A 70,469-nucleotide genomic window follows, 5' to 3' on the forward strand; every position below is an offset into this window, starting at 1 on the left:
GGCCCCATCTTGTTCAATATCTTTATTGATGATCTGGAGGAGGGCATTGAGTCCATCAGCAGTAAATTTGCAGATGACACCAAGCTGGGGGCAGTAGTTGATCTGTTAGAGGGTACAAGAGCTCTGCAGAGGGACCTTGCCAGGCTGGACAGATGGGCAGAGGCCAAGGGCAGGAGATTGAACACATCTAAGTGCCAGGTGCTGCACATTGGCCACAGCAACCCCAGGCAGTGCTACAGGCTGGGGTCAGAGTGGCTGAGAGCAGCCAGGCAGAAAGGGACCTGGGGGTACTGGTGGATAGCAGCTGAACATGAGTCAGCAGTGTGCCCAGCTGGCCAAGAAGGCCAATGGCATCCTGGCCTGCATCAGAAAGAGTGTGGCCAGCAGGAGCAGGGAAGTCCTTGTGCCCTGTGCTCATCACTGCTTAGGCCACACCTTGAGTCCTGTGTCCAGTTCTGGGCTCCTCAGTTTAGGAAAGATGTTGAGATGCTGGAAGGTGTCCAGAGAAGGGCAACAAAGCTGGGGAGGGGTCTGGAGCACAGCCCTGTGAGGAGAGGCTGAGGGAGCTGGGGTTGTTTAGCCTGGAGAAGAGGAGGCTCAGGGGAAACCTTCTTGCTCTCTCCAACTCCCTGAAGGGAGGTTGTAGCCAGGTGGGGGTTGGACTCTTCTCCAAGGCAAGCAGCAGCAGAACAAGAGGACACAGTCTCAAGCTGTGCCAGAGGAGGTTCAGGATGGCTGTTAGGAAGAAGTTCTTCACAGAAAGAGAGATTGGCCACTGGAATGAGCTGTGATAGGTTGGACTGGATTATCTCAAATGTCTTTTCCAACCTGGTCTATTACTCTTCTATTCTCTCCTATTCTGCCTCAGAGGTAACACTGCTTTTGCTGGACACCTCCAAAGTTGGTTGGGTTTTATTAATTGTAAGAACTCCTGTGGTATTTTCTTGGCTTACTGAGCAGCTGGGGTCAAACCCTGCTGTCTGATGTATATGTGGTATATGGGCTGCCTTCAGTGGTTCTGTTTCTTAGAATCTGTGGTGGGTTGAAATTTCCTCCCCAACACTGACTTTGCCAGACCAGCTCAGTTGGAAGCAAATGGAAGCTGTATTTACAGGCAAAACTACAATCTACAATGGAATGCAATCAGTGTGCACAAAATACACAGGATTGACAGGTATTTGCAATTAATAAACAGCACAAGAACCCTATCTTACTATCTTCTTCTTCACTGCCTCCCCCTGACGCCCCTGTACAAAAGAGGACTTTCTTGTGGCCTTCCAGCATCTGAAGGGGCCTACAAGAAAGCTGGGGAGGGACTTTTGAGGCTGTCAGGGAATGATAGGTCTGGGGGGTATGGAGTAAAACTAGAAATGGGTAGATTCAGATTGGATGTGAGGAAGAAGTTGTTCCCCATGAGAGTGGTGAGAGCCTGGCACAGGTTGCCCAGGGAGGTGGTGGAAGCCTCCTGCCTGGAGGTGTTTGCAGCCAGGCTGGATGTGGCTGTGAGCAACCTGCTGTAGTGTGAGGTGTCCCTGGCTATGGCAGGGAGTTGGAAGTGGCTGAGCCTTGAGGTCTCTTCCACCCCTAACAATTCTATGATTCTCCTGACATTTCTGTCCTCTCTGCAAAGCATTCCTCAACCCTGTTTCATTCTGTCCAGATCCCTGAGGTTTCTGTGAATCACATCACTGATTAAAGCTCTGCTTGACCTCAGGGGCTCTTTAGCAAGCATGGAGAGCAGCAGCAGCCAGCCCTTTGCTGCAGAAATGTGCACTGAATCCTCCCTCCACCCCTGCAGATCAAACTTGCAGCATTCATCATAGAAAATGGAGGGAATTGCTATGGATGCCTGTGGGTGAAAAATGAAGGTCTTCCACTCCTGTCACGTCATGACCCCCGCACTGAGGAAAATCATCCCTATGTTTCACATCCATAGAATGAGATTTACTCTCGATATACTCCCTCAAATGTTCTGTTTCAATTACCAGTGATTTTCTGGTTGCTAGTTGATAGTGTAGTATGGAATGGAATGGAATGGAATGGAATGGAATGGAATGGAATGGAATGGAATGGAATGGAATGGAATGGAGTGGAATGGAGTGGAATAGAATAGAATAGAATAGAATAGAATAGAATAGAATAGAATAGAATAGAATAGAATAGAATAGAATAGAATAGAATAGAATAGAATAGAATAGAATAGAATAGAATAGACCAGACCAGGTTGGAAAAGACCATCAAGATCATCGAGTCCAACCCATCAACCAATCCAACCCATCTAATCAACTAAACCATGGCACCAAGCACCCCATCAAGTCTACTCCTGAACATCTCCAGTGATGGTGACTCCACCACCTCCCTGGGCAGCCCATTCCAATGGGCAACCACTCTCTCTGTATAGAACTTCCTCCTAACCTCCAGCCTAAACATCCCCTGGTGCAGCCTGAGACTGTGTCCTCTTGTTGTGGTGCTGGTTGCCTGGGAGAAGAGACCAACCTCTGTCTGTCTACAACCTTCCTTCAGGTAGTTGTAGAGAGTAATATATGATCACTTTCTGCCCCCCCCCCCCCCCCCCCCCCTTAAAAAGGGGCGGATTGTCATAAAGTGGGGGGCTCATGTTGTGCTGTTGCAAATTTTGGCTTGATCTTGAAGAGATCAGACACCACCAGAGCTGCTCTCAGCTGCACCAACATGTCCTCTCTCTGCACAGGGCAAGCTTTGGGCCTGGCTGATGAAAAGCTGCAGGTGATTTTGGATGGAAAACATCTGCTGGGGTTTTATTTTTAATAATATTGTTTCTAAAAGGATATGTTTATTTTTTAATATGATGTTTATGTTTTAATAGTATTTCTATGGTTAATAGTATTTTGATTTGAAAACATTCCTTCTTTTTAATGTTATTTTCATTGTTAATAGGGCTTTAATAGGTTGAATGTTATTGTTATGTTCATATTATTTTAATATGTTGAAGAATTGAACAGGTTGAATATTATTTTTGCTTTTTAATATTGTGTTCATTTCTAATATTATTTTTATATTTAGATATTATTTCTTCTTCATATTATTTTTATTTTTCAGATTATTTTAATAGGTTTGGCATTCTTTATACTTTAATATTATATATTATTTCTCTTTTTAATATTATTTCTCTTTTTAATATTATTTTTCTTTTTAAATATTATTTCTTCTTCATATTATTTTTATTTTTCAGATTAGTTTAATAGGTTTAATATTCTTTATATTTGACATATTCTTAATGTACTTTAATATTTTTAATATTTTATATTATTATTTATTATTATGTTATAATATTATTTCTCTTTTTAATAGTATTTTTCTTTTTAACTATTATTTCTTTTTAATATTATTTTTATTGTTCAGATTATTTTAATAGGTTTAATAGTCTTTATATTCGATATATTCTTAATATTCTTTACTATTTTTAATATTTTATATTATTATATTATTATAATTTATTATTATGTTATTATATTATTATTTCTATTTTAATAGTATTTTTATTAGTATTTTTATTTTAAATATTATTTCTTGTTAATATTATTTTTATATTTCATATTATTTGAATATAATAGAATACTATAGAATAGCATAGACTAGACTAGACTAGAATAGAATAGAATAGAATAGAATAGACCTGCAGCCTAAACCTCCCCTGGCGCAGCCTGAGACTCTGTCCTCTTGTTCTGGTGCTGGTTGCCTGGGAGAAGAGACCAACCTCTGCCTGTCTACAACCTCCCTTCAGGGAGTTGTAGAGAGTAAGAAGGCCTCCCCTGAACCTCCTCTTCTCCAGGCTAATCAACCCCAGCTGCTGAGACAGAAACTTTCTGTGTCCTCTGCAGAAAGCTGAGGGAGCTGGAGCTGCTTAGCCTGAAGAAGAGGAGGCTCAGGGGAGATCTTATTGCTGTCTACAACTACCTGAAAGGAGGTTGTAGCCAGCTGGGGGTTGATCTCTTCTCCCAGGCACCCAGCACCAGAACAAGAGCACATAGTCTGAAGCGGTGCCAGGGCAAGTTTAGGCTGCAGGTGAGGAGAAAGCTATTCCTAGAAAGAGAGATTGGCCACTGGAATGTGCTGCCCAGGGAGGTGGTGGAGTCCACATCACTGGAGGTGTTAAAGAGGGGATTGGATTTGGCACTTGGTGCCATGGTTTAGTAGTCATGAGGTGTTGGGTGACAGGTTGGACTTGATCTCTGAGGTCTTTTCCAACCTTATTGTTTCTATGATTTCAGGTCATCTACTCCAACCCCCCTTCTATGGGCAGGGACACCTCTCAACTAGATTTGGCTGCTCAAGGCCTCATCCAACCTGGCTTTGGACACCTCCAGAGACATCCACAAACTCCCTGGGCAACCCATTCTAGAGTCTCACCATCCTTCTAATGAAGAACTTGTTCCTAGCTCCAGTCTCACCCTGCTCTCCCTCAGCTTCAAACCATTCCCCCTTGTCCTGTCTCTAGACACCCTCATGAAAAGCCCCTCTGCAGCCTTCCTGCAGGATCCCTTCAGGTGTTGAACAACCGATACAATGAAAGTAGTTAATCAGAAATGGATCTGTGTCAACCAAAAGGGATACATAAATCTCTCTCCTTGGGTTTGCATGACTCCATGCACCCAAACAAAGAAGAAGAAGGCTGGAGATAGGTTTTAGAGGTAATTCCTTCACCTGGAGTTCCTTCTGATCATAGTATTTGGGGATTTACATGCCTGAAAGACCAACATTCTGGCAACCGTGGTTGGTAACGTGGACAACAGGAGGCTGCTCTTACCCATCCCATTTGCATTAACAATTTACACATGAAGTGTCTGTGGTTTTCCTGTGTAATTTCAGAACTTCTCTGCAGACACCACCAAGAAGTGGTACTCAGATCAAGCTGCCGCTGTTTCAGGATGGCAAGTCCCTTGTCCAAAGGCTTTGGCGCACTGTGAGGACGTGACCAGGAAAGCTCCATTGGCGGAAACCAGGGTGCTCAAAGGTCAGTTCAGTTCATGCTCTGAGTGGTTAATGTGACAAAGCTTCACAGTATCACAGTATCACTAAGGTTGGAAGAGACCTTGAGGGTCATTGAGTCCAACCTGTCACCACAGACCTCATGACTAAACCATGGCACCAAGTGCCACATCCAATCTCCTCTTGAGCACCTCCAGGGATGGTGACTCCACCACCTCCCTGGGCAGCACATCCCAATGACAAATGACTCTCTCAGTGCAGAACTTTCTCCTCACCTCCAGCCTAAACTTCCCCTGGCACAGCTTGAGACTGTGTCCTCTTGTTCTGGTGCTGGTTGCCTGGGAGAAGAGGCCAACCCCACCTGGCTACAACCTCCCTTCAGGTAGCCCTAGAGAGCAACAAGGTCTCCCCTGAGCCTCCTCTTCTCCAGGCTAAACAACCCCAGCTCCCTCAGCCTCTCCTCACAGGGCTGTGCTCAAGGCCTCTCCCCAGCCTTGTTGCCATTCTCTGGACATGTTCAAGTGTCTCGATGTCCTTCTTAAACTGAGGGGCCCAGAACTGGACACAGTACTCAAGAGCTTCATCCCAGCTCTGGTAAATAATTTGCATACAGGATTAGCTTGCCTGGTTTCGCTTGGAACTCTGTGGCTTCGTCAAAAGCGTTGGGAAGTGAATGTTTCTGCTCTTCCTCCAGAAACGCTGCAAGGCAAACTCATCCAGGCAGCAGGGTGGTGTTAAACTCTTCCACTGCAGCATGAATATTCCATCTTTTTAGCAACGGGCATGTGGAAAAGATGAGCTTCCCTTTTGCTTTAGGAGGATGCTCACACATCATCTGCTATGAAACCCACTGATTTCCAACAGGTTCTCAAGGCGAGCGAGCGGCTTACATTAAAGCCATCAAGATGTCATCTTCCAGCCATATTTGTTTTTCCTGTGTTTTGAAGAGAAAAATAGCATGGGGCAAATTACTTGATGGACAACTGGTTTTAAAGCCACAGTTTGCAAGTGTCGTTCACATGCACTTCGGCCACAACAACCCTGTGCAATGCTACAGGCTGGGAACAGAGTGGCTGGAGAGCAGCCGGGCAGAAAGGGACCTGGGGGTAGTGGTTGACAGCAGCTGAATATGAGCCAGCAGTGTGCCCAGGTGGCCAAGAAGGCCAATAGCATCCTGGCCTGCATCAGAAAGAGTGTGGCCAGCAGGAGCAGAGAAGTCATTCTGCCCCTGTGTTCAGCAGTGGTTAGGCCACACCTTGAGTCCTGTGTCCAGTTCTGGGCTCCTCAGTTTAAGAAGGACATTGAGAGACTTGAATGTGTCCAGAGAAGGGCACCAAAGCTGGGGAGGGGTCTGGAGCACAGCCCTGTGAGGAGAGGCTGAGGAAGCTGGGGTTGCTTAGCCTGGAGAAGAGGAGGCTCAGGGGAGACCTTATTGCTCCTGGGCACCCAGCACCAGAACAAGAGGACACAGTCTCAATATTTAGGCTGGAGATAAGGAGAAAGTTCTTCCCAGAAAGTGTAATTGGCCACTGGAATGTGCTGCCCAGGGAGGTAGTGTAGTCCCTGTCCCTGGAGGTGTTCAAAAAGGGTTTGGATGTGGCACTTGGTGCCATGGTTTAGTTGTCAGGCTGGACTTGATGATCTCTGAGGTCTTTTCCAATCTTATTGAATTTATGATTCTATGATCAAGAGCAGTGTGGCCAGCAGGGCTAGAGAGGTTCTTCTCCCTCTCTGCTCTGCCCTGCTGAGACCACAGCTGCAATCCTGTGTCCAGTTTTGGGCTCCTCAGTTCAAGAGTGACAGAGACCTGCTGGAGAGAGTCCAACAGAGAGCCACAAGGGTGATTAGGGGACTTGAGCATCTCCCCTGTGAAGAGAGACTGAGAGCCCTGGCGCTGTTTAGTCTTGAGAAAAGAAGGGTGAGAGGGGATCTGATTAATGTCTATCAATATCTGAGTGGAGGGAGCCAAGCAGAGGGAGCCAAGCTCTTTTCAGTGGTGTGCAGTAATAAGAAACAACAGGTACAAGCTTGAACGTAGAAGGTTTCACCTCAACATGAGGAGAAATGTCTTTACAGTGAGGGTGACAGAGCACTGGAGCAGGCTGCCCAGAGAGGTTGTGGAGTCTCCTTCTCTGGAGACTTTCAAGGCCTGTCTGGATGTGTTCCTGTGTGACCTGTGCTGGATTCTATGGTCCTGCTCTGGCAGGGGGGTTGGACTGAATAGTGTCTATGGGTCCCTTCCAACCCCTGACATTCTGTGCCCTGTGATCCTGTGATGTTGTCAGTGTGTAAGACTCCTACCAAAGGGCTGCTTATCTGAAACTACACATAGTGAAACTTCCAACTGCAACAAAATCAACTGTTGCAGTGAAGAATTGCTGTGGTGTGTTGAATATTCACTAATCCTTATTGCTGTGGAAGCTGATTCCTTGTGGACTGGTTTTTGGAGAGGTATTTCGAGATCAGGCTGCTTCAAGAGATAATCCCAAAGTTGTCATTTTGTGGCTTTCAAACATCTCCCTGCAGGCTCCATTTTGTCGCTGCTTAATGAGGTTTTATGAGGGCAAATAGTGAGTCACAGAATCACAGAATGATGGGGGTAGGAGGGCGCCTCTGGAGATCAGCCAGGCCAATCCCCACTGCTAGAGCAGGATCACAGAATCAGAATTTGTTAGGGTTGGAAGGGACCTCAAGGATCAGCCAGTTCCAAGCCCCCTGCCATGGGCAGGGACACCTCACACTACAGCAGGTTGCTCACAGCCACATCCAGCCTGGCTGCAAACACCTCCAGGCAGGAGGCTTCCACCACCTCCCTGGACAACCTGTGCCAGGCTCTCACCACCCTCATGGGGAACAACTTCTTCCTCACATCCAATCTCAATCAACCGATTTCTAGTTTTGTTCTCATTCCCCCAGTCCTATCACTCCCTGACACCCTCAAAAGTCCCTCCCCAGCTTTCCTGTAGCCCTCTTCAGATACTGGAAGGCCACAATAAGGTCTCCTTGGAGCCCCAACTACCCATAGTAAATCACACAGGAACATGTCCAGGTGGGTATGCAATTCCTGCAGACATGGAGATTCCACAGCCTCTCTGTGCAGCCTGGTCAAGGACTCTGCCTCCCTGAAAGGTTTTCCTTATGTTTGGAATGGAATGGAATGGAATGGAATGGAATGGAATGGAATGGAATGGAATGGAATGGAATGGAATGGAATGGAACAGACCAGGTTGGAAGAGACCTTCAAGATGTCCAACATATCGCCCAACACCATCTAATCAACTAAACCATGGCACCAAGCACCCCATCCAGTCTCCTCCTAAACACCTCCAGTGATGGTGACTCCACCACCTCTCTGGGCAGCACATTCTAATGGCCAATCTCTCTTGCTGGGAAGAACTTTCTCCTCACCTCCAGCCTAAACCTCCCCTGGCACAGCTTGAGACTGTGTCCTCTTGTTCTGATGCTGGTTGCCTGGGAGAAGAGATCAACCCCCCTCCTGGCTACAACCTCCCTTCAGGTAGTTGTAGACAGCAACAAGGTCTCCTCTGAGCCTCCTCTTCTCCAGGCTAAGCAACCCCAGCTCCCTCAGCCTCTCCTCACAGGGCTGTGCTCCAGACCCCTCACCAACATTGTTGCCCTTCTCTGGACACCTTCCAGCAACTCAACATCTTTCTTAAACTGAGGGGGAAGCTCCTGTCTTTCACATTGTGTCTGTTGCCTCTTGTCCCATCACTGGACACCACTGCAAACAGCCTGGCTCCTTCTTCTTGACACCCAGCCTGAGGGTGCTGAGGGATGTGGTGTATTGGTAGTGGCTTAGCAGCAGTGGTGGGGTTGTCAGCTCTAGGCAAGCAGTTGAGCTTGATGCTTTCAAAGGTCTCTTCCAACCTTCTGTGATTCCATGAAAATAAAGAGGTAGCATCATAATGTTTCATCTTTTTGCATGGAAATGGCTTCTTGCATTGCCTTGGAGTACAGTTTTGGTGTCTCAGTTCGAGTGCAGTGTGAGTCTGAGCAGGGCAGATTGGCCCTAAAGAGCAGTGATGGATTGAACACCAACACACCCAAACCAGAGCTGAAGGTTTTTCTGACAGATGTGTGCTCGTAGAGGCCAAAATTATTTGGCTCAATTCAAAGGGAACTGCAGAACTGCACAGAAGATTGGATTAGATGATGTAGCAGTTCTTCCTGGCCAGCCAAGGGATCCCCTGGAGCCCACTGTGGCATGCAGCAGGCTTGTCTGTTCCAGGCAGTGTACTCTGCTCTGCTAAATCACAAGATAATGGATTAGAAAATATGTCAGCACTAATAACACAGACACACTCCTGTGGATTTGGAGTGGGAGGAGATGCACCATTCACTGACTGATCTTTAAACTTCTACTGCCACCCTCCCAAGCACCAATCTGCTTCAAATTCAGAGTACAGAATTAAGCAGGTTGGAAAAGACCTTTGAGAGCATCTAGTCCAAGCTAACACCCCAATTCCTAATAAGGATGTTGAAATCTCTGCTCTGGAAATGAACCCAAACAGTTGCAGAGAAAACTCCTGCTTCATAACAAAGGCCAGGTAGTTCTGAGGAGAAAAGCCACATGCAGATGATGCCATGTTGGGAGCAGGTGTTGATCTGTTAGAGGGCAGAAGGGCTCTGCAGAGGGACCTTGCCAGGCTGGACAGATGGGCAGAGGCCAACAGGATGGCATTCAACAAGTCCAAGTGCCAGGTGCTGCACTTTGGCCACAGCAACCCGAGGCAGAGCTACAGGCTGGGGTCAGAGTGGCTGGAGAGCAGCCAGGCAGAAAGGACCTATGGGTAGTGGTGGAGAGCAGCTGAACATGAGCCAGCAGTGTGCCCAGGCAGCCAAGAAGGCCAATGGCATCCTGGCCTGCATCAGGAAGAGTGTGCCCAGCAGGAGCAGGGAAGTCATTGTGCCCTGTGCTCAGCACTGGTCAGGCCACACCTTGAGTCCTGTGTCCAGTTCTGGGCTCCTCAGTTTAAGAAGGACATTGAGAGACTTGAAGGTGTCCAGAGAAGGGCAAGGAGGCTGGGGAGGAGTCTGGAGCACACCCCTGTGAGGAGAGGCTGAGGGAGCTGGGGTTGCTTAGCCTGGAGAAGAGGAGGCTCAGGGGAGACCTTCTTGCTGTCTACAGCTACCTGAAGGGAGGTTGTAGCCAGGTGGGGGTTGGTCTCTTCTCCCAGTCACCCAGCACTAGAAAAAGAGGACACAGTCTCAAGCTGTGCCAGGAGAAGTTTAGGCTGGAGGTTAGGAAGAAATTCTTCCCAGCAAGAGAGATTGGCCAGGGCTGTGCTCCAGACCTCACCCCCCTCCCCCACCCCCCAGCCTCGTTGCCCTTCTCTGGACACATTCAAGTCTCTCAATGTCCTTCTTAAACTGAGGAGCCCAGAACTGGACACAGGACTCAAGGTGTGCTGAGCACAGGGCAGAATGACTTCCCTGCTCCTGCTGGCCACACCATTCCTGATGCAGGCCAGGATGCCATTGGCCTTCTTGGCCTCCTGGGCACACTGCTGGAAGGAAAAAAAAATCACCAAAACCGAAAAAACCTCTGAGGGAAAAAAATTCCAAAGAACAAAGTCCTGCCAGCTTGAGAATACAACTGAGATAAATGGTAGGTTTTACTCTGCAGAGAACTACCCTTCTCCTCTGAAGGCAAATGCAATTATACAAATTGTTCCAGGAAGAGCAGAATTAATGAAATTTTGCTTTAATAAGCACTCAGGCCTCTTGTCCCCTGCTGCTCCTCTCCCTCTTCCCTGATAATAACCAAAACTCTCCTTATGGCACTGCTAGCAAATGACAAAGAGCTGGTCTGGAGCTCTGTGTGTGTTGAGTGGCCAAGCAACTTGCAGCCACTTATTGCTGCTGCTGCCTGCTGCCAAATGCAGTGTGCAGCATCTGCCCCCTGCACACTCACCTTGCAGAGGAGGAACTCACAGTGTCACAGCACGTTAGAGGTTGGAAGGGACCTCCAGAGATCATCAGGTCCAACCCCCCTGCAATAGCAGGATCAGCCATGGTAGTCTGCACAGGAATGCATCCAGGTGGGGTTTGAAAGTCTCCAGAGAAGGAGACTCCACAACCTCTCTCAGCAGTCTGCTCCAGGGCTCTGTTACCCTCACTGGAAAGAAGTTTCTCCTCATGCTGAGGTGAAATCTTCTATGTTCAAGCTTGAACCTGTTGTTCCTTGTCTTATTACTGTGCACCACCAAAAAGAGCTTGGCCCACTCCACGTGACACTGTCCTCTCAGATATTTATACACATTCCTTATACCCCACACTCGTTGGAATGTGTCCAGAGAAGGGCAACAAAGCTGGGGAGGGGTCTGGAGCACAGCCCTGTGAGGAGAGGCTGAGGGAGTAGGGATTGCTTAGCCTGGAGAAGAGGAGGCTCAGGGGAGACCTTCTTGCTCTCTCCAACTGCAGGGAGGTTGTAGCCAGGTGGGGTTGGTCTCTTCTCCCAGGCGCCCAGCACTAGAACAAGAGGACACAGTCTCAAGCTGCACCAGGGGAGGTTTAGGCTGGATATTAGGAAGAAATTCTTCATAGAAAGAGAGATTGGCCATTGGGATGTGCTGCCCAGGGAGGTGGTGGAGTCACCATCACTGGAGGCGTTTTGGAAGAGACTGGATGGGGCCCTTGGTTGCATGGTTTAGTTGATTAGATGGTGCTGGGTGATAGGTTGGACTTGATGATCTTGAAGGTCTCTTCCAACCTGGTCTATTCTATTCTATTCTATTCTATTCTATTCTATTCTATTCTATTCTATTCTATTCTACTCTATTCTATTCCATTCCATTCCATTCCATTCCATTCCATTCCATTCCATTCCATTCCATTCCATTCCATTCCATTCCAACCATGCTAAGACTTCTGCCTCCTTTTCAAATCTGCCTGCAAATGGGGAAAAAAACCAACCCAACCCAACCCAACCCAAACCAAACCAAACCAAACCCCACTTTTAAAAGAGCTGAAGAGAATGGCAGCTGGGTGGATGGCATGATGACATAAGCCTTCCTTCCTTAGCAGGCTGGGCTGGCACTTCTGATTTGGTAATTCAGTGTTGAGGCTAATAGATTGTTTTTCCAACAGGGAAGCAAATTGCACTGGTTTCGCTCTTCAGAATCCCCCTGGGATCGTTCAGCTTGGCCCATTCCTTGCTTAATGCTTTATTGAAGTGTAAATTTATACATTTCAGACAGCATCCTGCACAGGTTTGGGGCTGGGGACAGCTGTGGTTTAGTCTGGCCTGGTGACATTAATTTCCTCTCTCCTTGAGCTGTCTTGCTTTGAAGCATGTCATTTAGTCTGCCTGTGTTTGGGAAAGAAGGAAGTCCTGCTCTGCCATCCATGAGCAACCTCTGTTTTATATCCATATTAGCAAGTCTAAGCACACAAACAGTATTTCCCTTGCTGAATCACAGGGATTAGCTGCTCCTTTCACTGCCTCTTATTCATTAGTTTACTGATACCAAACACAATCAGCTTGCAAATGAAGTACAAACCTGGAAGCACTCCTTAACAAGAGAGTGGCCGCATGTGTGAGTGAGGTCTTCATTAAATTTCTCACCATGGGGTTCATAGTAGTATCATAGTATCACAGTATCAGTCAGGGTTGGAAAGGACCACAAGGATCATCCAGTTCCAACCTCCCTGCCATGGCCAGGGACACCCCACACTACATCAGCCTGCCCAGAGCCTCATCCAGCCTGGGCTTAAACACCTCCAGGGACAGGGCCTCAACCACCTCCCTGCACAACCCATTCCAGGGCTTCACCACTCTCATGGGGAAGAACTTCCTCCTCCCCTCCAGCCTGAATCTCCCCACCTCCAGCTTCATTCCATTCCCCCTAGTCCTATCACTCCCTCAGATCCTGAGCAGTCCCTCCCCAGCCTCCCTGTAGCCCCCTTCAGATCCTGGAAGGCCACAATGAGGTCACCTCAGAGCCTTCTCTTCTCCAGACTGAACAGCCCCAACTCCTTCAGTCTTTCCTCACAGCAGAGCAGCTCCAGCCCTCTGCTCATCCTCCTGGCCCTTCTCTGGACACCTTCCAGCACCTCCACATCCCTCTTGCAATAGGGGCTCCAGAACTGGAGGCAGTACTCCAGGTGGGGTCTCAGGGGTTGGGGGTTTTGGATTATTTTTGGCTTTCCCTTTTGATGCCCAGATCTGGAAATGCTTTGCTGATTTATTTGCCTAAAAAGTCTCAGGAGGTACTTGCAGGTAAATTGGTCTGTGATAAACTCCAGCTGTTTGATTAACTTGATGGTTGGAATGGAATGGAATGGAATGGAATGGAATGGAATGGAATGGAAATAGAATAGAATAGAATAGAATAGAATAGAATAGAATAGAATAGAATAGATAGAATAGAATAGAATAGAATAGAATAGAATAGAATAGAATAGAATAGAATAGACCAGACCAGGTTGGAAAAGATCTTTGAGATCATCAAGTCCAACCTATCACCCAACACCATCTAATCAATTAAACCATGGCACCAAGGGCCTCATCCAGTCCCCTCTTAAACATATCCAGTGATGGTGATTCCACCACCTCCCTGGGGCAGCACATTCCAGTGGCCAATCTCTCTTGCTGGGAAGAATTTCTTCCTAACATCCAGCCTAAACCTCCCCTGGCACAGCTTGAGACTGTGTCCTCTTGTTCTGGTGCTGGTTGCCTGGGCGAAGAGACCAACCCCCACCTGGCTACAACCTCCCTTCAGGCAGTTGTGGAGAGCAATAAGGGTGGGGAGACACTGGGACAGGCTGCTCAGGGAGGTTGTGGATGTCTCCTCCCTGGAGGTGTTCAAGGCCAGGCTGGATGAGGCCTTGAGCAACCTGGGCTGGTGGGAGGTTGTCCCTGCCAATGGCAGGGAGGTTGGAACTGGATGATCTTTAAGGTCCCTTCCAACCCAAACCATTCTATGGTTCTGTAATAATGAGTAGAAGACAAAGCCCCTCCAGAGCAGTGAATATGAGCAGCCAAGCTTCACAGGAAGCAGCTTCCTGAAATCTGTGACTTCCTCTTGGATTTCTGTTGCATTTTTGTCTAATTAACTCCAAAAGCTCAGCCCTTGGGGCCAGAAGATTTGCCTTCTTGATCTGATTCTCTGCCTTTGCAGCTGCAAACTGGATGATCTTTAAGTTATCTTCCAACCCATAAGCATTCTATGGTTCTGTGATGTAAGATCTCTGTAAACATGAGGAAAGTGAAGAGAACTTTGCTTGCTTTGCTTTGGGCCTTTTGTGGTTGTCTGCCTGAACTGTACAACCTTTTCAGGACAGGGGCAGAATGTCCCATTTCCTCACAGTTATTTTTTTATCTGCTAATTGCTCAGGTCTACCAAGCAAGGCAAATTGTGAGGCAGAAAATGAATATGAAGTAGAGCATGACTACGAATATGTGGATGAAAACATCATTGAAGACATAAGGAAAGCATTTCAAGGCACAAGCATTAGAAATAAACCCCTGCTCTCTGATGGAGGAAGGTGAGTGTCACCTCTGATCACTTATGGATGCAAACTAGTGTGGGCAGGGTGATATTTGGGCCCCTCAGTTTAGGAAAGATGTTGAGTTGCTGGAAGGTGTCCAGAGAAGGGCAAGGAGGCTGGGGAGGGGGTCTGGAGCACAGCCCTGGGAGGAGAGGCTGAGGGAGCTGGGGTTGCTTAGCCTGGAGAAGAGGAGGCTCAGGGGAAACCTTCTTGCTCTCTAGAGCTACCTGAAGGGAGGTTGTAGCCAGGTGGGGTTGATCTCTTCTCCCAGGCACCCATCAGAGAGAACAAGAGGACACAGTCTCAAGCTGCACCAGGGGAGGTTTAGGCTGGTTGTTAGGAAGGAATTCTTTCCAGAAAGAGAGATTGGCCACTGGAATTTGCTGGCCAGGGAGGTGGTGGAGTCACCATCACTGGAGGTGTTTAGGAGGAGACTTGATAGTGTCCTTGGTGCCATGGTTTAGTTGATTAGATGGTGTTGGATGATAGGTTCCTCTCCTCTCCCTCTCCCTCTCCCTCTCCCTCTCCTCTCCCTCTCCCTCTCCCTCTCCCTCTCCCTCTCCCTCTCCCTCTCCCTCTCCCTCTCCCTCTCCCTCTCCCTCTCCCTCTCCCTCTCCCTCTCCCTCTCCCCTCTCCCTCTCCCTCTCCCTCTCCCTCTCCCTCTCCCTCTCCCTCTCACTCTCCCTCTCCCTCTCCTCCTCTATTTCACACTGGCCAGGGACCTTCTCCCCCCAGACCACTGGAGGGTTTCCCCTGGGAGCTGCTGCTGTTGCTGCCCTCAAAGCTCTGTGAATGCATCAGGAAAGGGCAGCTGGGAGCTGCCACCTGTGACTCCCTGTGGCTCCTAGCAGTGACACCTCTGTCAAAGTGGTGTCCAGGGCAGGAAAACGGGTAATGGGGACAAAAGTTAAGAGCAGAAGTGCCATCTAAACACGAGGAGGAACTTCTTTAGTTTAAGGGTGGCAGAGCCCTGGAGCAAGCTGCCTGGAGAGGTGGTGGAGTCTCATCTCTGGAGACTTTCAAACATGCCTGGATGTGTCCCTGTGTCATCTTCCAGGCAGGGAACAGCTAGGAAGAAGCACAGGGACAATAAGGTTAATAAGGAGGTCTAGTTAATGTTTACAAACATCTGCAGGGTGGGTGGCAAGGAGAAGGGCCAGGCTCTTTTCAAAGGTTGCCCAGTGATAGGACAAGGGACCATGGACACAAACTGCAACCCAGGAGGTTCCACCTCAACATGAGGGAAAAAATTCTTTGCTGAGAGTGTGCTGGAGCCCTGGAGCAGGCTGCCCAGAGAGGTTGTGCAGTCTCCTTCTCTGGAGACTCTCAAAACCCATCTGGATGCTTTCCTGTGTGACCTGCCCTAGGTGAACCTGCCTTGGCATGGGGGTTGAACTCACAGGATCACAGGATCACCAAGGTTGGAAGAGACTTCAAGGTTGGAAGAGACCTCAAGATCAGAGTCCAACCTGTCACCACAGACCCTCATGACTAAACCATGGCACCAATTGCCACATCCAATCCCCTCTTGAAACACTTAACCTTCCAGCCCTTAAAATTATGTGATTCTCAGTCTTCTCCTCTCCAGACTAAACAGCCCCAGGGCTCTCAGCCTCTCCTCACCAGGCAGTGCTCCAGTCCCTTCAGCATCCTGTTAGCCCTCCCTTGGACTCTCTCTAGCATATCCCTGTCCCTCTTGAACTGGGGAGCCCAGAACTGGATGCAATATTCCAGGTGTGGTCTCACCAGGGCAGACTAGAGGAGGAGGAGAACCTCTCTGGATCTGCTGGCCACACTCCTCTGCATGTCCCCCAGGACCCCATTGGCCTTCTTGGCCCCCAGGGCACATTGCTGTGCCATTGCAGAACTCGCTGCCTACCAGCACTCCCAGCTCCTTCTCCTTGGGGCTGCTCTCCAGCAGATCCCCTCCCAACCTGCACTGCTGCAGTTTGTTCTTCCTTCCCAGATGAATAGTAATAATGATGGCCTTCCTGCAACCATCAGAAGTGCTCTGCTGTGGCTTTTATCTAGCACTGAAAATTTCTCTTAAGCTTCCATGCCTGTAGCTGTGAGCACTTTGGGAATTATGGATGTGATGTGAGCCTGGGAAGTTAACCTTTAATGTGGGCAAAAGCCCCCACAGAAGTATCTAGCCAGGTAAAATCCCCGATGGAGCTTAACCCATTGGCTTTGCAGCATGTGTGCTGCACAGCTGGTGGAAGGGGCTATTAAAACCAAACAAATTAGCTGCTTTAGGCTTGCTTACAGGCATATCATGCACACAAATCTGTTGTCTCTTGCCTCTGTGCCAAATGCCTAACATCTGATCATGTTAGCTCTGGTTCAAGAACCCATCCATCAACAATTTCCCATGGTCCCTCCCTTCCTCAGGACATTTCTGCTGCTTTATCATGGTCCACTTCTAATTATTTGATATACATGATTGAAAAATAGGTCCTATAATGATAATATATCCTAGAGAATGGTTTTGGGCTGGAAGGGACGTCTAAGGTTCATCAAGTCCAACTCTCCTGCAGTCAGCAGGGACATCCTCCACTAGATCAGGTTGCTCAGAGCCTTATATAGCCTGATCTTGAAGATCTTCAGGGTTGGGGCTTCAACTACCTCCCTGGACAACCTCTTCCAATGTTCTGCACCCTCATGGCCTTTGGAAACAGTCTCTCTGCAGCCTTCTTGTAGCCTCCTTCAGGTACTAGAAGGCTGCTATTAGGTCCCCCTGGAGCCTTCTCTGCTCCAGACTGCATAACCTCAGCTCCTTCAGCCTCAGTAGCATAGGTGATGCAACCCCCTGAGCATTTTTATTGCCCTCCTCAGGACCTGCTGGAATGGAATGGAATGGAATGGAATGGAATGGAATGGAATGGAATGGAATGGAATGGAATGGAATGGAATGAATAGAATAGAATAGAATAGAATAGAATAGAATAGAATAGAATAGAATAGAATAGAATAGAATAGAATAGAATAGAATAGAATAGAATAGAATTAGACCAGACCAGGTTGGGAAAGACCTTTGAGATCATCAAGTCCAACCTATCACCCAATACCATCTAAGCAACTAAACCGTGGCACCAAGGGCCTCATCTAATCTCTTCCTAAACACCTCCAGTGATGGTGACTCCACCACCTCCCTGGGCAGCACATTCCAGTGGCCAATCTCTCTTGCTGGGAAGAATTTCTTCCTAACCTCCAGCCTAAACCTCCCCTGGTGCAGCTTGAGACTGTGTCCTCTTGTTCTGATGTTGGGTGCCTGGGAAAAGAGACCAGCCCCCACCTGGCTACAACCTTCCTTCAGGTAGTTGTAGAGAGCAAGAAGGTCTCCCCTGAGCTTCTTTTTCTCCAGGCTAAGCAACCCCAGCTCCCTCAGCCTCTCCTCCCAGGGCTGTGCTCCAGACCCCTCCCCAGCCTCATTGCCCTTCTCTGGACACCTTCAAGTCTCTCAATGTCCTTCCTAAACTGAGGAGCCCAGAACTGGACACAGGACTCAAGGTGTGGCCTAACCAGAACTGATTACCAGATCACAGAGGACCAGAATCACATCCTGGATGCCATCTGAAAAGCCTGCCAGGGTGAGGACTTTCCCCATGAAAAACAACCCCAAATAATCCTCCCCCAAAGCGAGTGATGGAAGTAAAAGGAAAGAATCTTGTGGTGATAAAAAGCAAGCCCCAGATTTTGAGTGCTTTCAGGGTTTTCTTAGCTACTTTCTCTCCAGCCATAACAAAAGCTTAAAGTATGTTAATGGTGGCTGTTGCTATAGCAAGCTCAGGCATCTGTAGTCAAGCCCCTGCTTATTGTTCTGGAGTGATGAGGTCATGTTAACATCACTGACCCTCTGGCCACACTCAATCAAAATGAACACAGCAATACACTGAGGCAAGTCTCTGTTCTTTCTTTTCCCTTCCTGCTCTTACCAAGTGCCACCCTGGCAGGCTTTGGCCCCTGCTCCTGGAAAGATCTGGGTGGGTGTTGCACAAAGGAAAGGCTGCACAGAAGAAATCCTGATTGTCTCCAGGTACTGCTGGCTGCTCAGCTGCACTTCTGTGTTTCCCAGGGACAATTTTCCCCCACAGTGGCTGAATTTGGTTCAACAGATTACAAATGAAATCTATTCTTATGATGTGAACAACAGTGTTTTTTATGACACATCCATATATTATCATAGAGTTATAGGCTATGCATTTTCTTCAGGTGATATAGCAGCCTGGGCTGCATCAAAAGCAGTGTGGCCAGCAGATGGAGAGAGGTGGGTCTGCCCCTCTGCTCTCCTCTGCTGAGACCTCACCTGCACTCCTGCATCCAGCTCTGGAGCCCTCAACACAGGAAAGGCAGGGATCTGTAGTGGTGGTGAATGGTGCCACAGCCAGCTGGCAGCCAGGCACTAGTGCTGCCCCCCAGGGATCAGTGCTGGGCCCCAGCCTGTTCAATATCTTCACTGATGATCTGGAGGAGGGGATGGAGTCCATCATCAGTAAATATGCAGATGACTCCAAGCTGGGGGCAGGAGTTGATCTGTTAGAGGGTTGGAGAGCTCTGCAGAGGGACCTTGCCAGGCTGGACAGATGGGCAGAGGCCAAGGGCAGAGGCCAACACATCTAAGTGCCAGGTTGTACACATTGACCACAGAAACCCCAGGCAGTGCTACAGGCTGGGGTCAGAGTGGCTGAGAGCAGCCAGGCAGAAAGGGACCTGGGGGTACTGGTGGATAGCAGCTGAACATGAGCCAGCAGTGTGCCCAGGTGGCCAAGAAGGCCAATGGCATCCTGGCCTGCATGAGGTTAGGCCACACCTTGAGTCCTGCATCCAGTTCTGGGGTTTCTAGGTTCGTTCTAGCCCCTGAAAATCTGTGATGATTCTGTGATGTCAACAGTGCCTTTTCTCTCTCTCTGTCTCTCTCTCCCTCTCTCTCTAAGAAAAATGGGGCAAGAAGTTCATTGCCATGGACTGGAACAGCCCTGGTGCTGCCGTGATGTCTCTCCCCACACCCCTGCAAAGAAAAATGAGATGGAGGCATGGAGGAGCAGCATCAACAGCAGCAACAACAACAACAAAACCCAGCAGTAAAAGCAGAGGAGGCAGCTTCTGCCTGCAGTTCTGATAGCTGCTCGTAAGCTCCTGGCTGGAAATGGACAGAAACTACACGGTCCAGCACCTGGAGAGCTGAAAACAAGGACTGATGTCAGGCTGTCTCAGGACGTTGCTTTCTGGCCTTGAACTTCACAGAAGTGCTGGAAAAGGAATGGTCTCAGCTGACTGAGCCTGAGTGCTTTTAAACAGAAGCCAAGAAAAAGCAAAGCAGAAAAGAATCAGAGTCACAGAATCAACCAGGTTGAGAAAAGACCTCAGAGATCACCAAGTTCAATGTATTAACTGATACCTAACACCTCCTGACAACTAAACCATGGCTACAAGTGCCACAGCCAATCCCCTGTTGAACACTTCCAGGGATGGGGACTCCACCACCTCCCTGGGCAGCACATTCCAATGGCTAACAACTCTCTCTGGGAAGAACTTTCTCCTCACCTCCAGCCTAAACCTCCCCTGGCACAGCTTGAGACTGTGTCCTCTTGTTCTGGTGCTGGTTGCCTGGGAGAAACATGGGTTTGTATGTGGCTGAGCTTGAAGCAGAGCCCACTGATTAAATGTTGTCAGACTGGCATGTGGCTATTAAGTATTAATTAAGTTATTAATTAACTTCCCTCCAGGCCTGCATCTCTGTAACCCCAGGGAATATCCATTAGAAGACTCTGTCAGAGGGTGGCATCTCAGCTGAGGCCACATCTGGAGTATTGTGTCCAGTTCTGGGCACCTCAGGTCAATAAGGAGCTCAGGGAACTGCTTGAGAGAGTCCAGTACAGAGCCACAAAAATGATGAAGGGAGTGGAACATCTTCCCTATGAGGAGAGCCTGAGGGAGCTGAGGGCTCTCTAGCTGAGAGAGGAGGAGCCTGAGAGTGACCTCATTCATGTTTATGAGGATGTGCAGGGTGAGTGCCAAGAGGCTGGAGCCAGGCTCTGCTGGGCGATGCCCAGTGCCAGCCCAAGGGGCAGTGGAGGAAGCTGAGGCACAGGAATTTCCATGGAAACAGGAGGAAGATTTTTTCCCTGTGATGGTGACAGAAGGCTGGAACAGGCTGCCCAGGGGGCTTGTGGAGTCTCCCTCTCTGGGGATATTCAAGACCTACTTGGATGTGTTCCTGTGTGACCTGCTCTAGGTGACTCTGCTCTGGCAGGGGCTCCCTTCCAGCCTCTAACATTCTGTGATTCTGTGATCTCTTCTGCCATGATGGTGGACAAGAAGCTCACCAGGAGCTCTCAGTGTGCACTTGCAGCCCAGAAAGCCAATCAGCTCCTGGGCTGCAGCAGGAGAAGTGTGGCCAGCAGGGCAAGGGAGGTGATTCTCCCCCTCTGCTCAGCTCTGGGGAGACCCCACCTGGAGTCCTGCCTCCAGTTCTGGAGCCCCTATTGCAAGAGGGATGTGGAGGTGCTGGAAGGTGTCCAAAGAAGGGCCAGGAGAATGAGCAGAGGGCTGGAGCTGCCCTGCTGTGAGGACAGACTGAAGGAGTTGGGGCTGTTCAGTCTGGAGAAGAGAAGGCTCCCAGGAGACCTCATTGTGGCCTTCCAGGATCTGAAGGGGGCTACAGGAAGGCTGGGGAGGGACTGCTCAGGATCTCAGGGAGTGATAGGACTAGGGGGAATGGAATGAAGCTGGAGGTGAGGAGGAAGTTCTTCCCCATGAGAGTGGTGAAGCCCTGGAATGGGTTGTGCAGGGAGGTGGTTGGGGCCCTGTCCCTGGAGGTGTTTAAGCCCAGGCTGGATGAGGCTCTGGGCAGCCTGATCTAGTGTGGGGTGTCCCTGCCCATGGCAGGGGGGTTGGAACTGGATGATCCTTGTGGTCCCTTCCAACCCTGGCTGATACTATGATACCATGACTACCAGAGCAGCAATACCACACAGCCATAGAACTACCAGGAGAGCTTTTTCTCACACTGCCTAAACGAGCTCTGTCACCTGTGTGGGTCACACATTTCCCTTCCCTGCACAGGCTGCACCAGTAAAAGAGAAATGTACTGGTGTGAGTGGCATGCACTGAGGCCAAGCTGCTGGCATAGCTGTGTGGGAGCCTTGCATTAGCTCTGGTTTTGCTGGTGTAATTGCAGTGACAAACCATTTTATGGCACAGGCAAACCCTGGCCTGCAGCCATTAATTGGCCTCCAGGAGCTGGCTCCCCTGCGCTCCCCCTGTGTGGCTTTCCCATCCAAGTGTGAGGGCTGCCTCTTTCACCCTGTCGTTCTGGTTTGTTTGTTTGTTTCCAGAGGCAGCTGAAGCAAAATAGCTCTGAAATTAACCTGAAACAAACAGGAAGCTGTGTCCTTCACATGCTGAGACCCACTGTGACTGGGAGAAAAAAAAAGCTGCTCCTGGATGTGTCCTTCTCGTCTCACGGAGGGCAGAGGAGGCTGTAATTTCACTACAATAATCCCCTGAGAAACTAAACTGCTTACTTGTCCTAAAATAAGAAGCCAGACCAGCTAATGGCTCGTGACCCTTTGAGGAGATGAAGTTCTTCTGTACATATTTATTCATGGATTCAGCTAATGATGCCAACCCCAAGCCTCCATTCTTATTGCATCTGAGACACCAGTTGATGTGCTGAACCTCTGTAGGACGTGTGCAGAAGGATATTCCCTGCTGAAACAGCTGGGTGGGGGCTTCCTTTGGGTTTGGGAAGAGGGAAAGGCAGAGAGGGCAATGAGAAGTTGTCTAAGGTGAGTATCCATTTCTTCAGCCAGCCACATGGCTTTATCAGCTGGAATGGGAGAGGAGAGGAGAGGAGAGGAGAGGAGAGGAGAGGAGAGGAGAGGAGAGGAGAGGAGAGGAGAGGAGAGGAGAGGAGAGGAGAGGAGAGGAGAGGAGAGGAGAGGAGAGGAGAGGAGAGGAGAGGAGAGGAGAGGAGAGGAGAGGAGAGGAGAGGAGAGGAGAGGAGAGGAGAGGAGAGGAGAGGAGAGGAGAGGAGAGGAGAGGAGAGGAGAGGAGAGGAGAGGAGAGGAGAGGAGAGGAGAGGAGAGGAGAGGAGAGGAGAGGAGAGGAGAGGAGAGGAGAGGAGAGGAGAGGAGAGGAGAGGAGAGGAGAGGAGAGGAGAGGAGAGGAGAGGAGAGGAGAGGAGAGGAGAGGAGAGGAGAGGAGAGGAGAGGAGAGGAGAGGAGAGGAGAGGAGAGGAGAGGAGAGGAGAGACCTTTGAGATCATCGAGTCCAACCTATCACCCAGCACCATCTAATCAACTAAACCATGGCACCAAGCACCCCATCCAGTCTCTTCCAAAACACCTCCAGGGATGGGGACTCCACCACCTCCTTGGGCAGCACATTCCAATGGCTAACAACTCTCTTGCTGGGAAGAACTTTCTCCTCACCTCCAGCCTAAACTTCCCCTGGCACAGCTTGAGACTGTGTCCTCTTGTTCTGGTACTGCTTGCCTGGGAGAAGAGACCAACCCCCACCTGGCTACAACCTCCCTTCAGATAGTTGTAGAGAGAAGGTCTCTCCTGAGCCTCCTCTTCTCCAGGCTAAACAACCCCAGCTCCTTCAGCCTCTCCTCACAGGGCTGTGCTCCAGACCCCTCCCCAGCCTCCTTGCCCTTCTCTGGACACCTTCCAGCAACTCAACATCTTTCCTAAACTGAGGGGCCCAGAACTGAACACAGTAAAGGTTGGACAAGCTGATCCTTGGGGTCCCTTCCAACCTGGCATTCTGGGATTCTGTGATCCACAGGCATTTCAGGTTAAGGCTCAGAACTGGCAAATGAACAAAAGGTTCTGCCAGTCTCTCTAGATGCTCAGCAGCACTTTATTGCACAGACACAATGGTTGCACCGCAAGGAATTCACCTGGGGAGCAATGCCACTCCTTCCAGAGGCAAGAGCTACTCAGAAGGATGGGGTGGGGGGTGGAGGGGTGGGGTGTACCTGAATTGGGCTGTATTGCCATCTCCATAAACCCCTGCACAGCCTGAGTTGTCTACACACACACTAGAGCTGTAGCTTTTGCTGTGATGTTCAAAATGAGCCAAGAAAGAAGGACAGAGGTTGGAGAGACTGGGCAGTGCAGGCACAGCAAGTGTTGTGTCTGAAGAAGAGTGAGATCTAGGACAAGTGCACATCCCTCTGGCAGTGCTTAGGCTCAGAGGGAAAAAACCCTGAGAACTGATGTGCAAATACACAGCTGATGTGCCAAGAGCTTGCAGGCTCAGCAGCAGCTTGATCAGAGGTGGCACACTGAGAAACCACAGCCAGCAGGGTGGAGAAAGGGAAGATGCTTAGAAAGCCTAAGACCTACCAAATGTTTAGTCCTACTGAGGATGTGAAAACCAAATGCTCACCCAAAACCCACCCCCAACAAAACCCCAGTCCCTTAATATACTTAAAAGCAAAGCTCTTTCCAAGCAGATATTAATGGTTATCTTCAGGCTTGCCTCTGAAAATGACATTGGCTGATTAACTTTCACTAATTAATTTGGCATGTCTCAATACTCTCTCACATTCATTTATGCAAGATAAATGTTCATCCTCATTAAAATCAGCTCCAGCTGAAGCATCAAGGATCTTGCTCAGCCTGCTTTCATGCCATGCATGTGGAGCACGCAGCACTTTGTGCATCAGGAGTCAGTGCAGAGGCTTGCAGGTGTCCACAGAGCTTACATCACTTGTGGGTAGCATAGAATCATAGAATTGTCAGGGTTGGAAGGGAGCTCAAGGCTCAGCCAGTTCCAACCCCCTGCCATGGGCAGGGACACCTCACACCACAGCAGGTTGCTCACAGCCACATCCAGCCTGGCTGCAAACACCTCCAGGCAGGAGGCTTCCACCACCTCCCTGGGCAACCTGTGCCAGTCTCTCCCCACCCTCATGGGGAAGAACTTCTTCCTCACATCCAATCTCAATCTACCCATTTCTAGTTTTGCTCCATCCCCCCCCCACTCCTATCATTCCCTGACACCCTCAAAAGTCCCTCCCCAGCTTTCTTGGAGCCCCCTTCAGATACTGGAAGGCTACAAGAAGGTCTTCTCAGAGCCAACTCCTTCAGTCTGTCCTCATAGGAGAGGTGCTCCAGCCCTCTGCTCATCTTCGTGGCCCTTCTCTGGACACCTTCCAGCACCTCCAGATCCCTCCTGGCACAGAGGCTCCAGAACTGGACACAGTGCTCCAGCTGTGGTCTCACCAGAGCGGAGCAGAGGGGGAGAATCAGCTCCCCCTTGGGTGGTGCTTCCACTTGTTCTGCACCTGTGTGTCTGCATGAGGGGGGTGGGTGTCTGTTGTCAGACACTCCCTGTGTGCTGTGTGCTCCCTGCCCATCTGACCCTGTCACATTGAGCCTCTCCCCCAGGAGGACTACTGCCTGACACCCTCAAAAGTCCCTCCCCAGCCTTCCTGGAGCCCCCTTCAGATACTGCAAGGCCACGATTAGGTCTCCTTGGAGCCTTCTCTTCTCCAGACTGAACAGCCCCAACTCTCTCAGTCTTGTCCTTATAGGAGAGGTGCTCCAGCCCTCTGCTCATCCTCATGGCCCTTCTCTGGACACCTTCCAACATGCCTGAAATACTTTGTAAGCATTTTTCAACATTCCCCCTCCCCTCCTCAGCCCAATAATAAATCAATCTGTATTTCTCCTTGGAGCAGCTGAAGAGCAGCCTTGGTTTTGTGAGGCCTGCAAGCTCAGGCTGATATTTGAATTAAAAGGTTTTTGTTGTGTAGTTCACTGACTTCTTTTTTTATTCTATTCTCTTTCTTTGCTGAGTGTGGTGCTGTCCTCTGCTGGATATCTGGATGATGTGGTATATGACTGTCACACTTTTCCTTCACTGGAGTGCCAGACACCTGACTTCAGTAGCTAGAAAGGAGAGAAGAAGCCAGCAGCCTCCTGCCAGCAGCTCAAGGAAGGTGACTCCACTCAGTGCTGGCAAGGCCACATAGAATCATAGAATCCTAGAATCAATAAGGTTGGAAAAGACCTCAGAGATCATCAAGTCCAACCTGTCACCCAACATCTCATGACTAACTAAACCACGGCTGCAAGTGCAATGTCCAATCCCCTCTTGAACACCTGCAGGGACAGTGACTCCACCACCTCCCTGGGCAGCACATCCCAATGGCCAATCTCTCTTGCTGGGAAGAACTTTCTCCTCACCTCCAGCCTAAAATTCCCCTGGCACAGCTTGAGACTGTGTCCTCTTGTTCTGGTGCTGGGTGCCTGGGAGAAGAGACCAACCCCCACCTGGCTCCAACCTCCCTTCAGGGAGTTGGAGAGAGCAAGAAGGTCTCCCCTGAGCCTCCTCTCCTCCAGGCTAAGCAACCCCAGCTCCCTCAGCCTCTCCTCACAGGGCTGTGCTCCAGACCCCTCCCCAGCTCTGTTGCCCTTAATATGTGAACTGCTATGACCAGTTTTGGGCTCCCTAGCACAAGAAGGACGTGGACAGACTGGAGTGAGTCCACCCTTAAAAGGCTGTGAAGGAGATGGAGGACTTGGAGTATCTGGCTGAGAGAGCTTAGAAATGGCAAAGCTTTTACTGGTCGCTTCCTTTTAAACTAGATCAATGGAGATTTGGGTTAGACATCAGGAAGGAGGACAAAGAGAGGGGGATGGAGCAAAACTAGAAATGGGGAGATTGAGATTGGATGTTGGAAGAAGTTGCTCCCCATGAGGGTGGTGAGAGACTGGCACAGGTGGTGGAAGCCTCCTGCCTGGAGGTGTTTGCAGACAGGCTGGATGTGGCTGTGAGCAACCTGCTGTAGTGTGAGGTGTCCCTGCCCATGGCAGGTGGGTTGGAACTGGCTGATCCTTGAGGTCCCTTCCAACCCTGACAACTCTATGATTCTACAAGCCAACATCCTACCCTGTCACAGCAAGGAGAGCAAGCCTTGGCTGTGCACTTCAGATGACGGAGAGGGACAGTGGCATTTGCATTCAGTTCTGGGCCTGGAGGAGAGGCCATGGTGCTGTGCTGCAAAGGAAGGACACTCAGTCTTGCTGGGAAAGTGGAGATGGGGAGGAGGCACAGAAGAACACCCTAGCCAAGGGCTTGTGCTCACTGGTTAAGACTTTAATAAGTGTTGTGATCCCTTCTGCCCACAGTGATTTCCCACTGTTTGCTCACACGTGTTTGACAAAGCTGCACTCTCATCATCAGGGTCCTTGAGGGACCTGGTTATCATTCCCTGACCTTAATGCTGAGGAAGGCTTCATTGGAGAGGGGCAAGCCAGCTCCAGCAGTGCCTGAGGAGAGCACAAGTGTGCTCACATAACGAGGTGTTTGCTTTGCAGGAGATTGGCACAAGCTCCTGCACAGACCTGTTAGCTTAAAGGCTTAGCTCTTCTGAGCCTAAGAAGTATTTCCAGGGTGCTCTCACTGAAGGCCTGCTCAAGAGCAGCTGCTTCTGCAGCACTCTGTGTGTACATAAGCCCTGAGTGAGATGGCATTTTCTGTTGGGATGATCAACATGCACAGCCAGCCAGCCTCTGTGCCTCGGAAGATAAGAAGCAGCTTTGCCTTGCCCTCCCCTTTAAATGCCAGAAGCTCTCTCCTCAATAAGAAGCTGCTCTTGATTCTTGCCCTCTCTTCATTTAATGCATGTAATGCTGTTTTCTACCTCTCCTAAGACTGCCTGAATGTCTCCCTAACACTCCTTTCATTGTTATTTGAGGCACTTGTACTACAGAATTACAGAACATTAGAATCACAGAATCCTTTTGCTTGGGAAAAGTTTTGAGGATCATCCAGTCCAACCATTCCCTCACTCTACCAAGGCTGGTGCTGAGCCATGCCCCTCAGCACCACAGCTCTGCCTCTTTGAAACACCTCTGGGCATGAGGATTCAACCACCTCCCTGGGCAGCCTGTTCCAGGCTTTGAGAACATTTTCAATGAAGCAGTTTCTTCTAATGTCCAATTTAAACCTCCCCTGGTGCAACTTGAGGCCATTTCCTCTCATCCTGTCTTAACTTTCAACTCCCTGACACTATATTAAATCTGTCCCTGACACTATATTACATGAGAGTTTCCAAGGGAAAAGAGTTTTGTTGCTTCTGCTTCATGTGTTAGTGGCAGGTTGTTCCTTTGCTTTCATTCTGCTCCCTCCTTTATTCAACGTTCCAGCCTGCTGGGAGTCTTCTTTTGCTTTGCAGCAATACATCACTTGGATGAGCTTCCTCTGTCTCCTTTCTGCTTTGGTTTGTTTGGTTTGGGAGGTTTGGTTGTTGTTGGTTCATGTGTTGATTTGGTTTGGTTTAGTTTGTTGGTTTGGTTTCATTTCACTGTATCACAGAATCACCAAGGTTGGAAGAGACCTCAAAGATCATCGAGTCCAACCTGTCACCACAGACCTCATGACTAAACCATGGCATCAAGTGCCACATCCAATCCCCTCTTGAACACCTCCAGTGATGGGGACTCCACCACCTCCCTGGGCAGCACATTCCAATGGCTAACAACTCTCCCTAAGAAGAACTTTCTCCTCACCTCCAGCCTAAACCTCCCCTGGCACAGCTTGAGACTGTGTCCTCTTGTTCTGGTGCTGGGTGCCTGGGAGAAGAGACCAACCCCCACCTGGCTACAACCTCCCTGCAGGGAGTTGGAGAGAGCAAGAAGGTCTCCCCTGAGCCTCCTCTTCTCCAGGCTAAGCAACCCCAGCTCCCTCAGCCTCTCCTCACAGGGCTGTGCTCCAGACCCCTCCCCAGCTTTGTTGCCCTTCTCTGGACACCTTCAAGTCTCTCAATGTCCTTCTTAAATTGAGGAGCCCAGAACTGGACACAGGACTCAAGGTGTGACCTAACCAGTGCTGAGCACAGGGCAGAATGACCTCCCTGCTCCTGCTGGCCACACTCTTCCTGATGCAGGCCAGGATGCCCTTGGCCTTCTTGGCCACCTGGGCACACTGCAGGCTCATGTTTAGGCAGCTGTCAATCAGAACCCCCAGGTCCCTTTCTGCCTGGCTGCTCTCAGCCACTCTGACCCCAGCCTGTAGCTCTGCCTGGGGTTGCTGTGGCCAAAGTGCAGCACTCGGCACTTGGACTTGTTGAATGCCATCCTGTTGGACTCTGCCCATCTGTCCAGTCAGTCCAGGTCCCTCTGCAGAGCCTTTCTACCCTCTAACTGACCAACATCTGCTCCCAGCTTGGTGTCTTCTGCAAATTTGCTGATGACTGACTCAATCCCCTCATCCAGATCATCAATGAAGGCATTAAAGAGGATGAGGCCCAGTACTGGTTTGGTTTCGTTGTTGGTTTGATTTGGTTTGATTTGGTTTGGTTTGGTTTGGCTTGGTTTGTTGTGATTGGATTTGTTTTGGATTGTTGGTTTAGTTGGTTTGCTAGTTTCTGTTTGGTTTAGTTTGCTTTGGTTTGTTGTATTTTGGTTTGTTGGTTGGGTTTGTTTGGTTGTTGGTTTGGTTGTTGGTTTGGTTTGTTGTATTTTGGTTTGTTTGTTGGGTTGGTTTGGTTGTTGGTTTGGTTTGTTGTATTTTGGTTTGGTTTATGGCTTGGTTTGCTTTGCTTTGCTTGGGTTGGTTTGTTTGTTGTTTTGGTTTGATCTTTTGTTTGGTTTGGTTGTTGGGTTGGGTTGGGTTTTGGTTTGGTTTGGGTTGAGTTGGGTTTTGGTTTGGTTTGGCTTGGTTTGTTTGTTGGTTTGGTCTGTTTGATGATTTGCTTTGGTTTTGGTTTGGTTTCAGTTTGGTTTCTTTGTTAGTTTGGTTTGGTTTGGTTGTTGGTTTGGTTTGGTGTGGTTGGTTTGTTGGCTTTGTTTTTGTTTGGTTTGTTGGTTTGTTTGGGTTTGGTTTGGGTTTGTTTGGTTTGGTTTAGTCTGTTTCCACCCACCCCCACCCCCTATATTATCTAGGGTAGCCAAACAGTTCTGGGACAGACAAACCCTGTGGGTCTGATCTAAGTACAGACTGAGCTAGGTGCAGGCTGCCAGCTGATGGGGGGCTGGGCAAGAAGGGCAACCAGCACCAGAACAAGAGGACACAGTCTCCAGTTGTGCCAGGGGAAGTTTAGGCTGGCTGTTAGGAAGAAATTCTTCCCAGCAAGAGAGATTGGCCATTGGAATGTGCTGCCCAGGGAGGTGGTGGAGTCACCATCACTGGAGGTGTTTAGGAAGAGACTGGATGGGGTGCTTGGTGCCATGGTTTAGTTGATTAGATGGTGCTGGGTGATAGGTTGGATCTATTCTATCCTATCCTATCCTATCCTATCCTATCCTATCCTATCCTATCCTATCCTATCCTATTCTTTCTATTCTATTCTATTCTATTCTATTCTATTCTATTCTATTCTATTCTATTCTATTCTATTCTATTCTATTCTATTCTATTCTATTCTATCTTACTCTATCTTATTCTATCCTATCTTAGCCTATTCTATTCTATTCTATTCTATTCTATTCTATTCTATTCTATCCTATCCTATCCTATCCTATCCTATCCTATCCTATCCTATCCTATCCTTATTCTATCCTATTCTAAGGTCATGCTACAGACCACTCCTTAAGTGCAGCAGTCGGCAGTGTGGAAGTTTGTTTCCCCTGTTTGCACTCACGGCTCTCCTTTTGTCTTGTCTCCAAGCCCACCTGAGGTTAAACCCAAATTTGTCACAGCAAAGGTCAAATTCTTCTCCCAAACTTTCCTGGAGCACAACCACCTGAATATTTTAGCAGCTGGTGTCCCAGGTAATTACGTCTAGATTGTACCTAAAGCCTGGTGGAATCTAATTACTCTGATCCCTGAACCAGGTAATTAAGGTAAAAACCTCCCACATCTTCTCAGACCTCATTAATGTTATTTCCTTTGAAAATTGTTAGCTAATGGTGGCACATTAAGGGTTTATCCATAAAATGACAATGAATAATTAAACCCCCTTTGTCCCAGGGCATTAAGGGACAGAACAGTGTTTAACTGCTCAATGTCCTGGTAATTATTTCTTCATTTGCAGTGCAAATATCCCCTGAGTTTGGGGAGAAAGGACCAATCAGCCTGGGAAAGCGACATGGAAAGACACTAATGATTTTCTTTTCCATCATTTACTTAGTAGCTGGTGAATAATTCAGGAGGTGTGGAGGAGACTCCCAAGGAGCTGCTGTTAATCCCACCGCCGGGAGCTGGACCAGCAGCACAAATTGCTCAGAGAAATCACAGAGTGCCAGGTTGGGAGGGACCCCAGGGATTTTACATAGAATTACATAGAATAAACCAGGTTGGAAGAGACCTTCAAGATCATCGTGCCCAACCCATCAACCAATCCAACCCACCCAAACAACTAACCCATGGCACCAAGCACCTCATCAAGTCTCCTCCTGAACACCTCCAGTGATGGTGACTCCACCACCTCCCCAGGCAGCACATTCCAATGGGCAATCACTCTCTCTGTGTAGAACTTCTTATAGTTTCATAGTTTCATAGTTTCATTCAGGGTTGGAAGGGACCACAAGGATCATCTAGTTCCAACCCCCCTGCCATGGGCAGGGACACCCCACACTAGATCAGGCTGGCCAGAGCCTCATCCAGCCTGCTCTTAAACACCCCCAGGGACAGGGCCTCGACCACCTCCCTGGACAACCCATTCCAGGGTCTCACCACTCCCATGGTGAAGAACCTCCTCCTCACATCTAGCCTGAATCTCCCCACCTCCAGCTTCATTCCATTCCCCCTAGTCCTATCACTATCTGAGATCTTGAGAAGTCCTTCCCCAGCCTTCCTGTAGGCCCCCTTCAGATACTGGAAGGCCACAATGAGGTCACCTCAGAGCCTTCTCTTCTCCAGACTGAACAGCCCCAACTCCTTCAGTCTGTCCTCATAGGAGAGGTGCTCCAGCCCTCTGCTCATCCTCCTGGCCCTTCTCTGGACACCTTCCAGCACCTCCACATCCCTCTTGTAATAGGGGCTCCAGAGCTGGACACAGTACTCCAGGTGTGGTCTCACCAGGGCTGAGTAGAGGGGGAGGATCACCTCCCTTGCCCTGCTGGCCACACTTCTCCTGATGCAGCCCAGGATCTGATTGGCTTTGCGGGCTGCAAGTGCACACTGAGAGCTCATGTTGAGCTTTTTGTCCACCAGCACCCCCAAGGCTCTCTCCTCAGGGCTACTTTCCAGCCAGTCACTGCCCAGCCTGTATTTGTGCCTAACATCCATCATCTGGTCCATCCTTCCTAGGTGATGGTGGAGCTGAAATGAGCTGGCCCAGCAGCCTGGCAAGATGAGTCCTCAAACTGACTGCTGTAAGGGACTCCACTCCCTTGAGAGATGATTCCAGTGTCTGGCTGTGCTCATGGGGAAACATTTCCTTCTGCAGTCCAATGGGAATCTCCCCAGCAGTACCTTGTCCCCATCACCTCTTGTCTTTCCCATGGCACCCTTTGCAAAAAGGGAGCCTCCCCTGTCCTGGCAGCCACCCTTTTTGTATTGATCCATGATAAGAAGGTCTCCCCTAAGCTGTCTCTTCTCCAGGCTGAACAACCCCAGCTCTCTCAGCCTCTCCTTACATGCCAGGGCTGCCAGGCCTCTGATCATTCTCCTGGCCCTTCTCTGAACACTTTCCAGCCTGTCCACATCTTTGTTTTGTGTAGTGGGGACCAAAGCTGAAGACAGTGCTCCAGATCTGTGCTGGGTTGCCCAGGGAGGTGGTGGAAGCCTCATGCCTGGAGTTTTTTGCAGCCAGGCTGGATGTGGCTGTGAGCAACCTGCTGTAGTGTGAGGTATCACAAGCCCTACAAGGAGAGGCTGAGGGAGCTGGGGCTGTTTAGCCTGGAGAAGAGGAGGCTCAGGGGTGACCTTCTTTCTCTCTCCAACTCCCTGAAGGGAGGTTGTAGCCAGGTGGGGTTGGTCTCTTCTCCCAGGCAAGCAGCACCAGAACAAGAGGACACAGTCTCAAGCTGTGCCAGGGGAAGTTTAGGCTGGAGGTGAGAAGAAAGTTCTTCCCAGAGAGAGTTGTTAGCCATTGGAATGTGCTGCCCAGGGAGGTGGTGGAGTCCCCATCCCTGGAGGTGTTCAAGAGGGGATTGGATGTGGCACTTGGTGCCATGGTCTAGTCATGAGGTCTGTGGTGCCAGGTTGGACTTGATGATCTTTGAGGTCTCTTCCAACCTTGGTGATTCTGTGATTCTGTGGCTCTGTGTCCCTGCCCATGGCAGTGGGGTTGGAACTGGCTGATCCTTGAGCTCCCTTCCAACCCTAACAATTCTATGGAAACACCAAGGTCAGATTCTTCTGCAAGGCACTTTATTTGTTAAGGAAATTAGTTAAACAAATAGAATGAGCTGATTAGGGAAAAAGAAGGCTGAAAAACCTTGATTCAATGTGAAAGAGCTGCACAGAGTGCTCCTCAGGAAGCCCTGCTGTAAGAAATCACCACGAGCAGATGCGCAGGCACCCAGCTGCTGAAAGATCACAAATCAATCAGTGCTGGAACTGCTCCTTCTCCAGAAGCAGCGCTGTCAGATCTGCTCCTTTCAAGTCATCAGCCATTCCCACTGGGTCAAACATCGCGCTGGAAGCCAAGTTTTCAATCAGCTCTCGGCCTATTTCCCTCCCTGCTTCCGTAGACATCGCCTTTCGCCAGAGCTTCAGCAGCAGCCCTCCTGGGGGAGAGAGACAACGTGACAGGGTCAGATGGGCAGGGAGCACACAGCACACAGGGAGTGTGTCTGGCAACAGACATCCACCCCCCTCATGCAGACACACAGATGCAGAACAAGTGGAAGCACCAGCCAAGAGGGAGCTGATTCTCCCCCTCTGCTCCGCTCTGGTGAGACCACAGCTGGAGCAATGTGTCCAGTTCTGGAGCCTCTGTGCCAGGAAGGATCTGGAGGTGTTGGAAGGTGTCCAGAGAAGGGCCACGAGGATGAGCAGAGGCCTGGAGCTGCTCTGCTGTGAGGACAGACTGAGAGAGTTTGAGCTGTTCAGTTTAGAGAAGAGAAGGCTCCCAGGAGACCTTCTTGTGGCCTTCCAGTATCTGAAGGGGGCTCCAAGAAAGCTGGGGAGGGACTTTTGAGGGTGTCAGGGAGTGATAGTAGTAGGGGGGATGGATCAAAACTAGAAATGGGGAGATTCAGATTGGATGTTAGGAAGAAGCTCTTCCCCATGAGGGTGGTGAGGCACCTTTTTTTTTTGTGTAGTGGGGACCAACGCTGAAGACAGTGCTCCAGGTCTGTGCTGGCACAGGTTGCCCAGGGAGGTGGTGGAAGCCTCCTGCCTGGGGGTGTTTGCAGCCAGGCTGGATGTGGCTGCGAGCAACCTGCTGTAGTGTGAGGTGTCCCTGCCCATGGCAGGGGCGTTGGAACTGCCTGATCCTTGAGGTCCCTTCCAACCCTGACAATTCTATGATTCAGTGCTGGCAGGGTAGGATTTGCCTGCAAATGGGTAGGGATACAAAAGGCTTTCAATCAGCCCAGAAGATTTTCCTCCTGTTGAGGTGGAGCTTCCTGTGTTCCAGTTTGTGTGCACTGCCCTTTGTCACAGACTCACACAACTTCAGGGATCCTAAAGGATCATGCAGTCCATCCCCCCTGCCAAAGCAGGATCACCTAGGGTAGGTCACACAGGAACACATCCAGGCAGGTTTTGAATGTCTCCAGAGGAGGAGATGTTCCTTCCTCTCTACAACTACCTGAAGGGAGGTTGCAGCCAGGTGGGGGTTTGTCTCTTCTCCCAGGCAACCAGCACCAGAACAAGAGGACACAGTCTCAAGCCACACCAGGGGAATTTTAGGCTTGAGGTGAGGAGAAAGTTCTTCCCAGAAAGAGTAATTGGCCATTGGAATGTGCTGCCCAGGGAGGTGGTGGAGTCACCATCCCTGGAGGTGTTCAGAAAAGGCTTGGATGTAGCACTTGAAGCCATGGTTTAGTTGTCAGGAGGAGTTAGGTATTAGGTAATAGGTTGGACTTGATGATCTCTGAGGTCTTTTCCAGCCTGGTTGATTCTGTGGGATTCTCTCCTACAGCCTCTCTGGGCAGCCTGCTCCAATGTTTTGTCACCCCCACAGTGAAAAGGTTTTCCCTCATATTCACATGGAACCTCCTCTGCTGCAGCCTGCACTCATTGTCCCTTGTCCTGTCATGGCACATCAGTGAGCAGAGCCTGCCCCTGTCCTCCTGACACTCATCCTTTACATATTTATAAAGATTAATGAGCTCAGCCCAGCCCCTTCTTGTCACCCACCCTCAGGGAGTTGGTAAGCATCGATCCAATCCCCTCTCAGCCTTCTCTTCTCCAGGCTAAACAGCCCCAGGGCTCTCAGCCTTCCCTCATCAGACAGACATTCCAGTCCCTTCAGCATTCTCCTAGCCTCTGCAGTCTGTCCCTGTCCCTCTTGAGGTGGGAACTGGACACAGATGAAACCTCATTAGGGCAGAACGTCCTATGGCAAAAAAAGATAATGCCATAGGATCCTGTCTTCTCGGTCTATTTTTAGAGTGTGCTTTCATTCAAAGATTCAAAAGAGCCTTCCCTCAGAAAGCACAAAGAGGAACACGCAGCCCCCCGGAGCGGCCTCAGCAGAGTGCGGTTCTAAATCTCACCGCTAGGTGGCGATGCACAACTTAGTATAGGGCTGGCGAGCGGTGGGCACCACCGGAGGCTGCGGCGCGGCTGGGATGGAGATTCCCTCTTAAACGCGAGACGAAACCCAAACCCCACAACCCGAACGCTTGTAGGCACACAAGCTCTGTGCTCATGATCGCCTGGGGCTGATCGAATAACTTCATTTAAAGCTTCAGGGGTTTCAGGTGTGGCTGGGGGTTTAACACAAACCATCCGGGGTTTAAAAGTTCCTGTCAAAAACAGAGTAGGGGGAAAACCCCCCACACCAATACCATCTGCTCCAACAAGGATGGATTTGTCCCACGTGAAATCCTCACTGTATCTCTTTACCAATCATCTGGATGAGGGAATTCAGTGCAGCCTCACCAAGTTTGCAGATGACACCAAGCTGGGAGCAAGCATTTAACTGCTGGAGGGGAGAGAGGCTCTGCAAAGGGATCTGCCCAGGCTGGGTTGATGTGCTGAGGCCAGCTGTATGAGATTCAACAAGGCCAAGTGCTGGCTCCTGTGCTTGGGTCACAATAACCCTGTGAACACTCCAGGCTTGGGGCAGAGTGGCTGGAAACTGCCCAGCAGAGAAAGACCTGGGGGTGCTGGATGACAGCTGCTGAACATGAGCCAGGGAGTGCCCAGGTGGCCAAGAAGGCCACCAGCATCCTGGTCTGGATCAGGAAAAGTGTAACCAGCAGGACCAGGAAAGTAATTGTCCTGAGTTCAGTTTTGGGCCACTCAGACATTGAAATGCTTGAAGGTGTCCAGAGAAGGGCAACAAGGCTGGGGAGAGGCCTTGAACACAGCCCTGTGAGGAGAGGCTGAGGGAGCTGGGGTTGCTTAGCCTGGAGAAGAGGAGGCTCAGGGGTGACCTCATTGCCCTCTACAACTACCTGAAAGGTGGTTGTAGCTGGGAAGGGGTTGGCAACCAGCACCAGAACAAGGGGACACAGTCTCAAGCTGCGCCAAGGAGACTCAAGGTGAGGAGAAAGTTCTTCCCAGAGAGAGTTGTTAGCCATTGGAATGTGCTGCCCAGGGAGGTGGTGGAGTCCCCATCCCTGGAGGTGTTCAAGAGGGGATTGGATGTGGCACTTGGTGCCATGGTTTAGTCATGAGGTCTGTGGTGACAGGTTGGACTTGCTGATCTTTGAGGTCTCCTCCAACCTTGGTGATTCTGTGATACTGTGATACTACAAGAAAGACCTTGAGGTGCTGGAATGCATCCAGAGAAGGGCAGTGAAGTTGGTGAAGGGTCTGGAGAACAGGGCTGGTGAGGAGCAGCTGGTGAGGGAACTGGGGGTGTTGAGTCTGGAGAAGAGGAGGCTGAGGGGAGACTTCATTGCTCTCTACAACTCCCTGACAAGGAGTTCTGTGCCAAGGGGGAGCTGGTCTCTTCTCCCTAGGATCAGGTGATAAATAAGAAGAAAGGGCTTCAAGTTGAACCAAGGGAGGTTTAAATTGGAGATTAGGAAACATTTCTTTGCTGCAAGAGTGGTCAGGGATTGGAAGAGGCTGCCCAGGGAGGTGGTGGAGTCCCCATCCCTGGAGGTGTTCAATAAACCTGTGGCCATGGCACTTGGGGCCAGGGTTTGATGGCCATGGTGGACTCGAGAACCTCACAGGTCTCTTCCAAGTGAAGCAACTCTGTGACCCCACACCAGTGGTGTTATGCCTTGGCTGCATCTGCTCTCTGGTCTGCTCTTTGCTGATGGTTGTATTTTTGGCTGCACTGTTTGAATTCAGACTCTAGTTAGTGTCTGTGCTATTGCCTATCCCCAAACCCCTGTGTTCCTGTGGAGAAGAAAGAGAGAACAAGCTATGGAACACCTATGGACTGCAGGCAGTTGGAGGGAGGTTGGGCTCCTACCTGATAGCTTATTTGCTTTGTGAAGAACTTTCAGGTAGAGCAGGACTCGGTTTTGCTGTGGACTGAAGTCACTTATGTCTGGGGGCACATCCCCTTCGACGAGCATCCTCTGGGGCAGGAAAGCCTGGAAGTTGTTTGTGTTCACCAGGTCTGTAGAGAAGTGTGTGGCTGCAATGAAATCTACAGCGTTAGCCCAGTCTTCTCCAAAAGCTGCTTCTGGCTCAGAGAGATACTCCAAGCTGAAAGAGAGCAGAATCACAAGGTAGCAGATCACTGAAATGCCCTGCAGGACACATTAGTCAAACACTGATCCCAAACGTGGGGGGGGTCACTAGAAAATCCTGACTGGTGTCCTGCCACAGCCACTCAAGGCCTTCTTCTGCACTTCACACCTAATTTCTCCTGACATCCTTCCTTTTGACCAAACTAAAGACAGCTCCTGCCTCAGGCCGCAGCTCCCAGCCAGCAGTCAACATCTCATTCTGCTCTCACAGCCTGGCCAGCCCTCCCCCACTGCCCAGCCCATGCTCTGAGAGAGCAGAGCCTGGAGAAGAGGAGGCTCAGGGGAGACCTTAGTGCTGTCTACAACTCCCTGAAGGGAGGTTGTAGCCAGGAGGGGGTTGGTCTCTTCTCCCAGGCAACCACCAGCAGAACAACAGGACACAGTCGCAAGCTGTGCCAGGGGAAGTTTAGGCTGGAGGTGAGGAGTAAGTTCTTCCCAGGGAGAGTTGTTAGCCATTGGAATGTGCTGCCCAGGGAGGTGGTGGAGCCACCATCCCTGCAGGTGTTCAAAAAGGGATTGGATGTGGCACTGGGTGCCATGGTTTAGTTAGTCATGAGGTGTTGGGTGGCAGGTTGGACTTGATGATCTTTGAGGTCTCTTCCAACCTTATTGATTCTAGGATTCTAAGAGGGAAGAACAGAGCCCCTAAATTAAGACACTCTTGTGACCTGTGCTGATATGGAGAGGCAGGCAGGTGGGAACCTCTCTCATCCCCATCCATACCTGTCCTGGAACTTGGGCAGTGCATAAGCAATGGAGGTGACATGTGCCTTCCACATGAGACTCAGGGCATCATCCATGTTGAAGGAGGAGAAGGCTGCAGGGCTCATGGCTCTGTTGTCTGTAGATAACAGGTACTGCAGAGACAAGGAGGAAAAGAGGCAGAGAAACAGGAGGCAGGTTCAAACCCAAGGAAACTTTTAGGTTTATGCAGATACCTCACAAAACAGTGAGTAGCAAGCTTTGGGGTAGTTGGAATGTGCTGCTCTGGAGCTAAGTGTAAGCACAGCCCCATAGAATGGGTTGGGTTGGAAGGGACTTCCAAAGGTCACCTAGTCCAACCCTCCTGCAGGGATGCTCCACTAGATCAGGTTGCTCAGAGCCTTGTTGAGCCTGACCTTGAATATCTCCAGGGATGGAGCCTCAACTACCTCCCTGGGCAACCTGTTCCAGTGTTCCACCACCCTCATTCCTGGCATAGAGACAAAAAGATGATTCCTTTAGATTGATAAAGTGATTACATGGAGCCAGAGAATGTTTTGGCTTGGAAGGGACCTTTAAAGATCATCTAGTCCAAGCCTTCTGCAGTGAGCAGGGATATCTTTAACTACATTAACTATATTTAACTGCATTCCCACACCACATCCTGGTCTCCAGGCTGGTGACACATGGGTTTGATGGGTGACCACTAGATGGATACAGAGCTGGCTTGATGGCTGCACCCAAAGAGTGGCTGTCCATGGGTCCATGGCCCAGTGGAGGCCAGGGACAAGCAGAGTCCCTCAGGGATCAGTCCTGGCACCAGGCTTGTTCAACATCTTTGTGGGTGCCATGGACAGTGGCACTGAGTGCACCCTCAGCAGGGTTGCTGATGACACCAAGCTGTGTGGTGCAGCAGACAGCTGGAGGGAAGGGATCCATCCAGAGGGAGCTGGACAGGCTGGAGAGGTGGGCACAAGCCAACCTCAGGAGGTTCAACAAGAGCAAGGGCAGGGTCCTGCAGCTGGGTGGAGGCAATCCCAGGCACAAATGCAGGCTGGGCAGGGACTGGCTGGAAAGCAGCCCTGAGGAGAGAGACTTGGGGCTGCTGGAGCACCTCTGCTATGAGGAGACAGGTGGATGTTGGTCTCTTCTCCCAGGCAGCCAGCACCAGAACAAGAGGACACAGTCTCAGGCTGCACCAGGGGAGGTTTAGGCTGGATGTTAGGAAGAAATTCTACACAGAGAGAGTCATTGGCCATTGGAATGTGCTGCCCAAGGAGGTGGTGGAGTCACCATCACTGGAGGTGTTCAGGAGGAGACTTGATGGGGTGCTTGGTGCCATGGGTTAGTTGTTTGGGTGGGTTGGATTGGTTGATGGGTTGGACATGATGATCTTGAAGGTCTCTTCCAACTTGGTCTATTCTATTCTATTCTATTCTATTCTATTCTATTCTATTCTATTCTATTCTATTCTATTCTATTCTATTCTATTCTATTCCACTCCACTCCACTCCACTCCATTCCATTCCATTCCATTCCATTCCATTCCATTCCATTCCATTCCATTCCATTCCACTCTACTCTACTCTACTCTATTCTATTCTATCCTATTCTATTCTATTCTATCACTGCCCATGGCAGGGGGTTTGGAACTGCATGATCCTTGAGGTCATTCCAACCCTGACAGTCCTGTGGTTGTATGATCTGCTTGCACAAATGGCTGTCCTTCTGAATGAACTTTCAGCACATTTTACCTCTTAGAGGAGTAAATGAAGCCCTCTGAAGGCAGCACAAGGCCATCTCTCGAGGGTAACGCTCTGTCCTGCACGCTTACTTTGCATTGCTAACATAGGCAGCACAGGAAGAATACAAATGTAAGTTTTAACCAAACAGCCTCTTGGGACACGCTCCAAACCACAGAACCATCTCAAAGGAAGGAAGGCAATTCATAACCTGCACAAACCCTGGACCTTATTTGGCATCTCTGACTCCCTTTCCATTCCTGCCACTCGTTGCCGCTCGTTACCGCTCGACCAAGCTGTTGTTAAAAGCAAAGCAGCCTCTCTAAATCTTGCAAATAACAGCAAGAACAGCTTGGAAAGGGTAATACTCTGGAATCATTTCCTGCAAAATATGAATAAATAAAAAGAAGAAGAAAGAAGAAGAGGGAAGGGAAATGGTTTACTTCAAAATAGGCCTTCCAGCTATCCATCAGCTCGGGGAAGAGAGCGCGGCAGCCGGCAACACTGTAGCAGAAATCAGCCTCTCGCTCCTCTGGTGGCAAGAGTTCTATCTCATGGGGCACCTGCCCAAAGAGGCCAGCATCCACTGCCCCCAGGAAGGGTATGGCAGCCAGGTAGTAGTTCATACCTGCAGCAAGGAGTGAAAAAAACCAGAAGAGGTGTCGACCACAACAAACCAAATCAAACAGAATAGGGAATTAATAGAATAGAATAGAATAGAATAGAATAGAATAGAATAGAATAGAATAGAGCAGAATAGAATAGAGCAGAATAGAACAGAGTAGAGTAGAGCAGAATAGAACAGAGCAGAATAGTATAGAATAGAGAAGAATAGAATAGAGCAGAACAGAATAGAATGGAGCAGAATAGACTAGACTAGAATAGAATAGAATAGACCAGACCAGACCAGACCAGGTTGGAAAAGACCTCAGAGATCATCAAGTCCAATCTATCACCCAGCACCATCTAAGCAACTAAACCATGGCACCAAGGGCCTCATCCAATCTCTTCCTAAACACCTCCAGTGATGGTGACTCCACCACCTCCCTGGGCAGCACATTCCAATGGCCAATCTCTCTTGCAGGGAAAAAATTCTTTCTAACCTCCAGCCTAAACCTCCCCTGGTGTAGCTTGAAACTATGTCCTCTTGTTCTGGTGCTGGCTGCCTGGGAGAAGAGACCAACCCCCACCTGGCTACAACCTCCCTTCAGGGAGTTGGAGAGAGCAAGAAGGTCTCCCCTGAGCCTCCTCTTCTCCAGGCTAAGCAACCCCAGCTCCCTCAGCCTCTCCTCACAGGGCTGTGCTCCAGACCCCTCCCCAGCCTCCTTGCCCTTCTCTGGACACCTTCAAGTCTCTCAATGTCCTTCTTAAACTGAGGAGCCCAGAACTGGACACAGGACTCAAGGTGTGGCCTAACCAAAGCAGAGTACAGGGGCAGAATGACTTCCCTGCTCCTGCTGGCCACACTGGCCATTGGCCCTCTTGGCCACCTGGGCACACTGCTGGCTCATGTTCAGGCAGCTGTCAATCAGCACCCCCAGGTCCCTTTCTGTTCAGCAGCTCTCCAGCTGCTCTGTAGCACTGCGTGGGGTTGTTGTGGCCAATGTGCAGCACCCAGCACTTGGACTTGTTCAATGTCAAGTAGAAGCCAAAGGGGAGGAAAGGTTCTGAATTGCCTTCTGGGACACTGATCATACTTTGGAGAAGAATAACAGCATTTACTTACAGGACCACCAGCTCCTTACAGATATGCACAGGAGGTCTCCATCTTCATAGCCACAGGAGGTTGCACTGGAAGGATCTGCCAGTCTCCCTGCATCAAATGAAATAATACAGCAACTGTTTCTCAGTCTTTTTCACACACACACACACACACACACACACATGCACACACACACACAGAGATCCCACTGAGACAAAACCCAAAATGCACAGGAACCAAGCATGCAGAACTGTGCTCAGAGGAGCAGAGCAATTGCTGCTGTTTTGCTCCATAAACTGCTTCTCCTCAGAGCAGTTGTATTTCTCTGTCAGCATTCCTGCAGCATGTAGTAAAGTGATTGTGCTTTACACTTGGATTTATTCCTCACTGTAAATACATTAGACAGTCACAGAAGTGTAGAGAGGCTGAGGGAGCTGGGGTGGCTTAACCTGGAGAAGAGGAGGCTCAGGGGAGACCTTCTTGCTCTCTCCAACTCCCTGAAGGGAGGTTGTAGCCAGGTGGGGGTTGGTCTCTTCTCCCAGGCAAGCAGCACCAGAACAAGAGGACACAGTCTTAAGATGCACCAGGGGAGGTTCAGGTTGGAGGTTAGGAAGAAGTTCTTCCCAGAAAGAGTAATTGACCATTGGAATGTGCTGCCCAGGGAGGTGGTGGAGTCCCCATCCCTGGAGGTGTTTAGGAAGAGGCTGGATGGGGTGCTTGGTGCCATGGTTTAGTTGATCAGATGGTGCTGGGTGATAGGTTGGACTTGATGATCTCAAAGGTCTCTTCCAACCTGGTTCATTCTATTCTATTCTATTCTATTCTATTCTATTCTATTCTATTCTATTCTATTCTATTCTATTCTATTCTATTCTATTCCATTCCATTCCATTCCATTCCATTCCATTCCATTCCATTCCATTCTTCCACCCACCAGCACCATGGCCATCAAACCATGTCCCCAAGTGCCATGGCCACAGGTTTCTTGAACACCTCCAGGGATGGGTGCTCCACCACCTCCCTGGGCAGCCTGTGCCAATCCCTGACCACTCCTGCAGCAAAGGCATGTTTCCTAATCTCCAACCTAACCCTCCCCTGGCACAATTTCAGGCCATTTCCTGTTGTTCCATCACCTGATCCTGCTCTTTGAGAGGAGCATGACCCCCACCTCATTCCAGCCTTCTTTCAGGGAGTTGTAGAGAGCAATGAATTCTCTCCTCAGCCTCCTCTTCTCCAGGCTAAACAACCTCCCGTGATGGTGACCCTGGGCAGCACATTCCAGTGGCCAATCTCTCTTGCTGGGAAGAATTCCTTCCTACCATCCAGCCTAAACCTCCCCTGGCACAGCTTGAGACTGTGTCCTCTCCTTCTGGCACTGCTTGCCTGGGAGAAGAGACCAACCCCCACCTGGCTACAACCTCCCTTCAGGTAGTTGTAGACATGCAGGACCATGAACACTCGGGGCTGGTGTGTTGTTTTCAGTAGGTGCAAGGCTGCCAGTGCAGGAGAGCTGCTTAATGAGCAGAAGAGCACCAATTAAACACGGTTGTAATTGTCTCCCCTAATTGGGCTGTGTGCTGCAGAATCCCTTACAGGATAATGGTGCATGGGCTGGCTGTGGAGCTGAGCATGCAAACCTTGTTGTACCTGCTGAGTAGGGTTTTCAGGCCTCTGTGTGGCAAGCACAAGAGCTGTCACAATTCCTGCTGACAGCATGTAAGGCATGCCTGGCCTTAAGCACATGACATGTGGAGACAGCCTCATTCCCAGCAGCACAATGGACAGACACAGTCTGTGGTAATTAGTCATGGAGTGAGGCAGGAAGCCTCCTTGAAATGTCAGGTCCAATGACTTGAGCCCTTGCAGAAGCTCCCCAGCTCTGCCCTGCAGAGTGCTTACACTGATGAATCAGCTGAATAATGACAGTGTCAGGCCTGGACTCAATCTCATTACGCCCTTGAAACCCCAAACCTTCTGACAGATTTTGCTCAAGAAGGAGAGCTGGTCAGGAGCCACGTGCATGCTGATTGTCCTCATTATCCTCCCCAGCTGACTTGTGCCTTGTGGCACCCTGGCTGCTCAAGCCTGCAGCCTTCAGGAGCAGAGGATCACAAGATCAGGGGTTGGAAGGGACCTCTGAAGAGGGGAGGGGAGGTGGTGGAGTCACCGTCCCTGGAGGGGTTTGGGAGGGGACTGGACGTGGTGCTTGGTGCCATGGTCTAGTCATGGGGTCTGTGGTGACAGGTTGGACTTGATGATCTTTGAGGTCTCTTCCAACCTGGGTGATACTGTGATCATCAAGTCCACCCCCCCTGCCAGAGCAGGACCATAGAATCCAACACAGGTCACACATCAACACATCCAGGTAGAACAGAACAGAACAGAATAGAATAGAATAGACCAGACCAGGTTGGAAAAGACCTTCAAGATCATCGTGTCCAACCTATCAACACATCCAATCCACCTAATCAACTAACCCATGGCATCAAGCACCCCATCAAGTCTCCTCCTGAACACCTCCAGTGATGGTGACTCCACCACCTCCCTGGGCAGCACATTCCAATGGGCAATCTCTCTCTCTGTGTAGAACTTCTTCGTGACATCCAACCTAAGCCTTCCCTGGCACAGCTTGAGACTGTGTCCTCTTGTTCTGGTGCTGGGTGCCTGGGAGAAGAGACCAATCTCTGCCTGTCTACAACCTCCCTTCAGGGAGTTGGAGAGAGCAAGAAGGTCTCCCCTGAGCCTCCTCTTCTCCAGGCTAAGCAACCCCAGCTCCCTCAGCCTCTCCTCACAGGGCTGTGCTCCAAGCCCCTCACCAACTTTGTTGCCCTTCTCTGGACACCTTCCAGCAACTCAACCTCCTTCCTAAACTGAGGGGCCCAGAACTGGACACAGGACTCAAGGTGTGGCCTAACCAGTGCAGTGTACAGGAGCACAAGGACTTCCCTGCTCCTGCTGGCCACACTCTTCCTGATGCAGGCCAGGATGCCATTGGCCCTCTTGGCCCCCTGGGCACACTGCTGGCTCATGTTCAGCCTACCATCAACCAGCACCCCCAGGTCCGTCTCTGCCTGGCTGCTCTCAGCCACTCTGACCCCAGCCTGTAGCACTGCCTGGGGTTGTTGTGGCCAATGTGCAGCACCTGGCACTTGGATGTGTTCAGTCTCCTGCCCTTGGACTCTGCCCATCTGTCCAACCTGTCCAGGTCCCTCTGCAGAGCCTCTCTACCCTCCAGCAGATCAACTCCTGCCCCCAGCTTGGTGTTGTCAGCAAATTTACTGCTGACTGACTCAATGCCCTCATCCAGATCATCAATAAAGATGTTACAGAGCACAGGGCCCAGCACTGATCCCTGGGGCACACCACTGGTGCCTGGCTGCCAGCTGGCTGTGGCACCATTCACCACCACTCTCTGGGATGGGGCTTGAATGTCTCCAGAGAAGGATAGCACTGAGAGCATGACCTGGCAGTGGAATGCAGTCCAACAGGAAGGGTTTGTTGCATGAAAATTTGTATTTATTAACATTTACAGAAAGAATTTTCCCCCCAGGATTGTACTCTCACACAGGGTGTGCAATAGGCAGCAGCAGTTCACAGTGTCACGGAGTGCCAGGCTGGAAGGGACCCCAGGGATCACCTGGACCAACCTTTCTAGGTGATGGTGGAGTTGAAATGAGCTGGCCCCGCAGCCTGGCAAGATGAATCTTAGCACTGACCAGTGTAGGGACTTCACTGCTTCCCTTGGGGGATAATTCTATTGTCTGACTGTTCTCATAGGGAAACTTTTCCTTCTGCAGTCCAATGGGAATGTCCCCAGCAGTACCTTGTCCCCATCACCTCTTGTCTTTCCCATGGCACTGCTTGTACAAAGGGAGTCCTCACTGTCCTGGTAGCCCCTTTTTATGGATTAGTCCATGGTGATAAGGTCTCCCCCAAGCCTTCTCTTCTCCAGGCTGAACAACCCCAGCTCTCTCAGCCTCTCCTTGTATGGCAGGACTCCCGCTTGGTGTGCAAACAGGAGAAGAAAAAGAAGTGCAGGCTCCTGCAGCTGGGTGGAGGCAATCCCAGGCACAAATGCAGGCTGGGCAGGGACTGGCTGGAAAGCAGCCCTGAGGAGAGAGTCTTGGGGGTGCTGGTGGACAAGAAGCTCACCAGGAGCTCTCAGTGTGCACTTGCAGCCCAGAAAGCCAATCAGCTCCTGGGCTGCAGCAGGAGAAGTGTGGCCAGCAGGGCAAGGGAGGTGATTCTCCCCCTCTGCTCAGCTCTGGGGAGACCCCACCAGGAGTCCTGCCTCCAGTTCTGGAGCCCCTATTGCAAGAGGGATGTGGAGGTGCTGGAAGGTGTCCAGAGCAGGGCCAGGAGGATGAGCAGAGGGCTGGAGCTGCTCTGCTGTGAGCACAGACTGAAGGAGTTGGGGCTGTTCAGTCTGGAGAAGAGAAGGCTCCGAGGTGACCTCATTGTGGCCTTCCAGGATCTGAAGGGGGCTACAGGAAGGCTGGGGAGGGACTGCTCAGGATCTCAGGGAGTGATAGGACTAGGGGGAATGGAATGAAGCTGGAGGTGGGGAGATTGAGGCTGGAGGGGAGGAGGAAGTTCTTCCCCATGAGAGTGGTGAAGCCCTGGAATGGGTTGTCCAGGGAGGTGGTTGGGGCCCTGTCCCTGGAGGTGTTTAAGCCCAGGCTGGATGAGGCTCTGGCCAGGCTGATCTAGTGTGGGGTGTCCCTGCCTATGGCAGAGGGGTTGGAACTAGATGATCCTTGTGGTCCCATCCAACCCTGAATGATACTATGATAAGACCAAACCTGGCAGAAGAACTGCATGTGAGAGGTCCCAGAGGCTTGTAACTCAGGTGCTTTGGGCCAATGGGGAGGCCTGAGCAGCACGAATGATAATTGTAAGAGCTGTATAAATTACTTGGAGCTGGAGGCACTAACCCCACTTCCAGGTCTGCACTCCACTTTTGTTCTCTCTGCTCCCTCCTATTCCCCGTGCTGAACACCATTGTTATTGCAGCCTTCACGTCTGCCCCAGCTACCTGTCTTTCTGTCTTGACAGTGCCTCCCAGCTGTGTGTCATTAGCAACTATTTGCAACCTCATCAGCAAGATGAGAGTGGTGAAGCCCTGGAATGGGTTGTCCAGGGAGGTGGTTGAGGCCCTGTCCCTGGAGGTGTTTAAGCCCAGGCTGGATGAGGCTCTGGGCAGCCTGATCTAGTGTGGGGTGTCCCTGCCCATGGCAGGGGGGTTGGAACTAGATGATCTTTGTGGTCCCTTCCAACCCTGAATGAAACTATGAAACTATGAAACTATAAGATTCCTTTGCTGCCTCTCTGGCAGGGCTGTTCCTGAAAAAAAAAGCTAAATGCAGTTGTTCTCAAGAATGATGATTTCAGATCTTTGAGCCCATCCTCCACTTGGCTGTAAACAGCCCTTAGCAACACTTGTCTCCGAGTCCCCTCCTTCAGATGTTCTTTCCCCCCAGATTTGCTGTTCTCTGTCTCGTTCTTATTTTATCAAGTGTCATTAAAAACATTCCCTCCATGCTTTGCATTTACAAAGGGAGGAAATGCACTGCTGGACTCTGCCCAAACAGCACTTGTGTCAGAAAAGAATCACAGCATCATAGAGGCAATAAGGTTGGAAGAGACCTCAAAGATCATCAAGTCCAACCTGTCACCCAACACCTCAGGACCATGGCCTCAAGTGCCACATCCAATCCCCTCTTGAACACCTCCAGGGATGGGGACTCCACCACCTCCCTGGGCAGCACATTCCAGTGGCCAACAACTCTCTCTGTGAAGAACTTTCCTCTCACCTCGAGTCTAAACTTCCCCTGGCACAGCTTGAGACTGTGTCCTCTGAAGATACTGATTTAATCTGACACAACCTACCTTTGCTTCACAGGAGCTCTGCTTCATCCCTTTTTACACCTAGCTCCTGATCACAGGATCACAGGGGCTGGAAGGGACCTTGAAAGCTCATCCAGTCCAACCCCCCTGCCAGAGCAGGGTCACCTACACCAGATTATACAGGAACACATCAAGGTGAGTTTTGAATATCTCCAGAGAGGGAGATATGGGCTGGGCTGGGAGGGACCTCTGAAGGTCATCCAGTCCAACCTCCTCTGCACTCAGCAGGGACATCCTCCACTAGATCAGGCTGCTCAGACCCCTGTGAAGCCTCACCTCGTATATCTCCAGGGATGGGGCCTCAACTACCTCCCTGGGCAACCTGTTCCAGTGTTCCACCACCCTCATAGAAAAGAACTTGTTCCTAGCATCCAATCTAAATCCACTCTTCTCTAGTTTGAAGCCATTGTCCCTCATCCTATCCCCACAGGGCTCTCTCCAGTCTCTCTCCAACAGAATCATAGACTCTTTCCCTGTTCTTTCCTCCATACTGAATGTCTCATCTACTGCTAGTGTAAAAAAAGACACTTTTGTACCCTTATCCCATTTTTCCTCCCTCTTAAACACAGGTGCAACCTGCCCTTGCCTGTTGCCAAGTGATGCTGGGTTTGATGTGTGACAATAGCATCAAGAGGCCTGAACTGTGGTTGACATATAATAAGGGAATGATGTTGGGAAGAAACAATTGCAATAGCTAACTGCCCTCAGAAGGAGAAGAATCAGAAAGCCATACACAGTCTAAACAATTTTTGCCCAGGGAGGTGGTGGAGTCCCCATCCCTGGAGGTGTTCAAGAGGGGATTGGATGTGGCACTTGAAGCCGTGGTTTTGTTAGTCATGAGATGTTGGGTGATAGGTTGGACTTGATGATCTCTGAGGTCTTTTCTAACCTTATTGGTTCTCTGATTCTCACTCTTTGGTGAGACCCCACCTGGAGTACTGCCTCCAGATCTGGAGCCCCTATTGCAAGAGGGATGTGGAGGTGCTGGAAGGTGTCCAGAGCAGGGCCATGAGGATGAGCAGAGGGCTGGAGCTGCTCTGCTGTGAGGACAGACTGAGGGAGTTTGAGCTGTTGAGTTTAGAGAAGAGAAGACTCCCAGGAGACCTAATTGTGGCCTTCCAGGATCTGAAGGGGGCTACAGGAAGGCTGGGGAGGGACTGCTCAGGATCTCAGGGAGTGATAGGACTAGGGGGAATGGAATGAAGCTGGAGGTGGGGAGATTGAGGCTGGAGGTGAGGAGGAAGTTCTTCCCCATGAGAGTGGTGAAGCCCTGGAATGGGTTGTGCAGGGAGGTGGTTGAGGCCCCATTCCTGGAGGTGTTTAAGGCCAGGCTGGATGAGGCTCTGGCCAGGCTGATCTAGTGTGGGGTGTCCCTGCCCATGGCAGGGGGGTTGGAACTAGATGATCCTTGTGGTCCCTTCCAACCCTGACTGATACTATGATACTATGATGATACAACACTACCTGAATCTGTGAGTTCTTGCTCCTGGGTTTCATAGAGTCATAGAATGGTAAGGGTTAGAGCAAGGCAAGTCAGCTCTGTCTTGGAAAGGAAAGCTTCACTGCCTGCTGCATGTGAAGCAGAATGTGCAAGAACAAGTTCCCTGGTAAAGCCTTTGATCAGATATTGCAGCCTTAGCCTCAGGGGATATTTCAGAGGTGTATCTGTGTCTGCCAACAAGTAAACAGGAGTGATTGCCTCAGATAACAACGAGCTTCTGGAGGATGAGCCATCAGGGTTTGGACATCAAAAGCCAAACAAAGCCAAACCAAACTGCAAACAGAACAAACTTTAATTGCTGTAACAAGAGAGAAATATATTCAAGAAAGCAATGAGACAACTCCTAAACTGATTGAATAGAAACAAGTTCCCAGAGGGTGGGGTGAACACCACCTATCTGTGTAAGGAATGAATCCCCAGCCACCAAGAGAAGACCACTGCAGGCCATGCAACCGACCTACCACAGCCAGGAGCAACTGAAATATGGAATCATTAAGAATCACAGAATTATTAAGGTTGGAAGAGACCTCTCAGACCACCAAGCCCAACCACAAAAGGGAAACACCATCCTGCCCATCTAAACCCCAGCTCTGCTGGGTTCTGAGCAGTCCTCTGTGAGCAACACCTTTTCTCATTAGGAAACTTAAAGGCTGTTGCTCAACAAGACAAGGCTGTTCCCCTCAGTGACAATTTCTTCTTCAAACTGGCAGCTCAGCTCACAATTTACACTGCCTGAGGCTATTCACACAACCCCAGAATCCAGATTTTTGCTTGGAAAAAGAACTTGAAGATTATTGAGTCCAACCACCACCTGGCCACCATTATCCAACTTACAATTTACAGTCTCACAGTATAACCAAGGTTGGAAGAGACCTCGAGGATCATCGAGTCCAACCTATCAACACAGACCTCATGACTAGACCATGGCATCAAGTGCCACATCCAATCCCCTCTTGAACACCTCCAGGGATGGGGACTCCACCACCTCCCTGAGCAGCACATTCCAATGACGAATGACTCTCTCTGGGAAGAATTTTCTCCTCACCTCGAGTCAAGCTGCTCCCCTGGTGCGGCTTGAGACTGTGTCCCCTTGTTCTGGTGCTGGTTGCCTGGGAGGAGAGACCAACCCCTTCTTGGCTACAACCACCTTTCAGGTAGTTGTAGAGGGTAATGAGGTCACCCCTGAGCCTCCTCTTCTCCAGGCTAAACAATCCCAGCTCCCTCAGCCTCTCCTTACAGGGCTGTGCTCAAGGCCTCTCCCCAGCCTCCTTCCCCTTCTCTGGACACCTTCAAGTGTTTTGATGTCCTTCTTAAACTGAGGGGCCCAGAACTGGACACAGGACTCAAGGTGTGGCCTAACCAAAGCAGAGCACAGGGCAGAATGACTTCCCTGCTCCTGCTGGCCACACTATTCCTAATGCAGGACAGGATGCCATTGGCCCTCTTGGCCCCCTGGGCACACTGCTGGCTCATGTTCAGGCAGCTGTCAATCAGCACCCCCAGGTCCCTCTCTGTTTGGGAGCTCTCAGCCACTCTGGCCCCAGCCTATAGCTCTGCATGGGATTGCCGTAGCCAAAGTGCAGCCCCTGGCACTTGGACTTATTGAATGCCTTCCTGTTGGTCTCTGCCCATCTGTCTAGTCAGTCGAGGTCCCTCTGCAGAGCCTTTCTACCCTCTAACTGACCAACATCTGCTCCTAACTTGCTGTCATCTGCAAACTTGCTGATGACTGACTCAACCCCCTCATCCAGATCATCAATGAAGATGTTAAAGAGGATGGGGCCCAGCACTGATCCCTGTAGTGAGTAGTACAGGTAGTAGTTGTGAGATAGAGCTAGAATACACCAAATTAGCAATTAATTTGGTATACTCTGAGCTTTAGGATTGTTGAGTCCAACCAGTCTCCAACTACCATTATCCAACTACAATCTGGTAGTTAGATAGAGTTGGAATATAGTAAATTAGGAATTCATTTGGTATATTCTGACCTTTAGGATTGCTGGGTCCAACCAGTCTCTAACTACCATTATCCAGCTACAATCTGCTAGTTAGATAGAATTAGAATACACCAAGCTAGTATTAAATTTGGCATATTCTGACCTTTAGGATTGTTGAGTCCAACCATTCTCTAACTATCATTTTTTAACTACAATTTGGTGGTTAGAGCTGGAGCAAATCAGTAATTAATTTGGCATGTTCCTCCTTTAAGATCATTGAGTCCAACCATCATCTAACTACCATTATCTAACTACAATTTAATAGTTAGATGGAGTTAGGATACACCAAACTAGTATTTAATTTGGTATATTCTGACCTTTAGGTTTGTTGAGTCCAACCAGTGTCTAACTACCATTATTCAGCTACAGTTTGGAAGTTAGAGAGAGTTAGAATACACCAAATTAGTAATTAGAATAGAATAGAATAGAATAGAATAGAATAGAATAGAATAGAATAGAATAGACCAGGTTGGAAGAGACCTTCAAGATCATCGTGTCCAACCCATCAATCAATCCAACCCACCTAATCGACTAACCCATGGCACCAAGCACCCCATCAAGTCTCCTCCTGAACACCTCCAATGGTGGTGACTCCACCACCCCCCGGGCAGCCCATTCCAATGGGCAATCACTCTCTCTCTGTAGAACTTCCTCCTAACCTCCAGCCTAAACCTCCCCTGACACAGCTTGAGACTGTGTCCTCTTGTTCTGGTGCTGGCTGCCTGGGAGAAGAGACCAACCCCCACCTGGCTACAACCTCCTTTCAGGTAGTTGGAGAGAGCAATAAGGTCACCCCTGAGCCTCCTCCTCTCCAGGCTAAGCAACCCCAGCTCCCTCAGCCTCTCCTCACAGGGCTGTGTTCCAAGCCCCTCACCAACTTTGTTGCCCTTCTCTGGACTCGTTCCATCAACTCAACCTCATTCCTAAACTGAGGGGCCCAGAACTGGACACAGGACTCAAGGTATGGCCTAACCAGTGCAATTAATTTAGTATATGCTGTCCTTTAAGATCATTGAGTCCAACCATTCTTTAACTATCATTTTCTAACTGCCATTTGGTAGTTAGGTAGAGTTGGAATATAAGAAATTAGTCAGTAATTTGGTACATTCTGACCATTAGGATTTTTTAATCCAACCATCATCTAACTACCATTATCCAACTACAATCTGGTAGTTGGATAGAGTTAGAATATACCAAATTAGTAATTGATTTGGTATACTCTGACCTTTAGGATTATTGAGTCCAGTCATTCTCTAACTACCATTATCCAATCACAATCTGGTAGTTAGATAGAGTTAGAATACAGCAAATTAGTAATTCATTTGGCATATTCTAACCTTGAGGATTGCTGAGTCAAACCATTCTCTAACAACCATCATCCAGCTACAATTTGGAAGTGAGATAGAGTTAGAATACACCAAACTAGTATTTAATTTGTTATATTCTGACCTTTAGGTTTGTTGAGTCCAACCAGTCTCTAATTACTATTATCCAACTACAATTTGGAAGTTAGATAGAGTTAGATAAAGTTAGATAGGCTAGATGTGAGGAGGAGGTTCTTCACCACGAGAGTGGTGAGACCCTGGAATGGGTTGTCCAGGGAGGTGGTTGGGGCCCTGTCCCTGGAGGTGTTTAAGCCCAGGCTGGCTGAGGCTCTGGGCAGGCTGATCTAGTGTGGGGTGTCCCTGCCCATGGCAGGGGGGTTGGAACTAGATGATCCTTGTGGTCCCTTCCAACCCTGAATGAAACTATGAAACTATGAAACTAAGAATACACCAAATTAGTAATTAATTTGGTATATTCTATCTTTGAGATCATTGAGTCCAACCATTCTTTAGCTATCATTTTTTTACTACAATTTGGTAGTTAGAGCTGGAGCAAATCAGTAATTAATTTGGCATGTTACTCCTTTAAGATCATTGAGTCCAACCACTCTCTAACTACTATTATCCAACTACAACTTAATAATTAGAGTAAGGATACACCAAACTAGTATTTAATTTGGTATATTCTGACCTTTAGGTTTGTTGAGTCCAACCAGTCTCTAACTACCATTATTCAGCTACAGTTTGGAAGTTAGAGAGAGTTAGAATGCACCAAATTAGTAATTAGAATAGAATAGAATAGAATAGAATAGAATAGAATAGAATAGAATAGAATAGACCAGGTTGGAAGAGACCTTCAAGATCATCAAGTCCAACCCATCAACCAATCCAACCCACCTAAACAACTAACCCATGGCACCAAGCACCCCATCAAGTCTCCTCCTGAACACCTCCAATGATGGTGACTCCACCACCCCCCCGGGCAGCACATTCCAATGGGCAATCACTCTCTCTGTGTTGAACTTCTTCCTAACATCCAGCCTAAACCTCCCCTGGCGCAGCTTGAGACTGTGTCCTCTTGTTCTGGTGCTGGTTGCCTGGGAGGAGACACCAACCTCTGTCTGTCTACAACCTCCCTTCAGGTAGTTGTAGAGAGCAAGAAGGTCTCCCCTGAGCCTCCTCTTCTCCAGGCTAAGCAACCCCAGCTCCCTCAGCCTCTCCTCACAGGGCTGTGCTCCAAACCCCTCACCAACTTCGTTGCCCTTCTCTGGACTCGTTCCATCAACTCAACCTCCTTCCTAAACTGAGGAGCCCTGAACTGGACACAGGACTCGAGGTGCAGCCTAACCAGTGCAATTAATTTGGTATATTCTGTCCTTTAAGATCATTGAGTCCAACCATTCTTTAACTATTATTTTCTAACTGCAATTTGGTAGTTAGGTAGAGTTGGAAGATAAGAAATTAGTCAGTAATTTGCTATATTCTGACCTTTAGGACTGTTGAATCCAATCCTCATCTAACTGCCATTATCCAGCTACAATTTGGTAGTTAGATAGAGGTAGAACACACATTTGGTATATTCTGATCTTTAGGTCTGTTGAGTCCAACCATTCTCTTAACTCATCCAACTACAATTTGGTAGCTAGATAGAATTGGAATATAGCAAATTAGCAATTAATTTGGCATATTCTGATCTTTAAGATCATTGAGTCCAACCAGTCTCTGACTACCATTTGTGAGAGACTAAAAGTTTGTCTCTCTTGGTGTGACTCAAAGATAAAATCACTTGCTGCTTGCCCAGACAATCGCTGATATGTGTTGGGCAGAGCCACTGGAACTACTCTTGGAAGGTGCAAAGATAACATTGTTCAACTCTTGGAAGGTGCAGAGATAACATTGCTCACTGGGCCACAGCTGCCCTGACAACAATGGCCCGAGGCCACCTTCGGGAATATGCATGAGACAAGATAATCTCCACCCATCAAGTACCCTGGGAAGGGTGACACAATGGATTCAGGTTTCCAGGGGGAGTGATACCTGGACATTTACCTAAGGATGATTTCCTGGCTCCTGAATTCCTGAGGGACAATACTTGGACACATACCTAAGGACCAAAAAAAACTGCATAAAAGACTTGAGCAACTACTGGCTTGTAGAAGAAAAAAGTGGGGGACTGTGGCCCCCGGACTGGATGATTAAAGGAAGGAAAATGCAGGTGAAAAACACACTAAGTTTTACTGTCAGCTCAATTTCTATGCCTGTCCTCAAATCAGAGCAGATGTTGAAGATGAATTCTTGGGCGACTGTTGTGGGTTTAAGACTGGATGTCTTCACCAGAGAGCTGAAAAGTCCTCCAAGGGGGTAAATAGGCCAATGGCATCCTGGCCTGCATCAGAAATAGTGTGGCCAGCAGGAGCAGGGAAGTCATTGTGCCCTGTGCTCAGCACTGGTTAGGCCACACCTTGAGTCCTGTGTCCAGTTCTGGGCTCCTCAATTCAAGAAAGATGTTGAGATGCTGGAAGGTGTCCAGAGAAGGACAACAAGGCTGGGGAGGGGTCTGGAGCACAGCCCTGTGAGGAGAGGCTGAGGGAGCTGGGGTTGCTTAGCCTGGAGAAGAGGAGGCTCAGGGGAGACCTTAGTGCTCTCTCCAACTCCTTGAAGGGAGGTTGTAGCCAGGTGGGGGTTGGTCTCTTCTCCCAGGCACCCAGCAGCAGAACAAGAGGACACAGTCTCAAGCTGTGCCAGGGGAGGTTTAGGCTGAATGTTAGGAAGAAATTATTCTCAGAAAGAGAATGGCCATTGGAATGTGCTGCCCAGGGAGGTGGTAGAGTCACCACCACTGGAAATAGTTAGAAAGAGCCTGGATGAGGCACCTGGTGCCATGGTTTAGTTGATTAGATGTAGCTGGGTGATAAGTTGGACTTGATGATCTCAAAGGTCTTTTCCAACCTGGTTAATTCTGTGATAGGCAAAAGCGCAGAAGGAAAACACAGGACAATGCTGCTGAGAAAGAAAGCAGGAGAGGTGGGAAAGGCCAGGACAATGCTGCTCTGGGGAAAGGAGGCTGTGGAGCCTGGAAGAACCAGGCTGAACCCTCCCTCCGTGTCCTAAGTTCTGCCTGCTGCAACTCATGGAGCTGAAGAGGCTGCTCAGAGGACCACAGCTCTTCTCCAGCCAGAGCCTCAGCACCGTTTCTATACAGACCCAACATCTCCTGCAGCACCTTTCCTCCACAGACTCAAACTGCCTTGGGGGGGGGTGAGGGGTGTGGTAATATAACTCCTTTCCTCTTCTCTCTCTCTTCTCTCTCTCCCTCTCTATTTTCTCCCTCTCCCCTTCTTATGTCCACTTTATTTATGCAATAAATAGCCTAGCTGTTGATATTTTGCCCTCGTTTGTGCCTCTCATTTCACAACAGTTCAAAAGAACTGAGTCTCTTTCCCTCTCTGGACTGAGACACCATTATCCAACTACCATTTAATAGATAGAGTTAGAATACCCCAAATTAGTAATTAATTTGGCATATTCTGACCTTTAAGATACCTTCAAGATCATTGAGTCAAGATCTGACCTTCAAGATCATTGAGTCCAACCAGCCTCAGGCTACCATTACCCAGCTACAATCTGGTAGTTAGATAGAGTTAGAAGATAGCAAATTAACAGCTCCTGGATGAGTTTATGAGGCAGAAACCTTGTAAATAATGCCCCAGGGTGGTTCTGGCAGGCATTGTGCTGCTCCAGAGGCTTAAGGACACGACTCCTACCTGTCCTAAACTGCCACCCATGCTGCAGTGGTAATCCCCAGAGGATGTTGCCAGCGTTCTGGGACCGAGAGGCTGCGAAATATTTGCTTGAGGAATTTATCAAGGTCTTGTACATTCCTAGTCGATGCAGGTAGTTCCAAGCATTGATGAGGATTTTGTTGGCCTCCACTGGGAAATCCATCAGGCTGCCAGGGGCTCGCTCCCACAGCGGGGGATAGGCGTCTTCCCCGGTGGCTTCATCGTCACCCTGTGCTGCGGCGGCTGCCAGGCTCAGGGCAGCAGTCACTAGGAGGAGAGCAGGTATGACAAAGGAGGGCTGCATTGTGAATGGTCATCAGCCAGCCCTTTGTGGCTTTATATAATGAAAGGGGAGGGCTGGGCACAAGGAGGTGACTCACACACAGAGGTCTCTATCTCCCTTCCCTCTTTGCAGTGACCTCGAAGCGGGGTTGCCGGATGAGCAGGCTGTGAGTCATGGTCTGTCCTCCGTGTGGCACCTGGGGAGCAGCAGCAGGTGTCTAAGAGGGAGCAGTGTGACCAGAAAATGTCCACATCTGTGCTGCCCACGGCATGCACTCACCCTTCCAAAAGGCTGAGGTGATGAAATACTGATTGCCTAGTCCCAGAGTCACAGGATGGTAGGGCTTGGAAGGGAAGTTGGGAAATCATCCTCTCCAATCTGCCTGCTAAAGCAGGATCACCTAGGGCAGGTCACACAGGAAACCATCCAGATGGGTTTTGAAAGTCTCCAGAGAAGGAGACTGCACAACCTCTCTGGGCAGCCTGCTCCAGGGCTCCAGCACCCTCATGGCAAAGATTTTTTTTCCCTCATGCTGAGATGGAACCTCCTGGGTTGCAGTTTGTGTCCATGGTCCCTTGTGCTATCACTGGGTGCCTTTGAAAAGAGCCTGGCCCCTTCTCCTTGCCACCCACCCTGCAGATGGTTGTAAACATTAACTAGACCTCCCTATTAACCTTATTGCCCCTGTACTTCTTCCTAGCTGTCACCTTCCTGCTCCCTGCCTGGTTCCTTTTGGTGAAGGGACAACAATGCCACAGAGCTCACCCCAAAACAGGCACAAGCAAGGTTAGGCTGGGGCTGAGGTGCTCTAGGGAAGGCTCCAGGTGCAGATCGAGGAGCAGCAGTGACAAAAGGCAGGTGCTGCCATTGGCACCTTTGTCTTTTGGCTTTGGGACAAATGCCTGCACCCTTCAGGTCAGAAAAGCATTGGAAGCAGCCAAATCAGCCTGTCTGCAGGCCATGCAGCACCTGGCTGGCTCTGGGTTTAGTGTTTGTCCTGTGTGGAAATGGTGTTTCAAAGAGGCAACGATGTGGTACTTAGGGCCATGGTTTAGCACCAGCCTTGGTAGAGCTAGAGAATGGTTGGACTCAAGGATATTAAAGATCTTTCCCAGGCAAAATGGTTCTGTGATTCTACTCCATGAATGGTCAGTATAAAGACCTCATGTCTCCTACTAAGCCATCACAGAAGCATACAATTGTTTCAGGTGGAAAACACCACTAAGTTCAGCCAGTCCAACCATCAACCCCACACCACCATGGCCATTAAAGCATACCCCCAAGTGCCATGGCCACAGGTTTCTTGAACACCTCCAGGGATGGGGACTCCACCACCTCCCTGGGCAGCCTGACCCAATCCCTGACCACTCTTGCAGCAAAGAAACTTTTCCTAATATCCAAACTAAACCCCCCCTGGTGCAACCTGAGGTCATTTCCTTTTCTCCTGTCACTTGATACTAGGGAGAGCATCCATTCTATCGAAGAATCATAGAAGGGTTAGGGTTGGAAGGGACCTCAGGGATCATCCAGTTCCAACCCCCCTGCCATGGGCAGGGACACCTCACACTGAATCAGGTTGCTCACAGCCACATGATTTGTAGAGTCCAAAGAGAATGTGAAGGCCATCCCACCACTGATAAAATCAGTGTCTGACTTGCAGCTGCACTCCAAGAAAGATGAAACTGTCCAGCAACCTTCACCTCACCTACTGCTGGGATTTTCTAATCTTCAGCTGCTTTTTTTCTCAGATAAGCAATGGTTACAAAAGAGCACTCAGCAAACACAGCCAGTGTTTGTTCTCAGCAGTCTGGCTTTTGCCTGAGAAAAGCTGCAAATGCCCAGCTCCTTTGAAGGATACCTGTGAAGTTTGGTGGAGCTTTTGAGCTTGAAGTACCAGCAGTGTGAGCTTGCAGAGCCTGGGCTGCAGCAAGAGAAGTGTGGCCAGCAGGGCAAGGGGAGGTGATTCTGCCCCTCTGCTCCACTCTGCTGAGACCCCACCTGGAGCACAGTGTCCAGCTATGGAGCCTCTATTGCAGGAAGGATATAGACACTGTGATAGATCCAGAAGGACCTGGATAGGCTGCAGAGCTGGGCCCAGGACAACCTCATGAGGTTCAACAAGACCAAGGACAAGGTCCTGCAGCTGGGTCAGGGCAATCCCAAGCACTGCTATAGGCTGGGCAGGGACTGGCTTGAGAACAGCCCTGAAGAAAAGGCCTTGGGGGTGGTGGTGGATGGGAAGCTCAACAGGAGCCAGCAGTAAGCACTTGCAGCCCAGAGAGCCAAGCAGAACCTGGGGCTGCAGCAAGAGAAGTGTGGCCAGCAGGGCCAGGGAGGGGATTCTGCCCCTCTGCTCCGCTCTGCTGAGACCACAGCTGGAGCTCTGGGTCCAGTTCTGGAGGCCTCTATTACAGGAAGGATCTGGAGGTGCTGGAAGGTGTCCAGAGAAGGATGAGCAGAGGGCTGGAGCTCCCTTCCTGTGAGGACAGACTGAGGGGAGTTGGGGCTGTTCAGTCTGCAGAGGAGAAGGCTCTGAGGAGACCTAATTGTGGCCTTCCAGTATCTGCAGGGGGGCTACAAGCAAGCTGGGGAGGGACTTTTTGAGGGTGTCAGGGAGTGATAGGACTGGGGGGGGGATGGAACAAAACTAAAAATGGGGGGATTCAGATTGGATGTTAGAAAGAAATACTCCAGCATGAGGGTGGTGAGAGACTGGCACAGGTTGCCCAGGGAGGTGGTGGAATTCTATTCTATTCTATTCTATTCTATTCTATTCTATTCTATTCTATTCTATTCTATTCTATTCTATTCTATTCTATTCTATTCTATCCCTGGAAGTGCTTGCAGCCAGGCTGGATGTGGCTGTGAGCAACCTGCTGTAGTGTGAGGTGTCCCTGCCCATGGCAGAGGGGTTGGAACTGGATGATCTTTGTGATCCCTTCCATCCCTAACAATTCTATGATTCTATCCACCTGGTTATGTCCTCATCAAAGGCTATCAGGTTGGGATGAACATGACTTTCCCCTGGTGAAACCTCGCTGCCTGCTCCTGACGGACTCTCTTATCCTCGATAGGCCTTGTGATGGCGCCGAGGAGAAGTTGCTCAATCAACTTCCCAGGGATGGAGGTGAGGCTGACTGGTCTGGAGTTACCTGGGTCCTCCTGCTTGCCCTGCAGTGACCTCTTCTTTCCTCCAGTCCTCAGGCACCTCTCCTGTTCCCTGATGTGTAATGGGTACCTGATGCTGTCCCACTTGTATTCTGGCAGTGCTCCAGGTGAGTACTGGGAACATTTCAACCTCCTGAGCAGCCTTGCTTGCAAGAGCAACGTTAAGGTGAGCAGATACAAAACCCAGCCAACCAAACCCCCCTCCAACAGCTGAAATAGGAGAATTTGAATTGACTTCTGCTTTTCATGATGAAGGTGGTTTACCTTCAAGGTTAGCTGAGGTGGTGGAGTCACCATCACTGGAGGTGTTTAGGAGGAGAATGGATGGGCTGCTTGGGGCCATGGTTTAGTTGATTAGATGGTGCTGGGTGATAGGTTGGACTTGATGATCTCAAAGGTCTCTTCCAACCTGGCCTATTCTATTCTATTCTATTCTATTCTATTCTATTCTATTCTATTCTATTCTATTCCATTCCATTCCATTCCATTCCATTCCATTCCATTCCATTCTATTCCATTCTATTCTATTCTATTTCTATTCTATTCTATTCTATTCTATTTCTATTCTATTCCATTCCATTCCATTCCATTCCATTCCATTCCATTCTATTCTATTCCATTCCATTCCATTCCATTCCATTCCATTCCATTCCATTCTATTCTATTCTATTCTATTCTATTCTATTCTATTTCTATTCTATTCTATTCTATTCTATTCTATTCTATTCCATTCCATGCCATTCCATGCCATTCCATGCCATTCCATGCCATTCCATTCCATTCCATTCCATTCCATTCCATTTATTGAAAGATGGTACCCTGAGCTTCACCACTTTTTTGTTATCTTCAGCTCAGAAGGTGAAGGTTAAACTGATCATGGAGTTAGGTATTTGTAGAGCTGAGCACCTACAGATAAGCATGCAGATAGATTTGGAAGGGACGTGGACCTGAGGGAGTTGGTCCAGAGGAGGGCCATGGAAATGATCAGGGGGTTGGAGTAGCTCTGCTGTGGAGGACAGGCCTGAGGGAGCTGGGGGTGGAGAAGAGAAGGCTCCAGGGAGACCTAATAGCAACCTGTCACTTGCTATTCCAGTACCTGAAGGGGGCTGCAAGAGGGCTGCAGAAGGACTGTTTGCAAAGGGCTGCAGTGATAGGATGAGGGACAATTGTTTCAAGCTAGAGCAGAGCAGTTTTTAGTTTGGATGTTAGGAACAAGTTCTGCACCATGAGGGTGGTGGAACACTGGAACAGGGTTGCCCAGGGTGGTGTGGTTGAGGTTCCAGTCCTGGAGATATTCAAGGTGAGGCTGGACAGGGCTCTGGGCAACCTGATCTAGTGGAGGTTGCCCCTGCTGACTGCAGAGGGGATTTAGATTGGATGGCTTTTGGAGGTCCTTCCAATCCAGACCATTCTGTGATTCTATGTTCTCTTCACAAAAGACAGCAGCCTTATTTTCATGTGATGGAATTAATCCCTTCCAGGCAGACCACACAGGACTGAAACACGTATTTTGAACACACATTTCATGTGAAACACACTCAGCACTGGTGAAGCCACACCTTGAGTCCTGGGGTCAGTTTTGGGGTCTTCACCACAAGAAAGGTGCAGGAGCAGGTCCAGGGAAAGGGCGATCAGGCTGGTCTGGGAGAACAGGGCTGGTGAAGAGTGGTTAAGGGAGCTGGGGTTGTTTGGTCTGGAGAAGAGGAGGCTGAGGGGAGACCTCATTGCTCTTTACAGCTACCTGAAAGGTGGCTGGACCCAGGTGGGAGTTGGTCTCCTGTCCCTAGTATAAAGTGATAGGATGAGAAGAAATGAATGCCTCGAGTTGCACTAGGGGAGGTTCAGGTTGGATATTGGGGAAAATTTCTTTGCTGCAAGAGTGGGTCAGGGATTGGAACAGGCTGCCCAGGGAGGTGCTGGAATCTTCATCCCCGGAGGTGTTTCAAAGCTGCAGAGATGTGGTGCTGAGGACCATGGTTAGAGTTAGAGAATGGTTGGGACTCAGTGACCTTCAAGCTCTTTTCCAACCAAAACAGTTCTATGAGTTTTCTACTTCAGATTGGGTGAAACCAAAGCAGGTAGATACACTCCTGAGAGCATCAGGGTTGTAAAGAATTGTCTGATGCAGGAAGAATGACAGCTGCCTAAACACGAGCCAGCAGTGTGCCCAGGGGGCCAAGAAGGCCAATGGCATCCTGGCCTGCATCAGGAAGAGTGTGGCCAGCAGGAGCAGGGAGGTCATTCTGCCCTGTGCTCAGCACTGGTTAGCACACCTTGAGTCCTGTGTCCAGTTCTGGGCTCCTCAGTTTAAGAAGGACATTGAGGGACTTGAAGGTGTCCAGAGAAGGGCAAGGAGGCTGGGGAGGGGTCTGGAGCACAGCCCTGTGAGGAGAGGCTGAGGGAGCTGGGGTTGCTTAGCCTGGAGAAGAGGAGGCTCAGGGGAGACCTTCTTGCTCTCTACAACTCCCTGAAGGGAGGCTGTAGCCAGGAGGGGGTTAGTCTTTTCTCCCAGGCACCCAGCAGCAGAACAAGAGGACACAGTCTCAAGCTGCACCAGGGGGAGGTTTAGGCTGGAGGTGAGGAGAAAATTCTTCCCAGAGAGAGTTGTTAGCCATTGGAATGTGCTGCCCAGGGAGGTGGTGGAGTCCCCATCCCTGGAAGTGTTCAAGAGGGGACTGGATGTGGCACTTGGTGCCATGGTTTAGTTAGTCATGAGGTGTTTGGTGACAGGTTGGACTTGATGATCTTTGAGGTCTTTTCCAACCCCATTGATTCTATGATTCTCTGATTCTAAGATGGCAGCACACCTTTAATACAATCTCTATTAGTTTTCCTGAGAGAGAGTTACCCAAATGCAGCCCTGAGCCTGCTTAGGAAACTGAGGAAAATTGTTGGCTGTTTGAATATTGCTTGGGAAAGAGCAAAAGAAAAAACCCACAACCAACCAACCAACCAACCCACCAGGCTCCCACTGAGAGCTGGCTTTATTTCAATTTGTCATTAATTATGCATCCCTTTCTAAGGCAGATGAAGCAAATCTTCACTTGTATTTTTAGCATGGCATTTTAAGCAGATGAAAATGAGCATGAGAGTAAGTGGGAATAACTGGGGGAGGGAGGGAGGGGAGGAGGGAGGGAGGGAGGAAGGAAGGAGGGAAGGAAGGAAGGAAGGAGGGAAGGAAGGAAGGAAGGAAGAAGGAAGGAAGAAGGAAGGAAGGAAGGAAGGAAGGAAGGAAGGAAGGAAGGAAGGAAGGAAGGAAGGAAGGAAGGAAGGAAGGAAGGAAGGAAGGAAGGAAGGAAGGAAGGAAGGAAGGAAGGAAGGAAGGGAGGAAGAGGAAGGAAGGAAGGAAGGAAGGAAGGAAGGAAGGAAGGAAGGAAGGAAGGAAGGAAGGAAGGAAGGAAGGAAGGAAGGAAGGAAGGAAGGAAGGAAGGAAGGGAAGGAAGGAAGGAAGGAAGGAAGGAAGGAAGGAAGGAAGGAAGGAAGGAAGGAAGGAAAGGAAGGGAGGGAGGGAGGGAGGAGGGAGGGAGGGAGGGAGGGGAGGGAGGGAGGGAGGAAGGAAGGAAGGAAGGAAGGAAGGAAGGAAGGAAGGAAGGAAGGAAGGAAGGAAGGAAGGAAGGAAGGAAGGAAGGGAGGGAGGGAGGGAGGGAGGGAGGGAGGGAGGGAGGGAGGGAGGGAGGAAGGAAGGAAGGAAGGAAGGAAGGAAGGAAGGAAGGAAGGAAGGAAGGAAGGAAGGAAGGAAGGAAGGAAGGAAGGAAGGAAGGAAGGAAAGGAAGGAAGGAAGGAAGGAAGGAAGGAAGGAAGGAAGGAAGGAAGGAAGGAAGGAAGGAAGGAAGGAAGGAAGGAAGGAAGGATGGAAGGAAGGAAGGAAGGAAGGAAGGAAGGAAGGAAGGAAGGAAGGAAGGAAGGAAGGAAGGAAGGAAGGAAGGAAGGAAGGAAGGAAGGAAGGAAGGAAGGAAAGGAAGGAAGGAAGGGAAGGAAGGAAGGAAGGAAGGAAGGAAGGAAGGAAGGAAGGGAAGGAAGGGAAGGAAGGAAGGGAAGGAAGGAAGGAAGGAAGGAAGGAAGGAAGGAAGGAAGGAGCAAACACTGCCTAATGAGTGGCTGAGGGGACCTGAGGCTTTTTATTCTGGAAAAGAGAAGACTTATAGGGGGTTTAATAAATGTTTATCAATATCTGAGGGCTGGGGGGTCAGGAGGGAGGGGCCAGGCTCTGCTCACTTGCTCCCTGGGATAGGAACAAGGAGCAATGGATGTAAGCTGCAGCACAGGAGGCTCCACCTCAACACAAGGAGGAACTTCTTTACTGTGAGGGTCTCAGAGCACTGGAACAGGCTCCCCAGGGGGGTTGTGGAGTCTCCTTCTCTGGAGATGTTGAAGGCCTGTCAGGATGTGTTTCTCTGTGACCTGAGCTAGACTGCATGGTCCTGCTCTGGCAGGGGGGTTGGACAGGATGATCTCTTTGGGTCTCCCCTTCCAGCCCCCTGACATCCTGTGAGCTGTGAGCCTGTGAAAATCTGCATCATGGCAAAAGATTCATTAAAAGAATGGCACAAGCATCCCAAGCAGGAAATCTGCACTTAGATGCTAGTGCAGAGAGGAACTGATGTGAAGTATGGCAAATGCCAACAGCAGTTAGAAACTTGGGCTTGAACATGAGCCAGCAGTGTGCCCCAGGTGGCCCAGGAGGGCCAATGGCATCCTGGCCTGCATCAGGAACAGTGTGGCCAGCAGGAGCAGGGAAAGTCATTGTGCCCCTGTACTCTGCACTGGTTTAGGCCACACCTGGAGTCCTGTGTCCAGTTCTGGGGCTCCTCAGTTTAGGAAGGAGGTTGACTTGCTGGAAGGTGTCCAGAGAAGGGCAAACGAAGTTGGTGGAGGGGCTTGGAACACAAATGCTATGAGGAGAGGCTGAGGGGAGCTGGGGTTGCTCAGCCTGGAGAAGAGGAAGACTCAGTTGCTTTCTACAACTACCTGAAGGGAGGTTGTAGCCAGGTGGGGGTTGGTCTCTTCTCCCAGGCAACCAGCAGCAGAACAAGAGGACACAGTCTCCAGCTGTGCCAGGGGAGGTTTAGGCTGGAGATTAGGAGGAAGTTCTACACAGAGAGAGTGATTGCCCATTGGAATGTGCTGCCCAGGGAGGTGGTGGAGTCCCCATCCCTGGAGATGTTTAGGAGGAGACTTGATAGGGTGCTTGGTGCCATGGGTTAGTTGATTAGGTGTTGTTGGATGATGGGTTGGACACGATGATCTTGAAGGTCTCTTCCAACCTGGTTTATGTTATTCTATTCTATTCTATTCTATTCTATTCTATTCTATTCTATTCTATTCTATTCTATTCTATTCTATTCTATTCTATTCTATTCTATTCCATTGCATTCCACTCCACTCCATTCTATTCCATTCCATTCCATTCCATTCCATTCTATTCTATTCTATTCTATTCTATTCTATTCTATTCTATTCTATTCTATTCTATTCTATTCTATTATATTCTATAGCAGCTTTTTAATTATTCTATTACTTTTCATTTATTTTTGAAGGAATAAACACTTCAGAAACATCAATCAGGAGATATTTTCACCTCTTGCAACTTGGAGACTGCAGAGACCATGTGGAGAGGACTGTGCTCCATCTTCTTCCAGCTGCAGCCATTTCCCCTGAGACTGAAAAAGATAAGAAAGGGTAGGGGGGAGGGGAGAAGATTCCTCACAAGGAAAGGAAAGGAGAGCTGGGGGAGAAAATATGTTTGTCACAGAAACAAATGAGTCCTTGCTGGGCAAGCAGGGGAAATAAATTTTGGTGGCAAGACAACTGGGAAAGAAAGGCAGTAAAAAGAAAAGACAGGAAGCTATAAATCATCCTCCCCTTTCTGGCCTGATTTTGCCTCTGTGGTGGGCGAGAATGAGAGCCTTGTTGTTTCTAAATGCTATGCCAAGTTGGAAGACAGCACAGCCATTTGGTTCTGCTCCCTCACTCACAAGGGCAGAGGGAGTCAGGCTGATTTGCAAGAGAAACAGATTTCAGTACGGTTTAGAGGAGTGTGGAGGACTCATTAGAAAGGAATTCCAAACCTGCTGGATGAAGGGAAGGTGTGTGCTGAGCACGCAACCTCCCACAGCCAGGCAGCCACTGCTGGAACACAACCTGCAGACCTAGAAAAGTGTGTGAGGAGAAACATTGCATGGGCAGGTGTGGAAAGGGAGGAAGTCCCCAGCAAGAGGAACAGAACTGCTGGAGAGTGGCAGGTATGGAAAGAGAGAAAGTGCCCAGCAAGAGGAACAGAACTGCTGGAGAGTGGCAGGTATGGAAAGGGAGAAAGTGGCCCAGCAAGAGGAACAGAACTGCTGGAGAGTGGCAGGTATGGAAAGGGAGAAAGTGCCCAGCAAAAGGACATGGAACTGCTCAGTCAGTCTTTTTTCAGTGGTGTCCAGAGGTAGGACAAGGAATAGAATAGAATAGAATAGAATAGAATAGAATAGAATAGAATAGAATAGAATAGAATAGAATAGAATAGAATAGAATAGAATAGAATAGAATAGAATAGAATTAACCAGGTTGGAAAAGACCCTTTGAGATCATCCAGTCCAACCTATCACCCCAACCATCTAATCAACTAAACCATGGCACCAAGCTCCCCATCCAGTCTCTTCCTAAACACCTCCAGTGATGGGGACTCCACCACCTCCTGGGCAGCACATTCCAATGGCCACATGGGTAAAGCTGTAACACAGGAGGTTCCACCTCGACATGGGTAGACATTTCTTTACAGTGAGGGTGATGAAATACTGGATCAGACTGGCCAGAGAGGTTATGGAATCTCCTCTGGAGAAGGGGAGAGAGGAGAGGATGAGGAGAGGAGAGGAGAGGAGGAGGAGAGAGGAGAGGAGAGGAGAGGAGAGGAGAGGAGAGGAGAGGAGAGGAGAGGAGAGGAGAGGAGAGGAGAGGAGAGGAGAGGAGAGGAGAGGAGAGAGGAGAGGAGAGGAGAGGAGAGGGAGAGGAGAGGAGAGGAGAGGAGAGGAGAGGAGAGGAGAGGAGAGGAGAGGAGAGGAGAGGAGAGGAGAGGAGAGGAGAGGAGAGGAGAGGAGAGGAGAGGAGAGGAGAGGAGAGGAGAGGAGAGGAGAGGAGAGGAGAGGAGAGGAGAGGAGAGGAGAGGAGAGGAGAGGAGAGGAGAGGAGAGGAGAGGAGAGGAGAGGAGAGGAGAGGAGAGGAGAGTGAGGAGGGGGAGGAGAGGAGAGGAGAGGAGAGGAGAGAGGAGAGGAGAGGAGAGGAGAGGAGAGGAGAGGAGAGGAGAGGAGAGGAGAGGAGAGGAGAGGAGAGGAGAGGAGAGGAGAGGAGAGGAGAGGAGAAGAAGAGAGGAGAGACCCTTTGAGATCATTGAGTCCAATCTATCACCCAACACACATCTAATCAACTACACCATGGCAACAAGCACCCATCCAGTCTCTTCCTGAACGGCTTCAGTGACAGCGATTCCTGTGCGGCCTGCCCTTGGTGATCCTGCTTTGGCCAGGGGGTTTGGACCTCTGGAGGTCCCCTTCCACCCCTTAACATTCTGTGGTTGTGGAGGTCCCTTCCAAGCCCCTACCACGCCGGGATGCTGTGGTTCTGCGTAACGTGTACCGCTAAGGGTGGGGAAACCGCAGGCAGCTGCAATCTCGCCCATGGCCACTAGGTGGTGCTCTGGCACCGCTCGAGCGCTTGCTGCCCACATGGAAGGGAAATAAACAAACAAAGGCTGCCGCAGAAATTGCTTTGGGAGCCCAACACCTCCAGTCCTGCCTTCAGTTTTGGGTCCCTCACTACGAAGAGGACATTGTGGAGCTGGAGCGTGTCCAGGGAAAGGCAACAAAGCTGGGGGAGGGTCTGGAGAACAGGGCTGGGGAGGAGCAGCTTAGGGAGCTGGGGTTGGTTTAGTCTGGAGAAGAGGAGGCTGAGGGGAGACCTCATTGCTCTCTAAAGCTCCTGAAAGGAGGTTACAGTGAGGTGGGGGTTGGCCTCTTCTCCCTAGGATTGGTAGAAGGAGAGGAAATGGCCTGAAATTGTGCAAGGAGAGGGTTAGTTTGAAGATTAGGAACAGTCCCCTTTACTGAATGAGAGCTCAGGGATTGGCACAGGCTGCCCAGGGAGGTGTTGGAGTCCCCCATCCCTGGAGGTGTTCAAGAAACCTGTGGCCATGGCCCTTGGGGACGTGGTTTGATGGCCATGGTGGTGTTGGGTTGATGGCTGGACTGGATGAGCTTGGAAGGCTTTTCCAGCCAAAACAGTTGCATGATTCTATGAGTCTGATTCTATCTGACAGATGTCCTGAGCCAGGGAGGTGGTGGAGTCCCCATCCCTGGAGGTGTTCAAGAGGGGATTGGATTGTGGCACTTGGTGCCATGGTCTAGTCATGGGGGTCTGTGGTGACAAGTTTGGGCTTGATGACCTTTGAGGTCTCTTCCAACCTTGGTGATTCTGTGGTTCTGAGTCGTCTGTTGCTGTGTTTAAAACCCAACCCCAAACCCTACCCAATGTATCAATAGTATCAATTGTAGCACAATGTTAATAAAAACATTCATTAACACCACTGATAATTTACAGGGGACTGACAGGTGTTCCCCACTCCAACATCCATCTGCATTGTTCTGTTGCTTCCCATGTCAGGAAACAGTTGTGGCTGTCTTTGCAAATGATGAAAGTCTTATGGCAGTTCATTAACTCCAGACCTGGCAAGCACAGCATTCACTTCATTCTGATCTAAAACCAGCAACAACAACAACAACAACAACAAAGAGACAAAATGCAGCATTTGTAGTGTCTGAGGGGGAAAAAAAAGACATCTTACTGAACACCACCTGAAATGGAAAGTGGAGGGGGGGAGGGAAAGGCAGAGGAATTCTGTCTATTTTACAGAAGGTTTCCTGTCCTTTTATACAGAATTAATCACGTTGGAAAAGACCTTTGAGATCATCAAGTCCAACCTAGCACCCAACACCATCTAATCAACTCAACCATGGCACCAAGGGCCTCATCCAGGCTCTTTTTAAGCACTTCAAGGGATGGTGACTCCAACACCTCCCTGGGCAGCACATCCTGGTCTCCAGGCTGATGGGTGACCACTAGATGGATACAGAACTGGCTGGATGGCTGCACCCAAAGAGTGGCTGTCAATGGCTCCATGGCCCAGGGGAGGCCAGGGACAAGCAGAGTCCCTCAGGGATCAGTCCTGGGACCAGGCTTGTTCAACATCTCTGTGGGTGCCATGGACAGTGGCACTGAGTGCAGCCTCAGCAGGGTTGCTGATGACACCAAGCTGTGTGGTGCAGCAGGACAGCTGGAGGGAAGGGATCCATCCAGAGGGAGCTGGACAGGCTGGAGAGGTGGGGCACAAGCCAACCTCAGGAGGTTCAACAAGAGCAAGGGCAGGGTCCTGCATCTGGTGTGGAGGCAATCCCAGGCACAAATGCAGGCTGGGCAGGGACTGGCTGGGAAAGCAGCCCTGAGGAGGAGAGCCTTGGGGGGTGCTGGGGGAGGAGAAGCTCACCAGGAGCTCTCAGTGTGCACTTGCAGCCCAGAAAGCCAATCAGCTCCTGGGCTGCAGCAGGAGAAGTGTGGCCAGCAGGGCAAGGGAGGTGATTCTCCCCCTCTGCTCAGCTCTGGGGAGACCCCACCTGGAGTCCTGCCTCCAGTTCTGGAGCCCCTATTGCAAGAGGGATGTGGAGGTGCTGGAAGGTGTCCAGAGAAGGGCCAGGAGGGATGAGCAGAGGGCTGGAGCTGCTCTGCTGTGAGGACAGAGTGAAGGAGTTGGGGGCTGTTCAGGCTGGAGAAGAGAAGGCTCTGAGGGTGACCTCATTGTGGCCTTCCAGGATCTGCAGGGGGCTCCAGGAAGGCTGGGGAGGGGACTGCTCAGGATCTCAGGGAGTGATAGGACTAGGGGGAATGGAATGAAGCTGGAGGTGGGGAGATTCAGGCTGGAGGGGAGGAGGAAGTTCTTCCCCATGAGAGTGGTGAAGCCCTGGAATGGGTTGTCCAGGGAGGTGGTTAGGGCCCTGTCCCTGGAGGTGTTTAAGCCCAGGCTGGATGAGGCTCTGGGCAGCCTGATGTAGTGTGGGGTGTCCCTGCCCATGGCAGGGGGGGTTGGAACTAGCTGATCCTTGTGGTCCCTTCCAACCCCTGAACGAAACTATGATACTATGATACTAAGGGCCTCATCCAGGCTCTTTTTAAGCACTTCCAGGGATGGTGACTCCACCACCTCCCTGGGCAGCACATTCCAAGCCATGAGCAGTCAGTTTCTCCAGGAGGATGCTGTGGAAGAGAATCTATGGAACTATCTGAAAGTAGGCCATCAGGGTGATCTTTTAATGGATATATAAATCCATGCAGGGCCATGAACACAGCCAGAGCTGGTGTGTTGTTTGCAGGAGGTGCAAGGCAGCCAGTGCAGGAGAGCTGCTTAACAAGCAGAAGAGGCAGAAATGACACATGGCTGTAATTGTCTCCCCTAATGCAGAATTAATCAGGTGGGAAAAGACCTTTGAGATCATCAAATCCACCCTATCACCCAGCACCATCTAATCAACTAAACCATGGCACCAAGGGCCTCATCCAGGCTCTTCCTAAACACCTCCAGTGATGGTGACTCCACCACCTCCCTGGGGCAGCACATTCCAGTGGCCAATCTCTCCTTCTGGGAAGAATTTCTTCCTACCATCCAGCCTAAACCTCCCCTGGCACAGCTTGAGACTGTGCTCTCTTGTCACTTGTTGTCTGGGAGAAGAGACCAGCCCCCACCTGGCTATAACCTCCACTTGCACAGAGCTAACTCATCCCTTCTGAGTCCTCATTTTGGGCTCTATTTATACCCTCTTCTTGCAGCTCCTTTTCACTCAGTGTCTATGTTTGTAGAAGAAAAGACATGCAGATATCTGACTTTTTTCCCCCCCCTCAGCAAGTTTACAGATGACACCAAGCTGAGTGGTGTGGGTGATATGCCAGAAGGGACAGGATGGCATCCAGAGGGACCGGGGACAAGCTGAAGAAGTGAACATCATGAGGTTCCAAAAGGCCAAGTGCAAGCTCCTGCACCTCATTATCAATCCAGGCTGGGGGGATAATTAAATTGAGAGCAGCCCTGCAGAGAAGGATTGCCTCCAGTGATGGT

At 49.9% G+C, this 70,469-nt stretch overlaps 1 protein-coding gene and 1 long non-coding RNA gene across 2 annotated transcripts; one reads left to right on the forward strand and one right to left on the reverse strand.

Annotated features, from left to right (window-relative positions):
* Nucleotides 1–4,638: 4,638 nt before the first annotated feature.
* Nucleotides 4,639–20,890, forward strand: LOC137460601 (uncharacterized). The gene is made up of 3 exons (XR_010992934.1): nucleotides 4,639–4,993; nucleotides 14,328–14,478; nucleotides 19,416–20,890. It is a non-coding gene; the product is annotated as an uncharacterized lncRNA (long non-coding RNA).
* An 11,853-nt stretch (nucleotides 20,891–32,743) lies between these two features.
* On the reverse strand, nucleotides 32,744–56,328 carry CUNH6orf58 (chromosome unknown C6orf58 homolog). The gene is made up of 6 exons (XM_068170843.1): nucleotides 55,861–56,328; nucleotides 41,391–41,477; nucleotides 40,108–40,292; nucleotides 37,944–38,077; nucleotides 36,938–37,176; nucleotides 32,744–33,119 (listed from the first exon to the last, which is right to left on the reverse strand). The coding sequence occupies exons 1-6, from the start codon at nucleotides 56,180–56,182 to the stop codon at nucleotides 32,938–32,940; spliced, it is 1,149 nt and encodes a 382-aa protein (XP_068026944.1). The 5' UTR covers nucleotides 56,183–56,328; the 3' UTR covers nucleotides 32,744–32,937.
* Nucleotides 56,329–70,469: the final 14,141 nt, after the last annotated feature.

Source organism: Melanerpes formicivorus, unplaced genomic scaffold (assembly GCF_026170545.1).
Source record: "Melanerpes formicivorus ecotype bairdi unplaced genomic scaffold, bMelFor1.0.p_v2 SCAF_671, whole genome shotgun sequence".
In the NCBI taxonomy this organism is placed as follows: Eukaryota; Metazoa; Chordata; class Aves; order Piciformes; family Picidae; genus Melanerpes; species Melanerpes formicivorus.

Coding starts and splice junctions, on each gene's coding strand:
- CUNH6orf58 (XM_068170843.1), bottom strand. CDS start 56,182: ATGCAGCCCTCCTTTGTCATACCTGCTCTCCTCCTAGTGACTGCTGCC. Junction 41,478..55,860: donor TGGGTGGCAGTTTAGGACAG/GTAGGAGTCGTG, acceptor CATTTGATGCAG/GGAGACTGGCAGATCCTTCC. Junction 40,293..41,390: donor TGTAAGGAGCTGGTGGTCCT/GTAAGTAAATGC, acceptor TCCTTGCTGCAG/GTATGAACTACTACCTGGCT.